At 42.7% G+C, this 66,825-nt stretch overlaps 1 protein-coding gene across 1 annotated transcript; it reads right to left on the minus strand.

Moving 5' to 3' along the window:
- Positions 1–27,679: 27,679 nt before the first annotated feature.
- LOC309389554 (ubiquitin-conjugating enzyme E2 variant 1) lies at positions 27,680–59,139 on the minus strand. Its single transcript, XM_081948088.1, has 4 exons — positions 58,985–59,139; positions 35,966–36,114; positions 32,487–32,612; positions 27,680–29,764 (listed from the first exon to the last, which is right to left on the minus strand). The coding sequence occupies exons 1-4, from the start codon at positions 59,004–59,006 to the stop codon at positions 29,618–29,620; spliced, it is 444 nt and encodes a 147-aa protein (XP_081804214.1). The 5' UTR covers positions 59,007–59,139; the 3' UTR covers positions 27,680–29,617.
- Positions 59,140–66,825: the final 7,686 nt, after the last annotated feature.

Below are 66,825 nucleotides of genomic sequence, written 5' to 3' on the forward strand. Positions count from 1 at the left end.
GAAACAGAAACTTAAGCAGTCTGCTGCTATGAGAAGTAAACTAGCAGTCTGTCTGGGCTTGTCTGCTGAAATGAAGCTATCTGCTTGTGTTTGCCTGTAACTCTCCTGCCTTGTGTTTACTTGGAAGAATCACCTGTTGGTATTGTACATTTATTCATCTATTCTTATGTATATAAAGAAGTTAATGAATCCAGCTGTATCAGTTATCTGTGCGTGCTTTCCGGATTTGAATTCATGCAACAAACTCTGACAAAAAGCTCAGGGCTTCCGGGCTTTTCTTACAAGAGTTTGTATCTATCATTGTATTTACTTCCAAATACACACTGGATGGTGTTATGCAAATCAACATGCTTATACCTTTACGACTTTGTGCGTAATGTCTTGCAGTAGAAGAGGTTTTATTTTTTAAAATCAGTCAAGAATGTGGTCAAGAGATGATAGATTCACATATTGCGCAGGACATTAAACTATCATTTACAATCCATAATGGCTTTATTTACACTATTTTCGAAAACACAGCCAAACCACATTAGCTCACTGCTTTGTGAGAATCCAGTGTGAGTTCATAGGTGGGAAATTGTCAAGGCTTTTGAGTTGATTCATCATCAAATCTGCAAGTTGAGCAGCATCACGAAGCTGTGGGAATTGGAAGGATACCATATTTGAAACCTTTGGTAAAGAACATGGGTATGTTTATATTTCCTGCAACCTACTGCTTCTTTGGGAGAATGTCTTTCCAGTGAAATCATGACTGAAATGTCATCCTTGCAGAGCATAAATTCAGCTCCATAACTCGGTGGCGGTTTCCCAGGTCTGGGATCGCAATGCAATCCTTAAAAAAAGGCATGACTCCTTTTTTACCGAGTCTGGAATTCCCCCAGAATATGATTGAACTGTTGAACCTTCAGACAGGCCCAGACACTGGTCAATGCGGTAACCAAAAAAATCTTCTTCTATTTGCAATATGTACATTCCTTTCAATCTCAGTTCTGCTGACTAACATGCTGATGCGTGCATTTCTCTCACCCCCCACCCCCACCCCTGTGTTAATAAGCATAGAGCAGCTTCCTTAATTTGGTACCAACCAGCTCCTGGGCCCTGTGTCAGCTGTTTGTAGAACGTAGCCTGATTTCAGATCCTGGATTTGAAGGCTGGGCAAATACAACACTTGGGTACTTGCATGAAGTATGTTAGCGGAAAACTTTCTCCTTTCTTAGGGCTCTATGACCACAATTGAGCCCAACACTCCTACTCCTAAGCAAGACCATTTTTAATGAATTTTGGCCCATTTTACGACCTTCCTTGCCACGCTTGTTAAGTGAGTCACTGCAGCTGTTAAGTTAGTAACACGGTTGTTAAGTGAATTTGGCTTCCTCGTTGTCAGAAGGTCGCAAAAGGGGATCACGTGACCCCAGGGCTGTCATAAGTATGAGTCGGTTGCCAAGCGTCTGAATTTTGATCACCTGACCACGTGGGATCGTGCAACGGTTGTAAGTGGAGAAAACAGCCGTAAGTTATTTCGTCAATGCCATTGTTTATTTATTTATTTATTTATTATTCATGCTTCTAGACCGCCCCCTCTCCCAAAAGGGACTCGGGGCGGAGTCGTAACTTCGAACGGTCACTAAATGAAGCGTTGTAAGTCGAGGACTACCTGTGATGTGCCCTAAGCATAAACTTGTAAGGCATCCTCAAGGATTCTCTATCTCTGGGTATGAATGTGTGACAGAATTGTGGAGAACATCCAGAGGGAAGAGTTTGACTTAAAGCTTCTCCCCATTTTTTTCAGCAAATATTTATTTATTTATTTATTTATTTATTTATTTATTTATTTATTATTTATTTATTTATTTATTTATTTATTTATTTATTTATTTATTTATTTATTTATTTATTTATTTGCTTAATCAAGCATGCGTTAGATAACATATACAAGTATAAACGTGATTTTGGGTACGTGAAATGGATACCAATAAAAAGAAACATTAGACCAGGGACAGTAGGCACGTTGGCGCATTTATGCACACCCCTTACAGACCAGGGGTGGGTTCCGGCTTCTGTTACTGCCAGCTTGCTCAGGGACACACGCCGTGCCTGCTTGATGTGTGCAATGCACGCTTGCACTGTAGTAAAAAAATTGCTTCCGCGCATGTCCAGAAGCAAAAAACAAGATAGGCGCCACCGATAGAACCAGTTTGTGGGTGTGGCCTGCCGAGTTACTACCTACTCAGCCGAACTGGTCCGAACCAGTAGGAACCCACCTCTGTTACAGACCTCTTAGGAATGGAGTGAGTAGACAGTCTAAGGTTACAGTTTTGGGGGTTTGGGGAAGAAACCACAGGTGACAGGAGGTTTTTTTTTTCTACGCAGAGTTGAAACCTGGTCAGGATGTGTGTTGTGTGTGCTTGCGCAAGAGGAATGTAATCACTAGAAGGATACAGGGATGCACCCTCACCAAATATACTTATCTCTCCGAGGGTCACGTAGGGACTTGGTTGCTGGCACAGCGACCTCAGCCTGTCATTCTATCTCAGGGCCACCTCCATCTCTCATTCTGCACATTAGCCTGTTAACTCTCATTTAACTCTCTAGCTCTCCTGACAGACAAGACAGCGATTAAGTGCTTGCTGCAAAAGCTCACTTGAGAGTGTCTACATGTCAAACGGTTTGAAGAGTGGCCTCTATTTAGTCAGTTTTTTGCATTTCACACAGTAGGTTTTGGCTTGAGCAGTTTTAATCGATGAGAAGATCAACAAGCTGCCCAAGACAAAGCAGCCAATATTCATCCTGGCATTCTGACAGCCTCTCGTCCTGCTTAAATTCAATCAAACAATCAATCAGAATAGAGCTGGAAGGGACCTTGGAGGTCTTCTAGTCCAGCCCCCTGCTCAAGCAGGAGACCCGATGCCATTTCAGACAAGTGACTGTCCAGTCTCTTCTTAAAAACCTTCAGTGATGAAGCACCCACAACTTCTGAAGGCAAGCTGGTTAATGATCCTTAATTTCTCCTTAATTCCAGGTTGCTTCTCTCCTTGATTAGTTTCCATTCATTGTTTCTTGCCCTGCCCTCTAAATTACATAGGTTTCCAGTCCGTATGTTTGGAGAGAGAAAAGGTGAATGGGGGACAAAGCCTTAAAGTGGCCTCTGACTCAGGAAATGTATCGCTAATTAAAAGAATGGTAATTTGCACAAAATGTCCCTGTGCCAGAAGGACATTGAGAAGGCATTGCTATAATTTAAGCAGAATGCAATTAAGTTTGCCACAGAAGGAAAGACAGTGACCTCAGTTGGCAGCTCAAAGAAATTATTTGATAGACAGCAGCAAGGTCCTGATGAATGTCCCTTATCTTTGCTTTTCTGTTTGCACATTTTCATCTTGGTCACTCTCCCCCCCCTCTCTCTCTCCCTCCCTCCCTCCTTCCCTCCCTCCTCTCTTTTTATCTCACCTCTGGTTGCTCTAATTTTAAACCTCTTGGGGCAGAAACCCAGAGCTTGGGGATTGTTCTTGGTTTTCGTTTTGCTTTTGTCACAAAAAGTCCATGAGCATGAAGGATAACAAACCCTTATGCTTCTCTATACATATAGAGTTCAAGCCAATTATTTCTGGCGACGATAAAGGAACAATATACCTAATACTACACATCCTGACTGCAGCAAGAATGGTGTATGCACAGTAATGGAAGAGTGAAAACACCCCTTCAGAGGAGGAGATAATAAGGAAGATACTAGTCCCATGATGGTGTACCAATGGCACGCGGGCACAGGTGGCACACAGAGCCATATCTGCTGGCACACAAGTAGTCAGTTGCAACGCGCATATGTGCGCCAGTCAGCTATTTCTTGGGCTTCCAGAGGGCCGGGGGGAGGCCATTTTTATCCTTCCCAGGCTTCAGAAAATCATCTGGAACCTGGGGAGGGCAAACAACGGGCCCAACCGGCCTACCAGAAGTTTGGAAATGATCCATTTCCGGCTTCCGTAGGACCTCCAGGAGGGCAGGGAAGGCCATTTTCACCCTCCCCCGGCTTCAGGAAAGCCTCCGGAGCCTGGGGAGAGCGAAAAACAGGCCCAATGGGCCTACTGGAAATACAAGTGCAGCGCGCATGGGTGTGTGTGTGTGAGTGAGTGTGTGGGATGGTTGCATAATGGGTGCCGGTATTTGCGCGTGGTATCACACACACGCTCATATTTTTGGCACCCAACAGCAAAAAGGTTAGCCATCACTGTACTAGTCTGTGCGGAAATGGATAGATTAATGTTAAAAATAAAAGACAAAAGAGAGACAGAATATGATGACACATGGAACAGATTCTATCAATGGTTAGAAGCACAAGGTGGAAGTCGGAATACAAAAAAAATTAGGGCAGGGGGACCTGGGATCTATATATGCATCATGGTATTAGAATGAATAGAATGGTCAAAAATAGTTGTATAAAACTAGCACTGTTTAAGTAGCATATATGTTATTTGTTTTCACTTTGGTTTTTATGGTAAGTTAAATGCCAGGACAATCACACTGTGTGTTCAACATACTTATATGTAGATAATAAAAATATATTTAATAAAAACAAAGAAACCCTTATGCTTCAAGGAAAAAGTATGATTCTGGCATAGCGGATTACACCACCTGTGCAATTAATACACCACCTGTGCAATTAATATAGACAACTAGTGAGAGTTCTCTCAGGCCACAATGCATTGCTAGGATTCTAAGGTGCCAACAAGGAAAAGGGGGGAAATGGGCTCTTTGTTGGCTCTGCTGCAGGAGAGGATTCCAACTCATGAAAACTGCACAATTGATGGTTTATGCTGCATCGGAGAAGTTGTGGGAAGCCATTGTGGCTTGGGGATATCTATGGAGTTTCTAAATGGGGACAATGATCCTTTTAAAGAGGCCCACAAGCTGCATGACATTCACAAGATCGAACTGAGCATTTCCTTTGATATCTGAACAGCCCTCACAAAGGGACCGAACATTATTTTCACCAACCACCTCCTCTTTTTCAAAAGAACTACAGCTAATCGTGGGATCTGAATAAAAGGCATGTTGTCCTTTAATTTCCTGGAAGGTCTGTGACCCTTATGCTGGCACAGTAGGCAGTCCAGAGCTTGGCTCCTGCTGACCAGACTTATCACATTGTTTAAAACTAGTTTGCCAAAAATAAAAGTCGTCTCTCACAGCATGGAAGCAATCAATTCACGCTGGTGGATTCAGAGGACCAGAGATCCATTTGGCTGAAGATGCATTACCTTCCATACTCATCTCCTCCCTTCATTCCGTATCTCTCAAACTGGACTTAAAAGTAATGTCTAAATGCCTTCCATAGAAGACATATACTGCAATAGCCAATGTAAGAAAAATATCTCCTATATATCTCAGGGGTAGATGCTGAGCTTATCAATCAGAATGGTTTAGCAGTTCGGCGGTTCGGCGCCACGTAATGGAGTGAGCTCCCATTACTTGTCCCAGCTTCTGCCAACCTAGCAGCTCGAAATCATGTAAAAAATGCAAGTAGAAAAATAGGGACCACCTTTGGTGGGAAGGTAACAGTGTTCCTTGCACCTTCGGCATTTAGTCATGCCGGCCACATTACCATAGAGATGTCTGGCTCTTCGGCTTTGAAACAGAGATAAGCACCGTCCCCTAGAGTCAGGAACGACTAGCATATATGTGCGAGGGGAACCTTATATATCTCAACAACTAAATTGTCCCCCAACACTGTGACTTGTAACAGTAAAGAAATGTTCTTATAATACTTTTTGTACAACTTACACCTGAGAAACCAGAAGTATATTATCCAATGTTCTATTATGAATAGTATTCAGATTCTGGAATTAACCTGGGATGCTATTCCTCTAACATCCTCTAAAGTAGCTCTCTTTGTCCTGGTGTCCTCTTGTTTTGGACTACATCTCCCATTATGCCCAACCAGTTTGTTCATTAAACTCACTGACTTGAGATATTGGGAATTGCAATTCAAAACATCTGGAAAGACCACAGGCCAGGGAAAACTCCTCTTTGTTATTTGGAAACAACTTTGCCTTCAGCTGGATTTCTGAGGAAAAAATGAACTAATCTAAGCATCCAGAATTTCTGGACTTCTGCTGTTGTGTTGCTGAAGCAGTCAGTTGGGAGTTTGTTGAGGGAACTGTTATGGTCAGAAACTAAGCCATGCATTGTGTGCAAAGGACTTCATTTTTGGATCATGGCCATTTAGATAGAAGAACGCCCACTTGCATGCAGTTCCAAGGAACAGAGTAAAACATAGGTTCTGTATTGGCTAAATAAAGTCCTGGTGTTTTGTCCAAAGAAAGCTGATTTTAGCTTTAGCAGTTAGATTTTTACAGGACTTTGTGCCTGATTCCTTGGGGATCAGAAATCAGAAAAGATGTGTGGACAAAAATCAACTTGAAGATGTGTGGACTTCAACTCCCAGAATTCTCCAGCCAGTAAAGCTTTGCATTCAGCCATGATCAGTTTTTCAGCAAAGCTGGCTGGAGAATTCTGGGAGTTGAAGCCACACATCTTCAAGTTGCCAAGGTTGAGAAACACTGATCTGCAGGATCAGAAGTAACAATAACAACACAGAGGTTGATACTCTACCAGTCTTGGGGAATACCTTCTTCCAGGCATCTTTCAAAAGATTTTTTTTTTGCCACTCATCCTCGTTTTACGCCAAAGGAAGAAGTACAGGTACAGTATATGTGGTACCTTGCTCAATAGTAGTAACTGTGAGAGGGATCTTGGAGTTCAAGTGGACAACCATTTAAATATGAGCCAGCAATGTGCAGCAGCTGCCAAAAAAGCCAACACAGTTCTAGGCTGCATCAACTGAGGGATAGAATCAAGATCACGTGAAGTGTTAATACCACTTTATAAGGCCTTGGTAAGGCCACACTTGTAATACTGCATTCAGTTTTGGTCGCCACGATGTAAAAAAGATGTGGAGACTCTAGAAAGAGTGCAGAGAAGAGCAACAAAGATGATTAGGGGACTGGAGGCTAAAACATATGAGGAACGGTTGCAGGAACTGGATATGTCTAGTTTAATGAAAAGGACTAGGGGAGACATGATAGCAGTGTTCCAATATCTCAGGGGTTGCCACAAAGAAGAGGGAGTCAAGCTATTCTCCAAAGCACCTGAGGGTAGAACAAGAAACAATGGGTGGAAACTAATCAAGGAGAGAAGCAACTTAGAACTAAGGAGAAATTTCCTGACAGTTAGAACAATTAATCAATAGAACAGCTTGCCTCCAGAAGTTGTGAATGCCCCAACACTGGAAGTCTTTAAGTAGAGATTGGATAACCTGAAGTGGTGTGGGGTTTCCTGCCTAAGCAGGAGGCTGGACTAGAAGACCTTCAAAGTCCCTTCCAACTCTGTTATTCTATTCTAAGAGTCTGAAGACTGCAGCAAGGAAAGTGGGAAGGAAATTGCAGAAGAAGGAAGCCTCCTGGGCAAGGCAAAGGATCAGTTTGAACTTCTGTCCAAAAGGATCTTTTCCTCAACGTTCTACTCCAGGTGGTCGTGGGGTGTCTTAAAACCAACAAGCAAGATTCCAGCTGCTGCTGAGACAGCGCCCCTTGTCTATCGCTCGGGAGAACTTTTGCGCAGAGGCGGAGCACCGCAGGAGTCGCGGAAGGCCGGAGAGAGGGCAAGCCCGAGTCAGGCACGGCCTTCGCCAGCAGCGGGGGGTGAGGAAGATGCTGCCGGCTTTTCAGGCGATCTCTACCGGCCGCTCTGTTCCTCTTTTCTCCCTTCCTAGCTTGAGAAAACGGTAGAAGAACAAATAGACTCACATTTCTCAAACTTGGCAACTTTATGATGTGTGGACTTAAACTCCCAGAATTCCCCAGCCTGAATTTTGTGTGTGTGAGTGTGTGTGTGTGTGTGTATACACACACATCTAGGTATGAGTTGTGTCACCCTTGAAGAACCCCATATCAGAGGTTCGCCTGGGGCTCAGAGCCCTTCTCTTACATCTCTGCTGATATACTTCCATTGCCATGATGGTCCTTTTAACAGATTAACAGAGTTGAAAGAGACATTATAGGTTATCTAGTCCAACCCCCCCTCATACAGGAGACCCTCCACCACTTCTGACAAATGGCAATCCAATCTCTTCTTGAAAGTCTCAAGTGATGAAGCTCCCACAACTTCTGAAGGTAACTTCTGTTCCATTGGTGGATTGTTCTCACTCAGAAAGTTCCTCCTTATTTCTAGGTTGACTCTCCGGTCATGGATGGTCAGTTTCCATCCACGATTCTTTGTCTGGCCTTCAGGTGCTTTGGAAAATAGCTTGACCCCTTCCTCTTTGTGGCAGCCCCTCAAATATGGAAGACTGCTATCCTGTCTCCCCTGATCCTTCTCTTCTCTAGACTAGTCATGCCCAGTTCCTGTAACCGTTCTTCATAAGGTTTAGTCTCTAGTCCCCTAATCATCCTGGTTGCTCTTCTCTACACTTTTTCTAGAGTCTCAACATATTTTTTATAGTGTGGTGACCAAAATTGGATGCAGTATTCTAGGTGTGATCTTACTAGGCCTTTATAGAATGGTATTAGTACCTCACTTGAGCTTAATTGTATCCCTCTGTTAATGCAATTTAGGATTGCATTGGCTTTTTTGGCTGCCTGTTCCCTGGTCTTAACCATTCATAGGAAACCCTGAGATGTTTCCATTCCCCGCTATCCTGTCAGAGCTGAAGAAGCTTCTTGGATGAGAAGCGAAATGTCTTCAAAAGAAAAAAGCAACCAAGAAAGTCCAGTTTCCTCCTGAAAAAAGCACTTTTGGGACAACCTGAGACACAATGAAACAATTTCAATTCCTCCTCCTCCCCCCTTTTAATAATAAAACAGCAAATCCTTCTAGTGCCAGGGAAACCTGATGAAGGACTAGCTCTCGCTCCAGAAACAAATATGATTTGGGTATTATCACTGTGAAAACATGCAAGATAAACAGCAGTTCATAGCTTTGGCTGACTGCCAACTTCTCAAGACAAAAATCCCCTTTGTGTGCTATCAACTGTTTTGTCTTCCAGCCCCGGATCGGAGGGAAGTCTAAGTAAGAAGCAGGTTGGTAGATGGAGAACAGAATATTATTGGCTTGACTAAGTGCTTAAAAGTGACTGCATGAGGAAATGAATAGGAGGGGTATACAGGTAGTAGTCCTTGACTCAACCACAATTGGGACCAGAATTTCAATTGCTAATCACCCAACCATGGGAATACTGTGACAGTCGTAAGTGTGAGGATAATTTCAGCCGCCACCTTGCCATTTATGTTCCCTTCCTTGGTAGACCTGTGGCAGCTATTTTGTGACATTTGTGCAATGTTCATAGCAGCCCTTTGGAAGAACATACAGGCAGCTTGCTTCTAAAATGAAAAATGCACCAAATAACCCTCCAGATTTTAGTAATAGTATTAGTTGGTAATAGTAATAGTTCAGCAGGATTTCTACATTCAGAATGTCTTGTCTGCAAAACACTAGCAACAATTGCCAGGATTAAGTCTGTGTTAATTTCATTATTCTCTACAATTGTCCCAATACATTCAGAAAATAAAAACCAGATTTCCTTAACCTGATGGTCTCCAGATGGGTTATATTTCAGTTCCCTAAATCCTTGATCAATGACCGTTATGGATGTTGAAATCCAACGTGTATAGAGAGAACCAGGATGAAGCAGAAGCTGATGAAAAAATGTAAGATTTTTTTTTTAATTCAGTTTTTCAAGAGTTTAAATCTCAACTTCTGATGTTCCAACCGCGTAATGGAATTAATGAGATGTTTCTATGATTGCATTAGGGCATCTAGAGAATATGTTTTCAATGCTAATGAACTAAGGGTTTATTTTATTAATTAGATTGCTACCCCTCCATCAGCGTCAAGGTGGCTTAACATAGACATTTTTCTTCATTTCATCCCCACAACCCCCGCCCTGTTAGGAAGGATGGAGTATGAGAGAGAGAGTGATCCAAATACAGTGGATTTCCCTAATTGGGAGTAGCCTTGAATCTTGATCTCCTGGCTTGTAGTACAGAAAGTTCTTGACTTAGGATGACAATTAAACCCAACATTTATATTGCTAAGTGAGAAATTTGTCCATTGAGTTTTGCCCCATTTTACGACTTTTCTCGTCACGTTTGTTAAGCGAATCGCTGCAGTTCTTAAATTACTAACATGGTTATTAAGTGAATCTGATGGACTTTGCTGGTCAGAAGGTTGCAAAAGGGGATCCTGAGATCCCGCAACACTGCACCCGTCATAAATGTGAGTCAGTTGTCAGGCATCTGAATATAAATCAGGTAACCATGGCAATGGTCATAAGCAAGGGTGGGCTGCTACGGGTTTGCTTGGGTTCGGAGAACCCATAGCTACCATTATGGCCGGTTCGGAGAACCTCCAAATCCCACCCCTACTGGCCCCGTCCACCCTGCCTCACCCTGCCCCTCCCCTTCCAGGAGTCTCCACGCAGCCCATTTTGGATGCGAGATAAGTCCAGGGCCTGTGCAGAGGCTTGGGGAGGGGGGAAAAACAGGCCTCCTGGAAGGCCTCCGGAACCAGGAGGAGGCAGTTTCTTCCTTCCCAGAGGCTCAAGGAAAGCCTCCGGAGCCTGGGGAAGGCAAAAACGCTCCCTCCTCCCCGCCGTGGTGCCAGGCCATGCCCACCATGGCCACATCCACCCAGTAACTGGGCAGAGAACCAGCTGTTGAAATTTTTGAAGCCCACCCCTGGTCACAAGTGGGGGGGAAAGGTCATAAGTCCATTTTTAAAGTGCTGTTATAACTTCAAATGGTCACTAAATGAACTGTTGTAAGTCGAGGACTATCTGCATCAACACCCGAACCATTACAGAACGCTGGTCCTAAATGTTCTGCTCACAAAATATGCCCTAATGCTTTTCCAAAGGGGATAGCAGATACAGCCAGGTTTTTTTTATATATATGTTCTGAGGGTTCAGTGGAATTTCAAGCAACCCATCAAGAATAACTTTCCAAGTAAGCTTTCATGTTTGTTTGTTTTCCCATCTTTGCAGGAGAGCAATTTCATGATGTGCAGGTCGGTTTAATCAACATAAGGGAAATGTGAAATTATACAGAAATGCTTGCGGGGTAATATAAAAGAATGAAGCTTAAACATTCCTTTGTATAACTGCCATCAATTAGTGCATTTATTAACCCTAGGAACTGCAGGAACGGAATCTTAGCTCTTGTAGCTAGATACGTGCTGATCCTGATATTAAATGACTGGAAGTCTTCTCTGTATGGAAAAAAGGGGTTTTTCTGTCTGAAAAAGAAGACAAGACATCTTTTCTTCTTCTTTTTCACCCCCAGATCTTGAAATAAGTTACTCTAGAGCAGGGACAACCAACAGATCAATTTCAGGCCAATAATTAAATGATCCAATGTTATCATGATAATTCTTAATTAATTCTATTCATTTCCTTTACTCCCTTGTGCCCCCAATGTATTCTTCCTCTCCAAAGAGACTTAAGCTATGGTGGCAAGAATCTCAGCTCCATGCTTTCTCTAAAGTGGCATTTGAATACAGTGAGAGCATTTAACCATTCATTCAATCATTCATTCATTCATTCATTCATTCATTCATTCATTCATTCATTCATTCATTCATTCAAAGGAGCCTTTCTCATGTAGCTTTGGTACAATCAGGTTAGTGGGGTGGGAGACACAGTACAACGTAATTGGAGGTCATCAAGCTAGGGATGATTATCTGATAATATTTTATATTGTACATATCTTAGAAACCATCAGCTGTAGTCCATCCTCCTTGCCAACTGCAGAAATCTACTCGTGAAGCATCCCAGAAAGTGGTAAATCAGCCTCTTTGTAAACAACAATGAATCCACATTTTCTGAGGCAGTCTGCTGCATTGTTATGGTTAGAAGTATTTTGATGTCCAACTAAATATATATTTAAAATGTAAAATATTGTTTCAACTTTGGTCTTCTGAACAACATTACCCCATTTTCAGAAAGTTGAAGACAGCTATCAAGTCCCTCTGCAGTCTTCTTTTCCCAGAACACTTTAGAAGATAGGCTCAAGATAGGTCTATGATAATTCACCACAGCCAACCCGCCATGGCCAACTCAATGTGGGACAAGAGTTACATTAATATCAAAGAAATAGTGGAATAGAATCATTTATGGGGGCGTTCCACCAGGTTCGCCTGGTGCGCCAATTGCGCCCCCTACTGGACCAGGACACCTTACGCACAGTCACTCATGCGCTGGTGACGTCTCGCTTGGACTACTGTAACGCTCTCTACATGGGGCTTCCCTTGAAATGCACCCGGAGGCTACAGTTGGTCCAGAACGCAGCCGCGCGGGTAATTATGGGGAGTACTAGGTACTCCCATGTGACACCGTTCCTGCGCGAGCTGCACTGGCTTCCTGTGGTCTATCGGGTGCGTTTCAAGGTTTTGATAACAATCTTTAAAGCGCTCCATGGCTCAGGACCTAGTTACTTGCGGGATCGTATTCTGCCCCATACATCCCTGCGACCAATCCGCTCGCACAGAGAGGGCCTCCTCCAGGTGCCGTCCACTAGACAGTGTCGGGGGGCGGCGCCTAGGAGTAGAGCCTTCTCTGTGGCGGGCCCAGCCCTGTGGAATGACCTCCCTCCGGATATTAGGAATACCTCTGACCTCCGCTCCTTTCGTATTAAGCTTAAGACCCACCTATTCCAAGTAGCTGGCCTGGCTCAACTTTGATCTAACCATATCGCTCCTGATGGGTTTTTAATTGGGTATTTTAATTATATTTAATTATTTAGGGGTTTTTTAATCACTGTATTCTAATTGTTTTTTATTCATCAGCCGACCTCCTCCTTGTGTATGTCTCGGTATATGTCTCTGTTATATGTTTGTTTTGTCCACATATTTATTTCATATGTTTCATTGTACGCCGCCCCGAGTCCTTCGGGAGAGGGTGCGGCTAAGAAATAAATATTTATTTATTTATTTATTTATTTAAAGAATGATGCAAAAGGAGTGATATAATGAAATGTGAATGGCAAAAATTAAAATAACTTTTTTATTTCTTTTAAATAATTAAATAGAATTGTTAAATTGTCTGTTGGTGAGTTGTCCTACAGCGAGTTGGGTGTGGTTACTTGGCTGTGGTTACTTGGCTGTGGCAAGTTGGCCACAGAGAGTTGGATGTGGACAATTGTCCCATTCCTGCTCAAGATCCAGATGGATCTCGACAGACTTGAATGCTGGTCCCTATCTAACAAAATGAAATTCAGAGTGAAGAAAAGTAAGGTTTTACACTTAGGCAAGAAAAATCAAATATACAGATACACATTAGGTGAAACCTGGTTCAATAGTAGTAACTGTGAGAGAGATCTTGGAATCCTAGTGGACAATCATTTAAATATGAGCCAGTAGTGTTTGGCAGCTTTTTGTATGGAGGCTTTTAAGAAAAGACTGGACTGCCATTTGTCTGAAATGGTATAGGGCTGGGATGGCGAACCTATGGCATGTGGAGCCATTTATCAGGGCACGTGAGGCATTGCCCTGAGCTGACTTCAGCCTTTTTTTGAGGCCACTTTTCGCCCTCCCCGGGCTCCAGAGGCTTTATAGGAGCCTGGGAAGGCAAACTCAGCCTCCCCCCAACCCCCAGAGGCTTTAGGAGCTTCCCTGAAGCCTTCGGAGCGCAAAAAACCCAGCCCTATGAGCAAACCGGAAGTTCAGGAACGGACTTTCGGTTTGCTCGTAGGGCCTATTTTAGCCCTCCGGAGCCTTCAGGGGCCTTTCAGAGGCTTCCCTGAAGGCTCTGGAGGGCAAAAAACGAGGGCCTTGGCGGGGGGGGCTGTTTTCACCCTCTTCAGGCTCCTATAAAGCTTCTGGAACCTGGGGAGGGCGAAAAAAGCATGGAAAAAATGGGGGGGGGGAGTGCTAGTCATACACACATGCGCGCTGGGGTCACACATTGCATTATGGGTGTGGAACGCTCGTGCATGATCCCCTTGCGCTCCCCCCGCTTTTGGCGCGTGAGCCAAAAAAGGTTCGCCATCACTGTTATAGGGTCTCCTGCTTGAGCAGGGGGTTGGACTAGAAGACCTCCAAGGTCCCTTCCAATTCAGTTATTCTCCCTGCAGTTTTCTTTTCCCAGACCAAACACACTCAATTGCTGCAATCATCCAATCATTCTTCAGACCTTAATACAATACCATAGCAGAGTTGGAAGGGACCTTGGAGGTCTTCTAGTCCAACCTCCTCCCTAGGCAGGAAACCTTATACCATCTCAGACAAATGGCTATCCAACTTCTTCTTAAAGACTTCCAGTGTTGGGGCATTCACAACTTCTGGAGGCAAGCTGTTCCACTGATTAATTGTTCTAACTGTCAGGAATTTTCTCCTCAGTTCTAGGTTCCTTCTCTCCTTGATTAGTTTCGCTAATTTGTTGCTTGATTATCTTTTCCAGAATCTTTCCTGGTATTGTGGTCAGGCTGATAGGTCTATAGTTTTCTGGATCTATTTTTTTCCCCTTTTTTGAAGATGGGAACAACATCAGCTCTTTTCCAGTCCTCTGGCAGTTCCCCGGTGCTCCAGGATCTCTGAAAGACATAGTTCAGTAGTTCTGAGATCTCGTGTGCCATCATCTCATCTTCTATCATCTAGGTTGCTCTCCTCGTGACATGCTCCAGTTTGTCAGTAGCTTTCTTAAAATGAGGTGTTCAGTGTTTAGGGATACTAGTCTAAATCCAGTTTGATCAGTGCAAGATAAAGGGAAATGGGACTTCTCTTCAACTTGACATTGTATTTAACAAATTAACAGACCTTATAGGTCATCTAGTCCAACCCCTGCTCAAGCAGGAGACCCTACACCATTTCTGACAAATGGCAGTCCAATTTCTTCTTGAAAGTCTCAAGTGATGAAGCTCCCACAACTTCCAAAGACAAGCTGTTCCATTGGTTGATTGTTCTCACTGTCAGAAAATTTCTCCTTACTTCTAGATTGAATTTCTCTTTGGTCAGTTTCCATCCATTATTCCTTGTGGGGCCTTCAGGTGCTTTGGAAAATAGATTGACCCCCCTCCTCTCTGCAGCAGCCCCACAAATATTGGAACACTGCTATCATGTCTCCCCTGGTCCTTCTCTTCACTAGACTAGCCACGCCCAGATCCTGTAACGGTTCTTCATATGTTTTAGTCTCCAGTCCCCTAATCATCCTGGTTGCTCTACTCTGCCTTTTTCTAGTTCATGAATTTCTGTTCATGCAGCCTAGAAGTGCCTTTGCTGCTTTTCTTCAGCTCTATGGCATTATTCGCTATTATACAGATAAACCCTATCACAGGGGTGTCCAAACTTGGCAACTTTAAGACTCGTGGACTTCAACTCCCAGAATTCCCCAGCCAGCAGAGCTGGCTGGGGAATTCTGGAAGTTGAAGTCCACGAGTCTTAAAGTTGCCAAGTTTGGACACCCCTGCCCTATCAGGTTTATCATGAGATCACAAGTCCTGTACAATAACAAATTGATTATTAATTTTCCCCCTTGGCCTCCTGGAAGGAGGTTTCTTCACAGAGATATTTGTTTTTGACCCCTGCAGACTTCTGAACAGAATGGCAACCTAGGCCTTTTTCTAAAAAAAAAAGAAAGAGAGAAAGAAAATATTTGTAAGGGCAAACGAGGAACATGGAGAAAACAAAATGAGTTAATGAAAGCTTAGTGTGCAAATGCTCTCTGTTCTGTATACAAAAGGTTTAAGTAAAGCCTTCATTTGCTAGCCTTCCAATTCATAAAGTATGGCTCCGTTTCATAATCCCACAACAGACGGGGAGGAATTCTATATTATTTACTTCACTTCAGAAATATCACTAATGTACACATTTTTTTTCCAAATAGTGGGGGCTTCCCTCCCCACCTCACCCTTGTTGTCAGCATATAAACAGAGGGCATTTGTTCCAATGCAGTTTTTTTAAATTATCAGAGTGAACTGTTTGAAAACGGGCCTGCAGAATTATTTTTTCTTACAGCTCTTTGCTCACCACACATTTTAACAGGAAATGTCCACCCATGTAAAAATGTCACAAGGCTATCAGGCTGATGGATTCAATCTGTAGATCAAGCACAGACTGTAAACAAGTGTTTTCAAAATCCCAAAGCAACATGTAAGGCACTAACTCAGACCTGAAACGGGTATAATAAACATGGAGACCACTTAATAGCAAACTGAAGAGCTGTCTGAGAAAGGCCAATTTCCAGGGGAGAAGAAGTTCAGCAGGTTCTGACAGGTTCTGGAGAATCGGTAGCAGAAATTTTGAGTACTTCGGGGAACTGGCAAATCCCACCTCTGGCTGGCCCCAGAGTGGGGAGGGAATGGAGATTTTGCAGTATCCTTCCCCTGCCACGCCCACAGAACCTGTAGTAAAAAAAAGTTGAATTTCACCTCTGCCGATTTCATTAATCAACATTTGCATCAAAATGTTTAAATCAGTGTTTTGCAAACTTGACAACTTTTAAGATGTATGGACTTTAACTCCCCTGGCAGAGGAATTCTGGGAGGTGAAGTCCACACATCTTAAAAGTTGTTAAGTTTGAATAAACACTGGTTTAAAAGAAAAGAAAGGCACCCCCATATACATTATGTGGCATCTTGCTACTGTTCTGTTTGTGGCACATTATCTTCCTTGCTCCTTGCAATCCACATGGCAAAGAATGAAACTAGCACCCACATCTAAAGATAGCAGATTTAGCAATAAATAGAGCAGTGTTTCTCAACCTTAGCAAGTTTACAATGTGAATTCCCCAAATCCCCCAGCCAGAATGACACAGGTGCATGCATGTAGTTGCGTTCCTCACGATAAAACTTTACACTGAAGGACACGAAGTTAACATGGCACCACGCCCCCCCTCCCCCTTTTCCTCTTTTTTTTTCAAAGGAGTTTAGTAGCACTCCCTATTTCCTTATTAGTCACTTTATCTTAAGTGAAAAATTAAGGTAGTCCTTGTCTTACAACTGCAATGGAGCCCCAAAGTTCCATGGCTAAGCAAGTTAGTTGTTAAGTGAATTTTGCCCCATTTTACGAACTTTCTTGCTGCAGTTGTGAATCATTGCAGTGGTGAAGATAGCAACACAGTTGTTCAGTGAATCTGGCTTCTCCATTGACTTTGCTTATCAGAAGGTGGCAAAAGGGGACCTCATGACCTTGGGACACAACAACTGTCATAAGTATATGCCAGTTGTCAAGCGTCCAAATTTTCAATATGTGACCAGGGGGATGCTGCAATAGTCATATGTGTGGAAAATGGTCATAAGTCACTTTTTTTCAGAATAGAATAGAATAACAGGGTTGGAAGGGACCTTGGAGGTGTTCTAGTCCATCCCCCTGCTTAGGCCAGAAACCCTATACCACTTCAGACAGATGGCTATCCAACATCTTCTTAAAGACTTCCAGTGTTGGGGCATTCACAACTTCTGAGGGCAAGTTGTTCCATTGATTGATTATTCTAACAGTCAGGAAATTTCTCCTCAGTTCTAAATTGCTTCTCTCCTTGATTAGTTTCCACCCATTGCTTCTTGTCCTACCCTCTCAGGTGCCTTGGAGAATAGTTTGACTCCCTCTTCTTTGTGAGATATTGGAACACTGCTATCATGTCTCCCCTAGTCCTTCTTTTCATCAAACTAGATATATACAGTTCCTGCAACCATTCTTCATATGTTTTAGCCTTTTCAGTGTCTTTGTAACTTTGAATGGCTACTGAACAAATGGTTGTAAACCAAGGACTACCTGTATACATTTTCACACACACAGCATCTATCAGGTCTCCTTGACTTTCACTTCAGAAGAGAATCACTTTTGTGGAAGTCCATATTTAGGGACAGAGAAAAGACTGGGAGCTCCAGAGAAGCTTCATTGTATACAGGTAGTCCTTGACTCACAACTACAATTGAGCCAGTGGTGGGTTGCAGGCGGTACGCCCCTGTATGGGCATACTGGTGCCTGCCCAGAGCACTGGGTACTGTTCCGGGACGGTGCTCCTAAGGGCCCACCTGCCTGCCTGAGCTCACCACCTGTATTTGAGCTCTTTGGCACTTCTGTGCACGCGCATGGAGCACATGGCACCTGCGCGACACTCCGCTGAGCAGCTGGAGCGTCCTGGAGGTAAGGACGCATGCGCGCGCTATGGTAGACGCAGTAGTACCAGTTCCAACGGGATCCGGAACCCACCATTGAATTGAGCCCAAAAGTTCTGTCGTGAAGTGAGACGGTTGTTAAGTGAAAGTGGCCTCATTTTACGATCGTTCTTGCCCTAGTTATTAAGTGAAACACTGTGGTTGTCAAAGATAGTAACACGGTTGTTAAACAAATCTGGCTTCAGATTTGACTTTGCTTGTCAGAAGGTCACTAAAGGTGGCCACGTGACCCCAGGACACTGCAGCCGTCATAAATATGAGTCAATTGCCAAGCATCAGAATTTTGGTCATATGACTGTGGGGATACTGCAAGGGTCATAAGTGTGGAAAACAGGCATAAATCACTTTCCACAGTGCTTTTGTGACTTCAAACACTCACTAAATGAATGTAAAATTATCTTCGGCACATGACACGAGGGCTTTCTTTCTCCCTCCCTCCTATAAGTGCATTTTGTGGCATTTCTCATGGTGGATTGTAGGGGAGCAGAGGACGATTCTGTGACTTTGCTTTGCTGGGAAGCCTGATGGCATCCAGTGAACAAGGAGAGCGCTCTAAGCCTTCTGGCCTGAATTATCTGCTAACACAAATAATCAAATTCCAGCGACCACACGGCTCTGGCGCCACTGAACCAAGGGGGAGGTTTGGCCGCGGCATTACATTAGCAGGTGGCAGCTCCAGCTTGAACCACACAAGATCTTCTGGGGCAGTAGAATTCGGGATGGGTCTCCAAGGAAGCCGGCATCACTCACAGTATCGTGGGAAGTTTTTAATGGCTCGCTTAAGGCTAGGCCTCTGCAATGTTTATATTAATACTTGCTTGCTGGATAGCCACTCATTTCAGTCTCAGCTGGAAATCTATCCAGCAGCTGAAAAACATCTGGTCATTAACCCTAGACAACATCTAATCTGGTAGCCCAGGACTGGAGATTTCTGCAGAGGGAGTGAAAATACAGTGAGGGGATTTTTTAATTTATTTTTATTTGAGGGGAATAAGGAGAGAAATCTTTGTTCTAACATCATGGCTTAGGAGACACCAATTGCAGTTGTCCGTGTTTCGTTTGCTGCTTTGGAGCAGGGATGGAACACACAGGCACGCATACACAAACACATGATGTAGGAAGAATACAGGAATAGGAGTCAGCAGTTTCCCCTCAGCTTTAAAATCCATTGGATTTCAAAGATTACCATGCTTTAATTACCATCTTTCAATGTTATGTACATCACAGAATTGCAGTGAGGCTGTAAAGGACAAGAGGGAGAATCATAGATATCAGGGGTATCCAACTTTGGCAACTTTAAGGCTGATGGACTTCAACTCCCAGAATCCCCTAGCCAGCATCGAATTCTCCCATTCAATTCTGGGAGTTGAAGTCCACAAGTATTAAAAGTTGCCAAGGTTGGACACCCCTGACATATAAAAATCCTGAGGAAACTATCCACAGAGTCTCGAAGGCAGTGGTGAAATGCAATTTTTTTAAATACCGGTTCCGTGGGTGTGGCTTGGTGGGCATGGCAGGGGAAGGATACCGCAAAATCTCCATTCCTACCCCACTCCAGGGGAAGGATATTGCAAAATCTTCATGAATCTCTCCATTCTCTGCCTACTTTAGGAATTAGCAATATGGCATCTATGTGGACTACAACCAATCATCTGCATAAAATAATAGATGGCCAAAACTATCATGACTATTGATATGTCTGCTGAAACCTCAAGCAAGATTTTGGAAAGATCACATTTCAAAATACCTGGTAAGACACACTTGTGTAAAATATTTATTTTCCATAAAGGCTCATGAAATGTCAATAATTTATTTTAAATTTGGAAGTGGCACCTCTTGGGCATTCAGTTCATACTGCACGTATGATGTTAGTTTTATCCCTGGTAGCAGATGTTTTTGTTCTAAATTTATGCAATCAAGATTGGAACCAAATTGGAAATGTAGCATTTACTGGAAAACGTTCCTCCCCCTCCCAGTCCCAAGTGTAGTAATACCAGTTGTCTTGCTTATGACCAGTATTTTTAATAATACATGATTGTCTCACAACTGTTATAAGTAGATTACAATTATTGTTGCAAACTGTTTTAATAGTAAGGCCAACTGGCTAAGAATCCTTTTCTTATCAAATGAATAAAATAATGTGTACCATTCAAAATCAAGTGTACTTTACAGATTATGATTTTTTTGTGACAATTCAACCAAAAGGTGAAATCTTAAAGCTTTATAGAAGAGTATAGTTTATAAATGAGTTACAATTCCTGCATTGTTGTTAGGAGTTCTAAGTGTGACAGGATGGTGAATGGACTTCACCTTCTTTATTCTTATCATAACCACTGAAATTCATTCATTCATTCACCAAATATTGCTGAATGAAACTCAGATTCAAATTTCACAGCTGAAGAAGGCTTTGTGTTTTGTTGGAAACAGCCATGTACAAGGACTTTTTTAAAAAAATGTTGCGTCTATATTTTAAAGAACAAAACATGTAAACTCAGGGAGGGAAAAATTGCATACACACGTAGAAATCTGTTGAGTTAGACTCAAGTATAAAATCTCCAACCTCACCAGTACCCTCACCTCCCATAGCTTCACGTCTTGGCATGAATGAATGGCATAACTGTGCCAACCTTCCAATTCAGAGATTATGTAGATTAAAGAAAAATAAGAAATAAAAGCAATGATGTAATGTACAGCATTCAGATGCATTACTTAGGGCAACATCGTTGACCAAGACTGCTGAATTCACAAATTTTCAAAGGAGCTGGAGAAGATCTGCTTTTTCTACTTCCTGGGGGTAATGCCTCCTGCTCAGAACTGTTGATGGGTTAGGAGCTTGCTTTTCCAGAGATAGTCTTTAGAAGGTGAGAAATTCACTGCTGGAGATGTGCCAACACCTGGATCTCTCTGAGAATTCAGTGCAGACACCATGGCACATTATTCAGTGTCAGGTGTGGCTGCCAGAGACAGACGTATCTACTTTAGTATTTCCAAAGGAAATTCTAGGCCCAGAGATCTTCAGCAGATAACCGCAATTTCATTTTATAAACATGTCAGCAACTTTTTGCTCCTTCAGCTAACAACTGTTTTGTAAAACTGTTCTTGTGAATTGATCCAGTTCTTTGCTGACTTAATAGTGGCAGGAATATGTTCTTTTCACCATTTATCACAGGCCTTCTTCAATTGGACCGAATGTTAAATTTATATAAGGAAAGTTAAAGGTTCCCCTCGCACATATATGGTTGCCGTTCCCAACTCTAGGGGCCAGTGCTCATCTCTGTTTCAAAGCCGAAGAGCCAGCGCTGTCAGAAAACGTCTCTGTGGTCATGTGGCTGGGATGACTAAATGCCGAAGGCACACCGAACGCTGTTACCTTCCCACCAAAGGTGGTTCCTATTTTTTATACTTGCATTTTTACATGCTTTAGAACTGCTAGGTTGGGAGAAGCTGGGACAAGTAACGGGAGCTCACTCCGTTACACAGCACGAGGGATTCGAACTGCCGAACTGCCAACCTTCTGATCGACAAGCTCAGCATCTTAGTCTATAAGCCACAGTGTCCCTATAGAATTTATATAGATCAGCAATAAAAAAGGTGATCTCCAAAAACATCTTGTCCTTGATTTTTAGTTCTGAATTTTAGTTTTCAAAAATTTTGAAGTCAAGAAATATAGACCTATTAGCTGGAGACAACAGGAGTTACACTCCAACATTTCTAGAGGTTTTTCATTTCAAGAAAGTAGATAAAAAAGATATCCAAACCCCAGATGAATCATTTCAGGCAAACCAACCATGAGTAGGCAGTGATGGGGACAAGAAGGTTGTATGGCTAAGAAAGTGAAAATAGGGTCAAGCATGCTCCCAAAGCCGCTTTGCGAAAAACAACTCTCCTATTTGCAAAAGGCAACCGTTGCTTCATTTCATCTGCCTTGACCAGCACTTGCAAGAGCTGAGAGAGGATTTCAAGTCAGGCAGTCAGAAAAATCTTTACTGCCCTACCAACTTTGCAAACACTGATGGGAGCCAAGCAAAGCAACATAAAATGCTGGTTGAGGCAAATTGCAGTGCTTAAAAAAGACAATTGTGGTGCAAAGCTCTTTGTCAAGGTGAGTCCAAAGTGCTTTGCACTGGCCTAGTAAGTACGACTGTGGCTATTTTGACTAGCATTGCCCAAAGCAGCAATACTTTGCATGAGACAAAGGCCTTCCAGGTCATCTGGAAGGAGTGAGAAAAACAATACCAGAAGTTGAAAGAAAATTGTTGGGTGGGGATTCAAAATCCTTCTGCTTAAAAGTCCCATTGAATTTGCTGAATTGCTTATTACAACAGAGAAAAATGGCAATATACAGCAACAGCTGGTGTTTTTTTGCTGGAAAGTTTGCTAGCACCCCCTACTGGTATGTTACGGAAATTGCAGATTTCTATAGTCCTTTCGAAGGGATGTGGTGGCTCAGTGGCTAAGACCCTGAGTTTGTCGATCAGAAAGGTCAGCAGTTCAATTCGAATCCCTGGTGCCCTGTAACGGAGCGAGCTCCCATTACTTGTCCCAGCTTCTGCCAACCTAGCTGTTTGAAAGCATGTAAAATGCAAAAAAATAGGAAGTTGGTGGGAAGTTAATAGCATTCATTGTGCCTTCGGCATTTAGTCATGCCGGCCACATGACCACAGAGACGTCTTTGGACAGCACTGACTCTTTGGCTTTGAAACGCAGATGAGCACTGCCCCCTAGAGTCGGGAACTTATAACACATATGTGCGAGAGGAACCTTTACCTTAGTCCTTTCACCCAATTTTTGCATTCCCCACAAATTTGTAGAAATGAAGAAGCTTCTTGGATGAGAAGCAAATGTTTTCAAAGAAAAAACAACAACCAAAATCCAGTTACCTTTTGGGGGGGGAATCATTTTGGGGGACAACAGTGATTGGATGACTGACAATCTCCATAGACTTCCAATCTTTACAGTATTTACACTACGAAATGCTACCACTGTACTTGAAACAAAGATAGGAACCTTTGTCAAACAATGTATTTCCTAGTTGTAACTGCTGCAATAAATGAGAAATAGCTGCAATCAAATTTCTTGTTGCATCCCAATGATAAAAATATTTTTGGCATATTCCAGTATATTACGAATGCTATTATACCACTGCCAATACACTAACATATTTGGGTTGGGTTGGGTTGGTAGGCGTATCAAAGGAATTTGTATAATCTCTGTTTGGGAAGAGGCTACATATGTTAGTTTTATGTTAGTTGGGTTATGGGTTAGTTGCACTGTACTTTTTTTTTTTTAAGTGCTGTGAACAGGCGAAGGTCATGTTTGAAAACACACAGGACACATTTTTGTTCATGTCTTGTATCCAAGGAGGGCTCTTGCAAACACTTCCAAGAGGGAAAGTGAAGATAGCAGCACAACTGATACAGGTAGTCCTCACTCAGTGACCACTTGTTCAGCAACCGCTTGAGGTTATGACAGGGCTGAACAAGAGGGCTTACCATTCCTGGTAGTTTCAACTGCTGTAGCATCCCCATGGTCACAATTTGGATGCTTTACAACCAGCTTGCAAGTATGACGGTGACAGTAGTTTTGCAGACAGCGTTCGGCACTGTTGCGTTATGTGGTTGCCCTTCACAATTTTCACTGCTGGTTTTCAACCAGCAAAGCCAATGGGGAGGAAGGCAAGTCATAAATGATCATATGACCACAGGACAACTACCATTGTCTGGGATTTGCCCAACAACAGCTAGGACTACTGAAACGGTTGTCCTAAGCCAGTGGGATGTCACATTATGACTTTACTTAGCAATGGAGTTGCTGCTCCCAATTACCATAAGTGAGGACTACCTGTACATGTAAAAGAGTCAGAGCTTCAACTGCAATTGTTCCCTTGACTTTTTTTGATGCACACAGACATCTTACACTGCAGATGGTCCCAACTGTTGAAATAGGCTTTCCGGGTCTTCATAGAGCTCCCCACAGCTCCTTCTGAACAGCATAGAATGCAAATTGCAATATCATGCACAACCTAGTTTACATGGACTAGGTTAAAACAACAGTAATCCTCAAAACAAAATTATATATTAAAACATTTCTGACAATTGCTCTCCATTATTTACGACACTGGTGTATGTATGCATGTACTCGTAGATATCTAGGACATTTACAACCTCTATTGTTTAATACAGGGGTTGGCAACTGTAAACACTCAGAGCCACAAAGGTCGTAACTGGAAGACACCCCCCCCCCAATTCAATTATGGAGCTGACTGGAAGTCTGGTTCCCCCCACCACCACCACCATAGTCTCCTCCTAGCATGGGATCCTTTTTTCTCTACCTGTCCTAACCGAAAGCCGTATCAATTGTGGAGCTGACTGTGACAGGGAGCCGCAGCAGAGGGATGAAAGAGCCGCATGTGGCTCCAGAGCCATGGGTTGCTGACCTCTGGTTTAATATGTTAAAACTGACAACTAATTAAATTAAATATCCTACATGGATTTATTAGCAGAGGCCTATCCCAAGACTTCATATTTGGAATAAAATACCTGTAAGGAAGGTATATGTGACAATAATCACTGGCAGATTTAATTTCAGGTAATCCTCGACTTATGACCACAATCGAGCCCAGAATTTATAGAATAGAATACAATTCTTTATTGAATTCTTTATTGGCCAAGTGTGATTGGACACACAAGGAATTTGTCTTTGGTGCTCAGTGAGAATTTTCTTCAGTGAGTTTTGTCCCATTTTACGTCTTTTCTTGCCACATTTGTGAAGTGAATAATTGCACATGTTAAATTAATAATAAAGTTGTTAAGTGAATCTGGCTTCCCCCATTGACTCTGCTTGTCAGGTCACAAAAGATGATATGACCCCCGGGACACATAAATATGAACCAGTTGTCAAGCATCCAAATATAAATCCCGTGACCATGGGGATGCTGCAAAGGTTGTGTGAAAAATGGTCACCAGTCACTTTTTTTTCAGTGCCCAACAGTCACTAAATGAACTGTTGTAAGTGGAGGACTACCTGTACTGGAGTGAAGTTGTTTTGATTCAATTCAACCAAGTGATTACAAAACTTTCTTGGAATGTTTTTTTTCATCACACTTGTGATGAGCTGGAAAATGTGCTAGACAGAATTGTGTTAGAGCCATGTAAAGATGTAAGAACTGCTTCAATAGTTCAGGTGAGGGACTCGCTTTGCCCATTTCTTCCATAAAGTGATAAACATCACTTTGGAGTCTATTCTCGCGGAAACGGCAGCAGAGAGAGGATTCTGAGATATTTTGTACAGAAGCCTCCTCCAATTACTGAAGGTGTCGTGCCAAAATGAATGTTGTTCTCCAATCTTTCTGGCTTTGGGGGGAGAGAGGGGGGGCAGGGAAGAGAGTATAGTTCTGCACAAGCAGTGGGCTCACATTCCCGCTGCTTGGGCACCAGCGGCTAGCTTGTGGTCCACCAGCGGGTAGCAGAGCTGGCAGCAGGTTCGGACAGTGAGGAGGTTGGGGAGGAACATGGGCCAGTCCTGGAGTCTGGGGAAGGCTCTGATGAGGGCTCTGTGTCGGAGGCAGAGAGGGGGTCAGAGCCGTATGCCAGTTATCAGCTGCCTTCAGAGTCAGACATCAGTGAGGCAGACGAACAGCTGGAGCCTGTTCCCAGTGGGCACATGCACAGAGTTGCCAAACGAAGGAAACAGCAAAGGAAACAGCTAAGGAACAAGGGTCGATTTGGGAGTAAAGCCACAGATGGACGGTGAATGGTCCCTCCGATAGGGAATGAAAGAGGAGCGAAAGGGGAGGGGTGTTTGCAGGAGACAATTAGTTCATTCCTGCATTCTTGCCAAGTATTGCGGCATCTAAAGATATCGGCCTGGCCACTCTCCAAGCCTGATAAAGGTCGGTAATTGTGAACTATCTTGAAAGACTGTGGGCCAGAACTTTGCTGGAGAGGAATTTAATTGTAAATTAAATAAAAGGGGTTTATCAGGACGAGGACGAGGCTTCGTGCTGCTAGTTCAGAACCAAATGAAGCATGCACATACATGCTTGGTTGTTGCTTGTGCAAGCCGGGATGTGTCCACATACCCATCATTTCTGTGCCCCGGTTCTGAACAGCTCAAGGTGTCAGGGTTCCAAATAACATCCAAAATTAAATCAGCGTCCAAGGCAAAGTATTGCTCAAAGTTCCAATTTATTAAGAGAGTCATGTTGGCACATCTGGGGAAACCCGAATCTTAGTTTCCTGGGTTTCCCCCACCCAGGCACTCTGATGCTCTGTGGCCAGGTTGACAGCAACGGTGGCATTTTATTGCCCCCCCCCCCTTGAGGGAAGGAACCCAGTTGCCACCAGAAAAGAGTCATCTGGGTCAACAACCTCAGGAAGCTTGGTAGTGGGCTTCCCCAGGCCGGGGGTTGGGGACCCCTGTTATAAAGTGTTCTGAAATAACATTATATTTGTAGTTGTACAATTCCCATGTCAAATCAAACTGCAGCAACTTCCCATTTGTCTATCATAATCCTAATTCCAACCATTTTACAGAACAATCCCAAATTATAACTAAATAACACATCACAGTATTGAAATATTTTCTGAACTCTGTAGCAATATTACATTTAATTGCAGGGACAATAAATCAAAATGAATCGGGCGAGTTCCAGTAACATCTATGATAGTTGCCTAAGCATTGTTAGTGTCTTCTAAAATAAGGGTCCGGAACCTTTTGGACCTCAGAGACCACTAAATTCATAATTTTAAATCCCCTGCATCACTAATATGATCTGCCTAATAACCAGCTGGGTGGGTGTGGCCAACTCGGTGTCACTTACTCCGAAGGGCACCTCGCTGGCCTCTACTTGCCTCTCCCCGCCCGGGCTCCTTAGGGCCCCAACAGAATGCAGTTGTCGGAGCTAAGCAGCCACCGCGAGAAAGAGTTGGCAAAACAGCTGGCTCAGTTCAAATTGGATCCGGCTGAGAAGGAGGCTCAGCAGAAGCACCTCACTGAGGACTACGAGCATAGGGTTTCCAAGCAGAGGACATGTGAGAGTGTAAGGCCAGGTACTGGTGCCTGGAGGCTCACTGGGCTGAGATGGTCAGCCATTTCCAGGCCATGATGCAGTCCCACTGGAACGAGGCCCTCTGGCTCTTTGCCATCAGCGGTGCTTCCCTCCAGCCTTCGCCCAAAGCCCCTTCAACCAGGAGGCTGAAGCAGAGCCCAAGTCGGAATTTCTGGCCCCCTCCGACCCACATAAAAAGACCCTGAAGGAGGAGACTCTCTGCAGTAATACAAACATTCATTGCCTCTATCCGGCCCAGGGGCCATAGTTTGAGGACCCCTAATTTCGTGCAATATAAAAAATGCAAATAATTTTTCTGCAGACCACCATAATTTTCTCATGGACCACCAGTTGGTGACCGCTGTTCTAAAGATCAGGGTAATCATTTCAATGAGACAGTCACACTGTGTGTCTTCCTCTCTGTCCCAACTCCGAGGAGATCTCCACTCTAAACATAAATACAATTACAGCACCGTAATATTAATGCACACTTTTTATTATATTAAAATCAGGCAATGGTCTGATACAATAAAAAGGCTGCTTATGGAATACTGTTAATTTTTTTTTATTACAGAGGATGTTAAATCCTTACAACTAATATGCTCCTTAAAAGAGTTAATGGAAACATCAATTATTCATTGACTTGATACGTTTGCTTTTAAACGTTGACTTTTGCTTTTTGTTTTACATGAACACTGCGGGGTTTTTTTTAAATTTTCATTAAAGAGGATACATTGGATTGTTTGCATTTAAGCTTTGCATCCACGTTTCAGCAGTCAGTGGTCCAAAAACAAGGAGTCTGAAAAAGAAGTGATTTGCCAAGAAGCCTCACCCACCATGCATGGCAGCGCCATCTGATTCTTTAGGGAAGAAAAGCATCTCTCTCTCTCTCTCTGCAGAACACAATCTCCAATCTTCACAAAGTGGATTCGTCTTTTATGCTGGCAGGCTGCTACGGAGCCTCAAAGTTATGCAGGCCGATGAGCAGTTAACATGGCATTAAAGCAGAGGCAGTGACCTTCAGCTCAGAAAGCTGGAGTGTTTGTTTCAAACATCCGTGTAGAGATCTTTTCGGAACATTTAGCCATTCTTAACAGACTGAAGACGCTCCTGGTAAATGACTGCTCTTTCACTGTATCATAAACCCTGTCTAATGTGTCAGCCATGGCTAGCTTTCTGGTAGGGAAGCTGCCAGAGAGTAGGAAGGGAAGGCTGTTTGTGAGCAAAACCAGACATTCCTGTTTTCTCAGCTGGTGAAGATTAATGTATAGACCCTACCCATGCCCCCACCCCAAAATTGACAAGCATGAAGCAATAATAATAATAATAACAATAATAATAATAATAACAACAATAAAATCAGGCAGTTTGCCAGCCACTTACCTCTTTTGGCCAAATGTAAAGCATCATAGAAGGGGCAAAAAGAAAGCAGCACCCCAACCAGGACAAGAAAGACAGAGAGGAAAGTCTGAAAAGCTCCCCCAGATCTGTCATCCCGAGGCCCTCATTCCGGGGGGGGGGGGGGAAGAGGGGGAGAAAGGAGGAGAGAGATATACAATCTATGCCTTAGCAAAGGTTTTGGGAGAAAGAAGAACCTGCCCCAAATGGCTGTGTAAGCATTCATTAAAAGCCGAAAAATAAAAACCAACCCTAGAGACATTCAGCATTTTACTAGAGCTTGCACAAAGGGAGGGATGACCGAAGATACCAAAAAACATCCCATTAGTAGTCCATACAACCCAGCTGGTAAATGAAACCTTACGGCACAATCTTTTGGGAACATTGTCTTGGGCAAGCCCCGTTGGATCAAAAGAGAACTCTGCAAGAATCAAGGATATTGTGGCCCAGACTCTTTCCAAAAGGGCTTGGGCAAGATCACGATCTACGGATTGTGCTCTCCATGTCTACTCTAATAAATAGCCCTGAGCATCAAGTCTACTGCAAACACACAAAAAGAAAGGGAGAGGGGGGAGGGGGGGGGAAGAGAGGGGGGGGGAAGAGTGTGTGCGTGTGAGAAAGAGAGAGATGGGAGAAAAGGTATAAACCCAGGCCAAACACACAGCAATGTGATTGTGTGATGTATGCTTTTTATGCTTTTTCACAGTCGAGTTCAATGTGACACACTGGTCTTTGACAGTAATAAATTTAAATAGACTTTTCTTGATACCAGAAGTTCAACTATGTGGACAGTGGTTACACAGGACAGCATTATTTGTTATAGCACAACTTATTGTCAAATGGGGAAAAAAAATTAGTATCATTTACAGTATCTCAAGATAAACTTTCCTTTGCAATGGGAACTTCCTTTCCAGTACTTGGAGATCTACAAGATGCATCTAGAAAATTTACTACTGTGGAAAATGAAGAGAGCTTAAATTGAATGATGGGGCATGATTTTTCTTTTTGTTTTTCATTAATTACTGTAACATTGTCCTTCAGGTGGTTGAGGAAGTTTCATATTTTCTTTAGACATCATTAGACGCCGGAGCTCTTGCAGAACGACTTTGATACTATAAGAATTCTGCCATTTTGCTAGGACTGATATGGCTCTTGGGTCAACCTGGAGGAAAACAAGGAACAAGCTTAGGTCTCAAACAGCTTCATGTCCTTTATTTCAACAACTAAAGCAGTCAGGCTAGGATTAAAGAGCTACAAAATTTCACAAACGCAAAAGGTTCCTGGCCTGCATTCCTTGAATACAACTAGGCAGCCCCAATCTAGTTTATGTATCACTTTGTAAAAACGAGACTGTTCTTAAATACAGGTAGTCCTTGACTTACAATTGTTCATTTAGTGACCATTTGAAGTTACTGTTCTGACCGAGCTTTCCCAAGAGCATGAAATAAATTCCTGGCCCTGACAAAAAAACCCTTTTATTAATTTACTGTGAATTCTGCTCATTCACATCCAGCAAAGTCTTTCAAGGGAGGATTTAGTCACAGACCTTATTTGGCGTACAGAACTGCCGGGCCGATATCTGCAAAACCTGGCAAGGAGTCTCGGAGAGTCATGAGCCAATTAAACGAACGAACTGTCTCCTGCAAATTCCACCCCCCCTTTCGCTCCTCTTTTATTTCCTCTGGGAGGGCCATTCATCGTCCACCTGTGGCCTTACTCCCAAGTCGATTCCTGTTCTTTAGCTGTTCCCTTTGTCTGACAACTCTGTGCATGAGCACACTGGGAACAGGTTCCAGCTGTTTGTCTGCCTCACTGATGTTTGACTCTGAAGGCAGCTGATAACAATCTTTAAAAGCAGTAAACAGTTATTGAATCAATCAACAGAGGCCAATTCAAATTTGTAGAAACTGGGCTTTTAAGGCTTATTTGTTTACTTTGCACAGTCTGTTGGTTTTGGAAAGCAGTGTTATTTGAAAGTAAGAGGCAAAAAAAAATCAAAGGTGCCTTTTTTTTCTATCAAAAGTTTTTATTAGTTACGTTCTGAAACTCATATTCCCTTTAATACCTAGAATATAAATGTAAAGTCAGTCTTTCTATTATTTCATTATTTCTTGAATTGGTATATTCACAACCTTTGGTGTTGTATAAGTTCAAATAAAATAAAGAATCTTTTTAAGAAATCAGTTGAAAACATATACATCGTAACAGTATAAATAAAAAGTAAATTTCTATTAATATTATTACTGGAAATAGAATTTGAGCAACAGCAGTAACCAACAGCATTTAGCAATAGTTTGCAACTGCATTTTAGTTACCTATATTTTCATCAAAATAACGGAATGATACAAGGATAATCTACCCTTACTTCTTTTGTTGGACTTATTACAGATTCTAGCTCAGAATATAGGAAGAATTTAATAACTGTCAAGAACTTAATATAGAAGCAGAGCATTATGTAATTCATATGTTTGCAAATGATATGCTTATTTTTCTTAGGCAGTTAAATAGAGGTATATCTCAACTGCAGAAGAATTAATAGTACAATTTATCTTTGATAAACGTTCTGCTATGTTGAATACTGGCACAGAAGCAATTTCAACAACATACAGGGTGTCACACTAGTCCAAGGGGATTTAAATATTCATGAGTAATTATTATAAAGGATTAAAAGATTAAAAAATAACTCAATACTGAATAAATATGATCTCTTCTGCATCAGATTGAAACACATTTAAGCCATGGGATAGCTTTCATTATCACTGGTCAATAGAAGAGTTGTAGTCAAAATAATTCTATATATCCTAAAATAATGTCTTTGTTTTAACATTCTCAATCCCATTGCCCATCACTTGGCTTTGTGTATGGAAAGTAATTTTTTTCATTACTTACTTACATAGAAGCTTCCATAACAAAACTATAGCTAGACAAACAATGCAGTATACTGAAAACTTTATACTCCTTAATGATCTCTGAGGCTTCTAATAGATGTTGAATAGGATAGAGAGTATAGGCCCCTGCCAGATCCCTAACTGCCATAAGGGTCAGAAAGTTTCCTAAAACCACTATAGGGAGCCAACCACAGAGATAGGAAAGGAACTCTGTAAACAGGACCTCCTACTTCTGAGTCAGATGGTCAACTCAGAAGGATTTTATGTTTAATTGCATTCTCTTGCCTTTTCTCTGGAGCAGGTCATCTGTCAAAACTACTAAGCCATCTTTGGAATTGAACTAGATTGGAATAGGGCTAGACAATCCAGATCCTCTAGAACAGGGTGTCAAACCGATTTCATTGAGGGATGCATCAGGGTTGTGTTTGACCTCGGGGGACCGGGGTGGGCATAGCCAACAGGACATCACTTCTGCCAGCAAAAATGGGGTCCTGGGCCCCATTTTCAGCCGCGACAGCCTCCTGCACCCCTTTGCCAGCAGAAACAGTTTGGCTGGGCCCCCTTCCCCCGAGCTTAGTTTTCACTCGGAGAGGGCTGCAGGAGGTTGTCACGGCCGAACACAGAGCCTGGGATGTCTGTGTGCGGTCCTCCTGAGCTCCATTTTCACTGGCAGAAGTACCGTGGGCCGGTCCTTCACTGTTTCCAGGGCAGCCCTCTGGGCCAGATCTATTTTATTGTTTTATATTTGGTATACTGTTGTATTGTTATGTTTTTAAACACTGGTTTCCAGACTTAAAATATTGAATCAATTAAAAAACTATAATGCCTACATCAATAAATTTGTAAAATATGTACTCAAATGTTTACGACAGAAAAGAAATCCAAAACAGAATAATAAATAACTAGCTGCTTGCTTACAGAAACGTGCTGCTTTCCTATTCTGCTAGACAAACTGACAGAATATTACCGTTAGGATAGAAATAGTGAAAAACTTACCACTCCGTTAGAACTATTTACTCCATTCATATTAATTTTCGTTACAAATCTTACAAATGGAGGTGCTTCAGGATATTTAGGGCCACATTCTATTTTAAGGCTATATATTCTGTTTTCATAAATAGTCTGTGGGGAGGAAAAAGAAATATTTCTGTCAAGTAATCCATAACTAAAGGCCCATCAGATACAAGATCAGTTTCAAATTATTTTTTATTTTCTTTCTTTCCCCCCACCCTCCAAATGAACATAAATTGCACACACATTTCATAATACAGTAAAATAATGATAACTACAGATGGAGAAGTACATTTTAAAAATATGAAGATGTATTGCCTAATTCTTTTTAAAAAAACTAATTATTTATCTGACATACGCAATTCCATGTGTTTCTCAACAAGTGGTTGTCTTTTAAAATTAAGTTAAAATATATGAACTTGCTCTTGCAGGGAGAGAACCTACACTTTGGCACTCTACTAAATCACTGCTTGGATGTAAATATTCTACTGGACTAAAAACCACCGTCTTAGAAGTTCTTTCCGTTATTCAATATCTGATTTTGGAGGATATGGAGAACTGATAGAACAGTGTATGATGCATAAGCTTTCTGCTTACCTTAGGATATTGGGGCCACATTCCAATTAAATAACTATGTTTATACTAGGCTTCTTCAAGAATTACAAAAGGCAAAATATGTACAAAATATCTTCCATCACATGCATTCTAAGATCCTCAGTATAAATTATTGACTTGCAAACTCCATTTATTATCAATATACTCTTATTTTTCCCCAAAGAACATTCTGGCTTATAAATGGATATACTACAAGTGCAACATGACAGTAGTTAGGATATAGTTTGGATTGCAACTTATATTGATAAAATAATAATACATACTTTAATGCTTTCTCAAAACTAGTAACCACATAAAGATGAGCACTAGTCCCAAACATAGAAAAAATTAAGTACACCCAATAGATATTCATGATGATATTTTTTTAAATGTGGCATTGTTTCTAGACAAAACTCATTTAAATCAATTGGTTGTGATTGACAGCTGGATTCTTTTATCCTCTTTGCTGATCTTGGACCCGATTGTGACTAATAAATTAAGATTGCACCACAAAAGAAACTCCATTTAAAATTTATTGGAAAAGTTAAATGATTCATATATTTTTAATGTAAGAATCACATTCATGAAATAATTAATAAAATCAATATAATTGTCTAAACATATAATAAATGGTAAATAAATTAAGTCATAATCAGCAGCAAAAAAGCATATTAATCTAGATCAGGTGAAAATGTGTTACCTTTCAAAATGTATCCTAGGATAAGCATACTTAAGCATCTAAATAAATAATTCAACATATAGAGAAATACTTATATCTACCATTTCATATTATAAACTTTGCTTCAAGATGAATTCAACTCAGTGTTTTTATGACATGTCCATGCATTCCTGAGGAAAATTTAAAATACTTAACATGGTTTTCAGCTTCAGAGAAAAATTAGAAAAGTTAAGCAAACTTCTGAAGAGAACTATTTTTTTTTGCTTCAACTAGGAAAGTTCCAGAACAAAATTGTCCTGTCTCTCCCATCTTGAAAGACTTACTGAAGATCTTGCATTAAAAGGAATGTGACAGTGTAGCCTAGTATTCATGGGGAAAAATATCCCCCTTTGAGTATATCAATATTTTTAAAAGCATCAGTACCTCTTAGTACCATGAACATGACATATTCTCATTTTCTCATTGGATGCTCTATTTGTGATGTTATCCTAGAATTTCATTTGGTTGCTACTTCCTTGGATGTTCATTGGCTGGTTTTACATCGTGGGGCTTCCCAATTCAAACGAATGTTATTTTAATGATTGTTAAATTAAAAACTGTATGTCTTGGAGTCTATGCTTCCTAATTAAGTTTCTGATATCCTGTTGCTCCAAACAATAAATTAAGACATAAATCTGTCCATCCAAATGTTCTGCTCTTGACATTCTACAAATGCCCCTTGAGCATTTCTGGAAGTTTAAGCAGTGTAGCACATTATATGTTGTATGCCCTGATTTAGGCATAGTGTACTTTTATTTGGGATAGTCATTCTCTTTCATGGAGAAGCAGTTTTAGGAGAGTGACACAAGTGAGCCAGATTAAACCTGGTGATCAATGGGTGGCCTATTGATTTCCTCGCATCTATGTTTTCGACATAAAAATCACCTGAAGAAACTGAAGTTACACTGAACGATTCTTCTATAATTTAAACTTCCTTCTATATAGCATAATTGTTATAATATAGTTATATTATAGGTAAGCATATTTACCTATAATATAGGTAAAAGGGACACGGTGGCTCAGTGGCTAAGACGCTGAGCTTGTCAATCAGAAAGGTCAACAGTTCAGCGGTTCGAATCCCTAGCGCCATGTAACGGAGTGAGCTCCTGTTACTTGTCCCAGCTTCTGCTAACCTAGCAGTTTGAAAGTATGTGAAAATGCAAGTAGAAAAATAGGGACCACTTTGGTGGGAAGGTAACAGCATTCCGTGTGCCTTTGGCGTTTAGTCACATGACCAAGGAGACAACTTTGGACAGCGCTGACTCTTCAGCTTTGAAACAGAGATGTGCACTGCCTCCTGGAGTCAGGAACAACTAGCACATATGTGTGAGGGAAACCTTTACCTTTACTTTTTAAGCACATTTAAGCACATCCATGAAAATTATTCCAGACATTTATATCTGTTAGGTATCATGCTCTATATTCCTTCGTAGTCAGATGGGGGTGCTATAAGCAAATATAAAACTCACAGTTTTAAGTTGTCAATTTTGATTATGAGGAATTGGTAAGTGTACTATCTTTACTCCTTCGGATTTCAAAGTAACATGGCATATGATTTTCCATCTAACTTTCTTTCAGCCTGTTCATAACTTTTTATTTTTGCAGCTTTTCATCTGAAGAGACTGAGAAATCCTACATGAGTTATTTAAAGAAGTTTTGTTCAGAGTTGGGTCTTCAAAAGATGAATAGATCCATTTAAAGTAAAATTGCTTCAAAGTCCCATTTATGAAAGACGTCCACAATTTATGCACAGCATATGGCATTCAAACGTATGTTCATATCCTACTCTCTAATCTATTATTGTAAAGCTGAACTTTTCCACATTGAGTTTTGCCTTAGTAGTTTTTGATTCATTAATATGTGCAAAAAAAATTGTGATTAAATTACCTATTTCGTCAAATAATCAGTTGAACAACAATCAATTTAATGCTATACTTTAAAACACAGAAACTGAAATAGAATCTCTATATCATTTAAAAAGGCAAAGAAAAGAAGTTAAGCATGGGATTTTACCATTATATAACCCTCTCATAAGATGAACTACTGTATACTACAAAATCAAACACAAAAAATAATGTATCCTATTATAATACTAGAGATCAGATTTTTTAAAAACAAAGCAATAGTTTTATATCTTTAAACCAATGCTTACCCTTGGGGGCCCAATAATCATGCCTGTCCATCTTGTAAGTGTCATATCTTCATCATCTTCAAGACCCCAGCTAACTGTGCCATCTCCTACTCCTTTCTGGCCTTCTTCTAGCTCTTCCAGCAATCGAAAATTACGAGGAACTTTTACTCCTGGAAATAAATCAGATTGGACTTTTGAGATTAGAACGGTTGTTGGCAAAAGAATATTGGTGTCTGACTAATGTGCTAAACATTTAAGCAGAATAACAGAGTTGGAAGGGAACTTGAAGGTCTGCTGGCTCAACCCTATGCCCAAACAGGAAACCCTATACGTTTATCTTCTTAAAAACTTCCAGTGTTGGAGCACTCACAACTTCTGAAGGCAAACCATTCCACTGATTAATTATTTTAATTGTCAGGAAATTTCTCCTTAGTTCTAGGTTGTTTCTCTCCTTAATCAGTTTCCACCCATTGCTTCTTGTTCTACCCTCAGGTGCTTTGGAGAATAACTTGACTCCCTCTTCTTTGTGGCAGTTCCTGAGATATCAGAACACTGCTAGTCCATGTCACTCCTAGTTAATAATTAACAATATAACCCTGAATACAAATTAAATCCCACTAAATCCAAAGGACTTGCTTCTGTTTACGAGTAGTTAGAAAATAGGGCTGCACCTAAAAGAAGCTATTATTTTAAGCACCAAAGTACATATTAATAAATAATTAGCAACAATTATGTTTATAATTAGTTTGATAAGAATCTGCATCCAAGATTATTCTCCATGGAAGATACCTATTTGCTTTTACAGAGAAGTTATAAGACTTTTGAAAAGAATTAAAGAACAATTGAAACAGTGATTTCATCTACAACTCATTTTATGTGGTAAATTAACCATGCCGTGTGGTGGAGAACCTATCTCACAAGAAGTTTTTGGAATTAAAGATGATGTTAAGGTCCAAATTAAGTCAAATGTCCAGAGAAGAGTGTTGAGTTGACTGAATCGGAAAGCTGGAAGATCCTAGCAACAAGGGCGTCTAAACAGCTTTGACAGACTCAGTCCAATCAGCGAGCAGACAAGGTCAACCCATTCTGGATGCTATCTACACCTACATGGAGAAATAAATATAGTATGATTGTGTCCTTATTATTACAAAAAGTTAAAAGCCATTTGCAGTGAGGAGATGAGAGAATCAAATAGCTAGTGGATGCTATTTCATAGATTAGACCTGTGGTAACCAAGATTGGGGAAAAAAAACAACCTGAGGGGTCCTTGATCACTCTGAGTTCGGTTATTTTCTTGCAGACCTTTCATTACCCAAATTAGGTAACATCATCAGTGCTAATATGTATGTATGTATGTATGTATGTATGTATGTATGTATGTATGTATATATGATGTATGTATGTATGTGTATATATATCAGTGATGACCAACCTTTTGTCACTGCATGCTGAAAGTGCGCACCCATAATGCAATGCACATGAGGTCCCCATGCATGCACCTGCCCCTGTGCATGTGCATGCCCCCCTTGTGCCTTACCGCCATGCATGTGCATGTGACCCTCCCCCACGCATGCACATGTCTCCCACATGCCCCATGCGCATGCATGAGACCCAAAAACCAGCTGGCCAGTGGGAGGTGGTGTGCATGTGCGGTGGAGCTGAGCTGGGCTCTGTGTGCCACAGGTTCATCCTCACGGATATGTAGGTATGCATGTATTTCCAGATGGTGGCATAACAAGGGCTGCATTGGCCAGAATTGGGAAACTGTGGCAAGATATTTAAAAAGCACCAAATGGGAAATGCTGTTTTGGATATGACATATTGGATATGAATGACCCTTAAAAGTTATCACCAACATTATGTAGGAATGCATATCTAATAAGCATTTAAGCTGCTTATTTCGTAAGTCTAATGGAACAGGGAAGAAAAATCCTCAGAGAGAATCCCCACTCCCCAAATAAACCTGCTGGATTCCTCCTTCAGTTAAAACAGAACAAGTGATAACCATTCTATATTATTGCTAAGAAAAGTACATTGATATGGCCATAGAAACCCCAGGAATTGATCTTGGCTGAAGGAATAGATAGATAGATAGATAGATAGATAGATAGATAGATAGATAGATAGATAGATAGATAGATAGATAGATAGATAGATAGATAGGTTGGGGGCTTTAATTGTATTTGACTATTTTTTTCTCTCTAAAGCATTCATTCACAGGCATAAACAAAATTAAGCATTTGTCAACCATAAAGTCGATATACTATTGCTAAACATAGTTTGTTTCCAATTACACTTGAAGTACCATCTGCTCCCCTTTCTAGAAAAACAAGAACTTAATAAACATTATTTTGTCCCTTGGTAACACCAGCATCAACAACCGTAACCTAAGATTAATGAGTTTAAACTGGAGCAAGTCTTTGGGAACTGCAGCTAGTATTTCACATATATTATACTGAGAAGTCCATATCTATTTAAATGCAATGCTTCATCCCATTCATTTTACGTACAGAAATACCTGCAGTTAGGACCATTAGGGACCAAGGATTTGCTGAAACAATACAGACTTGAACTACTGATCGAATAGAACTGAAGAAGCTTCTTGGATGAGAAACAAAAGGTCTTCAAAGAAAAACCAGAAAGTCCAGTTGCCTCTTGAAAAAGCACCTTTGGGACTACTGATGGAATAGTTAGCAAGGCAGAGTTTGCACATACGGATATCCAGGAGAAAGAAGTTGCAAGGAGCCAAAATTGTCTGAAAGACGTTCTGTTGGGTAGCTCATACCCATGAACCTCATGAAGGGTGGGACGGGGACTTTCAACACACCCTCTTTTGAAGACAAAAGTGCAGGTTCAATCCTGGCAAGCATTCCAATGCTGTGTGGTTTAGGATTTTAGCATGGGTGGGATTTTACCAGTTCGGATTGGTTTGGGTGTACTGTTGCTCCGAAGATCAGCTGAGAGTGAACTGGGCCACATGCCCGCCCCTCCGCTATGCTGACATATATGTCCCTTTTTCCCCCCCAGCTGATATGCGCGGCCGAGTGTTTTACTCACCGGGGCTGCAGTAGAAGGGAAGTTTGTTTAAACCCACTGCGCATGCGTGAAGTGCCCGTTTGCCGTATATGCGTGAGCGCGCAGTGAGCGAACCGCTTGTTAGACCGGTTGAAGCATACCGCTGTTTAAAGGTAATGATTAGCAATTTCAATTTGAGTACCGTGTTTTCCCTAAAATAAGACATGGTCTTATTTTCTTTTGATTCCCCCACCCCAAATAAGCGCTTGGCCTTATTTTTGGGGAAGTCTTATTATTTTTGAGGTGCAGGAGGCAGTGAGCATTGTCACCTGATGGCTGCTGCATTGCAATATATTTGGGGAGGGCTTATTTTTGGGGAGGGCTTATTTTAGTGCATGCACTCAAAAGCCAGATTGGGCATATTATCCGGGGAGGTCTTATTTTCAGGGAAACAGGGTAGAAAGCCTTAGCATTAGTTGCTTGGGAGCTATTCAAATTGCTTTTAACTCCGAATCTGCTGTTGTTTTTCTCACTTACTGTAGCCGTTGCCAGAGGCCCAGAAACAAACTCCTATAATCCAGAATTCTGGCTCAGCTGCTATTTATTGCAAAACTGCTATCAGAAATGGCTAAGATGCCTCTTTTTTTCCTCCAGTGACTATGTATGATGCTGACCCCATCCTCTCCACCAGTGCACATATTGCTGTTAAAGGGTATATAGTTCATTTGCAATAAGTTTCTGGCAGGCCAGTCAAAACCAATACCAGCATCATCTGTGGAAAATTTCACACAACCCACCACCTCTCCAATTTCACATTCTCCTCGTTTATAAAGCTTCTCTCCCACCTTTGATTCTATTCAATTACCACTCTTTCTAACTCTTCCACCTTCCACTCCAGCAAGTTTCATTTCTCTGCACTTAAATCCCAAAGAAATGACACTTTCAAGTAAAATCTTGCATTAAAACTAAAAATTAAGCATGATTCTGGAATTGACTAAAATAGATATTTAACTTGAAGCCATCTTTCAAAATACGTTTTAATCAACACCCCCCCCCCAAAAAAAAAAACCATCTTGAACTGTCCTAATATCTCTCAAAGACACTGAGATCTTATTGCAGCCATTTGGGCTAAAATTTAGACTCTTCTAAGCAGGCCTCAGATTCCATTTAGCTGTCATTCTTGTTCTCAGGTAAGTGGCTTCTTCTGGTAACATCTATTTCTTATTTTAATGCATGCCGCATTAAATTTTACTGCTTTTAAAAAATGATATAATTTTATGATTGCATTGACTTTAAGCCATCCCTGCATGAGCATTGCTCATTAGTGAATGGTTCCTGAGCGATGCGCAAGCTTAAAAAATAGGAAGATCAATGATGTATAAAGTGAGGATGTAGAACCTATGAGCGTCCAGATGTGGCAAACTACTGGAGGAAGGTGAAACATGGGGGAGTGGGGGTACTTATGAAGTGACAAAACTATTGAGGCACCATAACTTTTCAGAGACTTGGCAAAACTATTTTGAGGGTCTTTTTTTATGTCTTCTGAATATTTTCCTCCTATTTTCTCCACCACTACCACACTATGAATTATATTAATATAGGAAAAAATACACATGACTAAATTCCAGTTCCTTGAATTGGAACTTAAGGCTTTCATAAGCAACACAAATTGCTAACATTCTTGAATATATTCTTGAAGACTGCCAAGTGTGCTGGTTTCTCTCCTAACAACATCTGGCTGGTTTATTATTATCCAGAACTCAAGATCCTCACAATAAAGATATCCAGGAGGCCCAAATATATTAAACTAGCATTGATTTAGCAACAGGAATATATTTTTATACTATTGTTTCATCTGGTGGAAATCCCTCTCAACGGTGATTCTACTCTTTGGCTATCTGAATTGCCATAGGAAGATCAGCCTTTTGCATGCAAAATAAGTGCTGTACTACCGAGCTGTATAGCCCCTCTAATTTTATTCTAGTTTATCTAGTATGAATTTAGGATCCTTAGTGTAGATACAAGCAGACCTTTCAAAATATCTCTACAAGTGACTACTTCAGAATTTACCTGAATTCATTTTAATAGTTCACTAGACAGAGAGAAAGATGAAAAAGAGAAATGGAGGGATAACAGAGTGAGTGAGAAAACCTACTTGCTACATAACTATAGCTATAGCTACATAACTCATCCCCAGGAACACTTTTTCTTGAATAATTCACAGCTTTTAAATACCTTGGCATAATTTTTTGAGCTCTGGAGCTTGGGGGGAACAAATTAGAACCATTTTTGCCAGCCAGAGTTAACAACAGTGCAAGCATTCCTCATAGCTAACAACATTGCCAAGGCCATTCTCTTTTCATTCCAAAGGTGGCAGATGTTTATTTGCTGCCATCAAGCTATTTAAAGCTAAAACTATATTGCAAATGCTGTATAACACACAGTGATAATCTGAAAGCCTTAGATGCTGTTCGACTTATTTACCATATTTTTCAAAGGAGAAGAGGCACCTTTCCCCCCCCCCCCCTAAAAGAGGGTGAAAATTTGGGTGAGTCTTATACACTGAATGTAGCCCCACCAGCCGCAACCCTTTGACCTCTGCCTCCCAGCAATTTACCTCTTTGCAGCCAATGGGTGCATGCGGAGGCTTCAATAAGCTATAGCAATCCCTGAAGCCTGTAACAGCTGATGATCGGGAGAAATTGAAAGTGAAACTTGCTGTTGTGGCAAATTGCTGGGAGGAAGATTTTTTTTTCTTGGGCTAATCAGGCTGTTTGCTGCAAGGAAGTAAGTCAACAACTATAAATGCCTATAGAATGTTCAAATTATTAGACTTATTTTTTAAAGACTGCTTTATTATTATTCTAGACAACTTAACAAAATGAAGAAGCTTTTCATTCAGATGCTTGATCTGAAGAGGCCCAGTGCTATTGTTTTAAAAAGTGCTATTCTTTTAAATAGCAGAGAATAACTATACTTCCAGAAAGCACATCAATTTTAATAGCATCTGTACAAGTATAGTCTGAAATATAACACTACAAACAGTGCATATTGTCTGTACTGTTTGTTGCAAGGAGGCAAATTGCTGAGAGGCAGAGGCAGATATTTTCCCCTTGTTTTCCTCCCCAAATCTAGGTGCATCTTATACTTCGGACCGTTTTATACTCTGAAAAAAACGGTATTTTTTCCTAGTGCTGTTCCCCATCCCGAGCTGTGTTCAATGCTTTACACTGCATGGAAAGTGATATGATTCCAACAAAGGCATCAGTACACATTTGTAAGCCAGGCTAATTTACTCCTGTTTTCCAGTGGCTCACTGGTTCTGTTAACTCTCCCTGATGGTCTCTCATCAAAGTGGAGAGGAAAAATCTCAGCTGATCTGCGTCAAAATGACCTGTCTCCTGCCCCTAGGTCAGGGCTCAGCAACCTGCGGCTCTGGAGCTACATGTGGCTCTTTCATCCCTCTGTTGTGGCTCCCTGTTGCTGGTTGGGGCCACAATTTTGAGAGGAGCTTCCGGTTGGGGGGCGGGGAAAGCACAACGCGACGAGAGGAGACTCCATGGCAAGGGGTGGGTTTCTGGTTGGATCCACAATTGATAGGGCTTTCAGTTAGGACAGGTAGAGGAAAAAGGACACCGTGCTAGGAGATTCTATGGTGGGGGGGAACCAGACTTCCAGTTTGCAGAGGAAAAAGGACACCGTGCTAGGAGGAGACTCTACAGTGGGGGAACCGGACTTCTGGTCTGTTCCAGAATTGAATGGGGGCTTCCGATTAGGGCCTTCGTGACTCTTTGAGTGTTTAAGTTTGCTGACCCCTGCCCTAGGTTTAGACAATGCTAAAGCCACAATCTGATGAATCCAATGGATTTGGGTTTGGTGTAGCCATTAAGGCGCTGGTCTAGAAACCAGGAGACTGTGACTTATAGTTGTCCTGCATCAGCCATAAAAGCCGGCTGGGTGACCTTGGACCAATCATTCTCTCTTAGCCTCACCTCCTACATAGGATTGTTGGTGTGAGGAAAATAGGAGGATGAAGCAGTATTAAATACGTTCACTGCTTTGAGTTACTTATAAAGCAATAAAGGTAGGATAAAAATCTAATAAATAGCCAACTTTCACCAGTGGATTCCATTCAGGAAACCTTCTACACCCACAAACTACATATGCAACCTTGTTTGTTCAGCACACTTTGATGCCTTTCCTTCAGCAGAACTAGAACTAGTAATAGAACCCAATTTACTGAGAGATGGTGTCCTTGTGGTCAGAATGAACTTCAGCTCTTATCACATGTATTTTTCTGCTGCTTTCTATGTCAATTTACATGCAGACATATCTTTATCTCCTCCTAACAAAAACTGAATCTGTTTTGAGGGTCAGGAGAGGTCTGTGGGATCAGAAGCCAAGATGTTAAGTATTTACCTGCAGTGATTTCCATAAAAAAGCATAAAATGTCCTAATTTTGGAGTGATGACAGTATGAACTTTCTTTTTGCTTTCATTTTATTCTTTTTTATTTTATCCCATTTCTATTTTATGTTAATTAATAGTAGGATTTGTTTTTTTTCCTAGCCTTTTCCGGTAAGTGCAGGCTGTGGTTTTTTTCACATCAACCCAGTATTGATCCATTGGTTATGACAGGAATTGATCGAGCGGCTTGTAGCACAAGCCTGATGTCATGGCCTGAGAGCGAGTGACTAGCCCAAGTAACCCAGCCAACTTTCATGCCTAAAGCGGGACTAGAACTCACAGTCACCCGGTTTCTAGGCCAGCACCTAGACCAGCACACAAAACTGCCTCTTTTAATTAATCCTTTTTATTGCTATTAAATAGGGAAAAGCTTGCCTCCAGAAATTATGAATGCCCCAACACTGGAAGTCTTTAAGAAGATGTTGGATAGCCATTTGTCTGAAACGGTATAGGGTTTCCTGCCTAGGCAGGGGGTTGGACTAGAAGACCTCCAAGGTCCCTCCCAACTCTGCTATTGTATTGTATTGTATTATAATGAGAACATTTTATTGCAACTTGTTTAATTTTTTTCCTTCCTCCAGGTAATTTTTTTAGATTTTATATTAGTGTTACAGACTGCTTTCTGGTACAGATGATTCTCGACTTAGGGCCACAATTGAGTCCAGAATTTATGTTGCTAAGTGAGAAATTTGTTGAGTTTTGTCCCATTGTATGACTTTTATTGCCACATTGGTTAAGTGAATCGCTGCAGTTGTTAAATAAGTAACATGGTTGTTAAGTGAATCTGGGTTCCCCACTGACTTTGCCCATCAGAATGTAGCAACACGAATGACCCTGGGACACTGGAACCATCGTAAATATGAACCAGTTGTCAAGCATCCAAATGTAAATCATAAGTATACTACAACGGTCGTGAGTGTAAAAAATAGTCATAAGTCATTTTTTCCAGTGCTGCTGTAACTTTGAATGGTCTCTAAACGAACTGTTGTAAGTCGAGGACCACCTGTATTTGGTCATTGCTTTTGTATATTTTTAAAACTTGCATTTCATTGACTGTAATGAAGTACATTTGAATGACAGCTCTTGACAAAAACATTTCCTACATCTTATCTAGCGACTGCATTTATAGATGCAGTTAGTTAAGAAGAGTCATTTCTAAAAGTGGCCGCTCTGGAGGTACACTCTATTGTTATACACTCTGCTGGCAGCTGGCCCACAACCATAGAGCGTGCATCCAGAGCGGCCACTGCTGGAAGACTCGGTTTGGAAGCTGCAGAAAGAGCCATGCTATGGCGACGGCACCGGCGGTGCCCTGGCTCTGTGGAGAGAGCTGGGCCAGGGCATCGTGAGGCTGCCAGATGCGTGAGCGAGAGTGGAACAGCTGCTCGCACAACCCCCCCTCCAACTGTGCAGAGCACCATTCACTGCCATTTCGAAGGCGCCAAGCTGCGGGAGCCGGGAGGCGGCGAACAGGTGCTCACGCGGCTTGCCCATACCCCTAGGTCAGTGAATGGTGCTGTGCCCGGCTGGAAAGGGGCTTTGCTGGGTGGCTGCTCATGAGTGTAGTCGTTTCATGGCTGCTGTGTTGTGCTGCTGCGACAGCGCAACACAGCCATCCACCCATGAGGCTGTGCCCAGCTCTTTGGGAACCTGCTTGGAAGAGAGCAGCCGCCCGGCAACCCCAAAACAATAAACCCTCCCCTCATAACAAGGCCCAAGCCATAGTTTGTGTGTAAAAAGAAAATAAGACCCTGTCTTATTTTCGGGGAAACATGGTATAAAATTGAAAATGTTTATTTAGATCAGCAAACCTTGGCAAAGAAATACCCAAAGGATCAAACAGTTTGAATTTTATTGCCAACTTAACATTTATATTGGTTAGTAGAGCAGAATAATCTTTTAGTCCAACTTTGGACAGTGAGCAAATAAATATTAAATGCTTAACTGCTTTGTAGGCTTTTAATGTTGTAGCTAGGCCTATAACTCAAACAGCCATGACACTACTAAAATGTAAACTTGCACCTTTTTGTTGAAATAACAATCTTGCCAAGTTATATTCTGTTCCTATTAATCTGTTCCATTAAAGCATTAATACACACATAAATCTTCTGCAAGTCAACTTCAAGATCCGTTCAGCCCTTGGGCAGCATAATAGCTCTTTTTAATGTTGAGGCAGGCCATTTTCTCTGGTTATTTTCAAGGATCCAGTATGTCTTCTAACTCAATTTTGGGTTTGTCACTTTTCATGTGCAGTCATGTTCTTAGCAGATCTGACTTTCTGTTGCTTTTAAAGGATAAGAGGTGGCTTTTGCTCCAGGTCCGACAAAGAAGAGATCTACGGTTCTATGATATGGCCTTCAGTTCTGAACCATCCATCCATGTGGAATGGCCTTGTGGAGACTGCTCCTGCAAATCCTAGTGACCGTGCCCTTCTCTTAGTGGCGGCCGCAAAAAGAGCACCACGGGCCAAGGTTAAGGGGCCTCCTGCATCTCAAAAATAATAAGACCTCCCCAAAAATAAGGCCAGGGGCTCATTATAGGCTCCAGAATTCCCAGATACATCCTGTCCTATATCAAAACATTTTTCTCTAGTGAAAATGCATTGCCCTTTGAAAGGCAGAAATGCATCTCCGCATTATTTTCTATGAAGAGAATTTTACATATTCCTATAGTTTTCAGAGACACTGCCCAAGAAATAAGGGTTCGGAAACAATGATTTTTCTTTAAACTACACCAAAGTTACAAACATTCCTTTTGCACAAAACCCCTCTCCATCTATTCACCTGAAATTTGACAGTGTTTTGTCATCATAAAAACAATTATGCTTTCCAGTAAAGTTAATTTCTTCCAAAAATAAATAAAATTATAAGCACTTCCATTAAAGTAAGAATTTAAAGAAACCTAGCTCTAATGCTTGTACATTTACCCCCTCAAAACTGAGGGAGATTTGTCACTTAAGAAAGAAAGGTCTGGGCTTGCAAATGTCACTCTTCGGTAAAAGAGTGATGGGCTTCAACAGTTTTCCAATGCTAGTCAACACAAATCATATTTCTGCCTTGGTTTCCAAGTTGAAGAGGCAAATTTCTCATTCAGTTTAATTCAAGCTAGGCTTTTTTAAAAGCACTAAATTAGAGCAGAATAAAATCTGGTGGGCACCGAATACTCCCTGTGGTTCTAAATTTTCCTCCATTATTTCTCAGACAGAGCAAAGCTTTTAAAACAAAGCAATGACTCCCAGCCTTTCAAAGCTACAAATAGGTGATCTGGGATCTATAGTTTTGGCCATCCTTATTGTGCAGTCTTCTTCCTTAGCAAGTATTCAAATGGAGACTAAGATGCCAGAAAATGCTTATCATTTAGTTTAGCTTCCTTGCTTGCATGTCTGAGGGCACCTGATGCAAGAACCTAGTTGAAGCTAAGTAGGTCTGAATTTGAATAGGAAGTTACCTAGCAATTCTATCAACAGAACCTCAAACTGTATTTAAATTTTGGCCCAGTTCCACTTTCTAAAGGACCATATCAAGTAGTGGAATTAATGATGGTACTGATACAATCAATTAAGAGCAGTAAAATGCTGATTAATAGGGCCATGTAGCGCTTCAGATACAAAAGGTAAAAAAAAAACCTTTCAGAATGTGCCAAGGCATGAAGCTCCCTATACTATATGTGGTTTTCTCAGCCTGCAATCATACAGCAGCTTTGGAGAGAGCTATGTTGGTCCCTGGAAAAGGCATGGCTGCTTTAACTACTTACAGATTAATGGAGTTGGAAAGGACCTTATAGGTCATCTAGTCCAACCCCCCACCCAAGCAATCCAATCTCTTCTTGAAATCCTGCAGTGATGAAGCTCCCACAACTTCTGAAGGCAAGCTGTTCCATTGGTTGATTGTTCTGTCAGGAAATTTCTCCTTCATTCCAGGTTGAATCTCTCCTTGATCAGTTATTCCTTGTCTGGCCTTCAGGTGCTTTGGAAAATAGATTGATCCCTTCCTCTCTGTGGCAGCCCCTCAAATATTGGAACACTGCTATCATGTCTCCCCTGATCTTTCTCTTCACTAAACTAGCCATGCCCAGATCCTGCAACGGTTCTTCATATGTTTTAGTCTCCAGTCCCCTAATCATACTGGTTGCTCTTCTCTGCACTCTTTCTAGAGTCTCCACATCTTTTTAATAGTGTGGTAACCAAAACTGGATGCAGTACTCTAGGTGTGGTCTTACTAAGGTTTTATAGAGTGGTATTAGTACCACACTTGATCTTGATTGTATCTCTCTGTTAATGCAATTTACAATTGACTTTTTTGGCTGCTGACTGTAATTTATGGACAGGTGCAAAAGGAGTGTCACAGTGTGCTCTCAAGCATTTTTTGCCTTTGCAACCCAAACAATACTCAGCCTTACTGATCATGCACTAAACGTTTCCAGCCAAAGACATCATGAACAAATCAACTTGACAAATACTAATCAGTTTTATGTGATCAATACATGGCATATTGAAAGTAATAGCCAAATATTACAAATATTATGTATAATAAAAACATAATTTAAATGAAAAATGTACTACAATATTTTTGGCATCTACTGATTTAGCATCTGCTGATTTTGAAAACCACTCAATCTACTTCCATAATCTACATTAAAAAAAAACCTATAACATTTGTAATATTTTCATAAAATACAAATTTACAAACATGACAAAATATGTCCTGTCTATTTTATCACCAAATGTTCATTTTTGGACTTCTAATTGCCATTGTCATATTCAGAGAAATGGAAAACTGGAAGAAATCTAATTTGTATAATTAATTTAGAAGATACACATCAGGTTCTCATTTCCAAATATGGACCAAACCAAATCATCAAGTATTCTTAATATTATAATTACATCTTCCATTAATCCTGAATATATTTTTCTCTCCCCCTCCAACTTTCACAATATTATAGAACAATTTAGAATGTGCATTTCTTCCTGTTGATAGCAATGATCAATCAATATATTTTTGTTCCATAAATCCGTTCTCTTACCAATTCTTAAGAAGACTTGGATATTTTTTATAACTATACCACAATTTAAATCTAAATAGAGAACACTGAGACATGAAAATATATGAAACTGAGTTATCATTGCAGTATATACAATACATGTCCAGCACAAACTGGTGAATATCACAAACTGAAATAATTGCCATTCAGTTCTGTTGGGTTTACTCAGCCAATAAATAGGGGAGTCCATTACTCTGGATATCTTTGCAAACTCTTTTTAACCTTAATGGTATTTATTTCCAAATAGATATGCATAATTGTTTTCTCACTGTTATGTAATGGTTTGATCTATAGTGCACCTCTCATCTAAAATTAGCATAAAATCCACGCATAAGAAAGCAGTAGTCTAGCAGAGTTCTCCGGGGACTGTATGAAGTGATTCTAAATTATGTTCTTTACTAACCCTGCATCAGCTATACTTTACTATGTGGTTTCAAGTAAACAAATCAGCTGAAAAATGTCAGTGATTTGACCATAGATCTATTGCTACTACAATGATTGACATTTGCTGTTCCAACAGAGATAGAAAAAAGAAACAAAAAGGGACTTTACATTACACCTGCCCTAATCTTTGTATAAGCCAGAAAGGAGGGAAAGCTAAACTAAAGTAAAACAAAATGAAATTATGACAATGAAATTATGACAATGGAGCACCCGCATCTTAATCTGAGTGATTGTCAGAAACCCATAATTAACTTGTGGCAATTAACTCTAAATCTATAAGCCTGCTCATTATTATTTATTTTCTACCTGCAAGTAGAATAAGTAAGTATCCACATCATTGTAGAAATCATTTATGGGGGGGGGGGGGAGAAACCCTGGAGAGAATGGCTCCCTATTTTCACCTTCACAAAAACATTTTGTAAGAAAAAAAAAATGTGCGCAAAAATATCATCCGACATTAAAAAAAAAATGAAATAAAATATGAAAATAATAAATTAAAAAGAAATTTTAAAAGGCTTGTGGACCATTAGGTTTCCAACCCACCCCCGCAATCAGTTTTCTATGTTTTTAATATGTTTTTAATACCAGAGAAATTAGCAGGCATATGTGCTCTACAACTCTCTACCCGTGCTATTTTTATGTCCAGTGGCTGACATGGCAAAATAGATGTTTCTTTGAACACTGTTGGTAATGGTGTCTATAGCTCCTCTTAATATAGACTCTTAAAGCAATTCTTAAATGGAACAGGAGATAATCCTTGTTTAACAATTGCTTTGGATAGTGACTGCAGTTACAATGGGGATGTGAAATAACCATGTGACCAAGCTTGGCATTCACCACCTTCACAAGTCAGTAAAGGGAAGCTGAAGTAAGATCATAAGCACTGTTCCACCTAGTGACTGCTCAGTTACTGGTCCCGGTTGTAGCTAAACAAGGGCCACGTGTATTAATAATTTGCCTTATTGTTCCAGTCAACTTGAAACTGCAAATCAGCAGCTGAAATAATTATAGGTGTATTGAATTGGCTTAGCAACCTGAAATGAAGCAGAATAATTTCTTAATTTCATAACTCGAGTTATTTTTCTCATAACTAACACTGTCGTCAACAACCAAACTGATGTATCCATGCATGGACACCACCAGTGGAATACAGAGAAATCAAACAGAGTAGAGTAGAGTAGAACAGAATAACAGTTGGAAGGGACCTTAGAGGTCTTTTAGTCCAACCCCTTGCTCAGGCAGGAACTCATTTCAGACAAACGGTTGGCCAATCTCTTCTTTAAAAACTACTATTACTAAAGGAGTTCATCTATAGCATCAAAGACATTAGCTAAGCGCTGACTGTGGAACAGATCATTAACCTGACATGTGCTAGTTCCAGTTAAGTTAAAGAAGAAAGAAGAAAGCCAACATTGTTCAGTGAATCCAGCTTCCACCATTTACTTGGTTTGTTGAAGCTGGCAAGGAAGGTGGCAAATGGAGATCACATGACCCTGGGAAGCTGCAACTGTCACAAATGCATGCTGGTTGCCAAGTGCCTGAACGCTGATCACGTGACACTGGGGGAATTCTGCAACAGTCCTAAGTATAAGGATCTATTGCCGTGTTTCTCAACCTTAGCAACTTTCAGATGTACACACTTCGACTCCCAGAATCCCAGAAATTTTAGGAATTCTGAAAACTGCTAAGGTTGAGAAACACTGATCTGTTGTAAGTCACTTTTTTCAATGCCACTCTAATTTCCAAACAGTCACTAAATGAATGGTTGTAACTTTAGGACTGCTTGTAGTGTTTTTAAATGGAAGGAATAAATACCAATAATCTGCACTACTCTGATACCTGAAAATGCATAGGGCAGGGATGGATAACCTTTTTGGTGCCGAGTGCCCAAAGTGCGCACTCATAATTGCAAACTGCAGTGCGAGCACCCCCCATGCATTCACCTACCCCCGTGCATGTGCACATGCCCCCCTTGCCCATTTTTGGCTACCATGTTGGTGCAGGCTTTCCAGGCCCAAAACAGGACATGGGGGGAGGAGAGAATGCATGCACGCGAACCCCCAAAATGCAATGCGAGCGGCCCCGCACATGCGCCCTGTCTATGCACTCTTGCATCACCCACATGCACCCCGCCACCCGCATATGCACGGCAGAGACCTGAAGACCAGCTGGCCGGCGTGTGTGTGTGTGTGTGCTTCCACAGTGGAGCTGGACTCGGATGTTGGCTGGCATGCCCGCAGAGAGGGCTCTGCGTGTCACCTGTGGCACTCGTGCCATAGGTTTGCCATCACAGGCATGAAAGTCAAGGACCCCAGTGAATAAATGTGACTAAGATATTAATTATAAAGAAGACTGAAGTAATGACAACAGGTAGAACAACCAGCTTTAGAATTGGCAATGAAGATGTGAAACACTGGATAGTTTTTGCCTTTTATGATCAACCATCAATAGTAAAGGAAAAAGCAGTCAAGCAATACATTGCAGGCCAGCACTTGCTAGAGCAGCCATGAAGACCTTGGAAAAGATATTCAGATTCTACGATGTCTATATCTAAAGAGGTCAGAATCGTGCAAGCCATGGTGTTTCCTGTGATAATTGGCGGAAGTGAACGTTAGCTTTGAAGAAGATATGAAGAATTCTGATGCTTTGGTGTTGAAGAAAATTCCTGAGAAGACTATGGACAGCCAAAAAACCCAAAAAGAAACCAAAAAGAAACAAAACCCAATGGATCATCAAACAAATGAACCGAGTTCCCACTCAAGGCGCAAATGACCAGGATAAAATGATCCATTATCTAAAGGCGTAGCTCTCTAGAGAAGCCTCAAATGCTGGAAAAAGTGGAATGAAAAAGAAGGAAGAAGAGACCAGCAATAAGGTAGGTGGACTGAGTTACACTGGCAATGGATGAGCAGGTGGAAGCAGTAGAGTAACAGATCAAGGGAGAGATTGTCATGAAGAAAATCTATCTATGTATTCCTAAGAGTTGATCCCCACTTGATGGCACATAATCAATCAATCAATCAACACTTCACAAGATGGAAGGGCTAGAATTCCCATGTCAGAATATTTTATGAAACAAGCCAAGCTTCACTCTTTCTGCATCACAGATCAATATCCAAGTTAGTGTATAAGCCACTGCTATAGTGCACTGCCACATCTTATAGTTTTAGGCCAGTACTGCAAAGTTGTTGTGTCAAGGACAAAGTTCAACATGCTGGTACAAAGGTCGAAAATAAAGATATCAGTGATTCAAATGTAGCTGCTGAAACAGTAGATTTGTAAGAAGACATTTCCAAAATACAACCTCCAAGCAGGACATTTGACCAGAACAATGAAACTACCTGCAAACAGCTAAAATGAATGTTGATGTTAACATCTATAGTATTATGAGTTAACTTAAGGGTTTTCATTTCCTCATTCAAAAATGGTGCTATTGCTGGTATATATTTTTGTTGAACAGAATTATTTGCTCAGACAGGGATACCTAAGACACAGTGTGATACAGTGGTTAAAATACTGGATCAGAATTAAAGAAACAACATATCTTTGGCCATTAACAGTATTTCAACTTACCTTGCAAGAATTATAAAGAGAGAAGGAATTAAATCCAGGAAAAGAAGTAAGATGCAAATGTAATAAATAGCTATCTGACCATGTAACTTTATTATAATTACAATATGTTATACTTTTTTGAAAGGTATTCTCAAATATTCTCAATTTACAAAGTACAGAATATGAATAACTAAAAATGTGATACAAATAAAAATAAAGTCCATTAAAATGTAACAGAGAAAACAGTGGAATAAAACCTTCTAAGATTAAGAACAAATTAAGAAATAGTAACAGGGGATGGCAGATCCTGTCTTTTGTCCCTACTCATCTGACAGATCTAATTGGCAGGCACATGACAGAGGGCTTCCATAGCTAATCTTAGCATTTAGACAAGTTCATACAGGTTTAGGATGGTATGCTACGTCCTTTGTCAGTGGGATTTTGGATTATCAAAATAGTGTGCAAATACAACTTCAGAGCAGGGCACAAGCCAAAGAAGGATTTGAACACGCTATTCGTGTGAACGCTGAAGAATAGTACTTTATTGTAAATACCAAAGAACAGTCATTTTGGTTGTGTTCAGGAATATATTACATTCAGTAGTATAACAAAATGATTTTGAAATAGCATACATCCTAAGCATGGCTTATCAGATAGGAGCAATGCAAAGACAGCTATATCAAATCAGTAGGTCCGCTTCAATCAGACATATTACATTTAAACCAAACCATGGACAGCTAATTTCTGGCTGGGTTGTTGGGGACAAGGTAAGCCAATAGTTGGAAGCAGGAATGTTCACTGATATCCAGATTGGTCTTTGCTGTATTGTTCAACAAATCCACTATAAATACAATCAAATAATAAACATACAATGCAATACAATACCATAGCAGAGTTGGAAGGGACCTTGGAGATCTTCTAGTCCAACCCCCTGCCTAGGCAGGAAACCCTATACCGTTTCAGACAAATGGCTATCCAACATCTTCTTAAAGACTTCCAGTGTTGGGGCATTCACAACTTCTGGAGGCAAGCTGTTCCACTGATTAATTGTTCTGTCAGGAAATTTCTCCTCAGTTCTAGGTTGCTTCTCTCCTTGATTAGTTTCCACTCATTGCTTCTTGTTCTACACTCAGGTGCTTTGGAGAATAGTTTGACTCCCTCTTCTTTGTGGCAACCCCTGAGATATTGGAACAATGCTATCATGTCTCCCCTAGTCCTTCTTTTCATTAAACTAGATATACTCAGTTCCTGCAACCATTCTTCATATGTTTTAGCCTCCAGTCCCCTAATCATCTTCATTGCTTTTCTCTGCACTCTTTCTAGAGTCTCCATATCTTTTTTACATCGTGGCAACCAAAACTGAATGCAGTATTCCAAGTGTGGCCAGCTGCTGCATACTGCTGGCTCATATTTAAATGGTTGTCCACTAGGACTCCAAGATCCCTTTCACAATTACTACTGTTGAGCAAGGTACCACCTATACTGTACCTGTGTATTTCATTTTTCTTGATTAAATGTAGAACCTTACTCTTTTCACCATTGAATTTCATTTTATTAGATAGTGCCCAATGTTCAAGTTTGTCAAGATCCTTCTGTATCTTAAGCCTGTCTTCTGGAGTGTTGGCTATTCCTGCCAGCTGCAAATTTGATGAGTTCCCCATTTATTCCCTCATCCAAATTGATGAAGATGTTGAAGAGTACTGGGCCTAAAACAGAGCCTTGGGGTACTCCACTGCATACCTCCCTCCATGAAGATGCAGTTCCATTGAGGACTGCATGTTGACTGCGGTTGGTCAGCCAGTTACGAATCCATCTGGTGGTGATGCTGTCTAACCCACATTCTTCTACTTTATCTAGTAGTAGGTTATGATCTACCTTATCAAATGCTTTAAATGGGCATTTAAATGGGGTGTCAGGCATCACCCCATTGCCACTATTAAAATACAGGATGCAACAATTCTTGATTTCCTTCATGTCAAGGGGAAAAAAAGTGGCCCAAGAGTGCTTTGACAATGAAGTGGTTAAATCAGCATTAAATGCAATGTACTTATCTTTTGATTTTTATTTAAAACTAGCCAATAACCTAGCGTTGCCCGGCTATTTATTTATAGGGGGGAAATGTCCAGACCAAACCTAATTTCTAATGTTGGATTTCCCCCTCTACCAGTGGGAGCCCCCTTGTGGAGTACCGTGAAGCCGTTATCATGGTTTGGAGCATTTCCTCCAAACAAAGGACCATGAAATAGCTTCTTCCTCTAAAGATACAGTACATCAGATTCCTACCCTAAAAGATGCTTCCTTCCTCTTCTGCCCCAGCATGGGCAAGCTACTGGATAAACTACAGCTTGGTGATTTGCCACATTTCTTGTATAAGAGAGGATTCCAGCTGGATCAGATAGTAAATAAATGCTTTAGACCAGCGATGGCGAACCTTTTTTGGCTCGGGTGCCACAAGTGGGGGGAGCTCAGGGGGGTCGTGTGCGGGCGTGCCGCACCCATAATGCAATGTGCGACCCCCCAGTGCGCATGCGCGCACAGCGCGCCACCCCCCATTTTTACATGCTTTTTTCGCCCTCCCCAGGCTTTAGAGGCTTTATAGGAGCCTGGGGAGGGCAAAAAGAACCTCCCCCACCCCCCGGAGGCCCTCCGGAGGCTTCAGGGACCAATGCTTAAAACGACCCTGAAGCCTTCGGAGCGCTTAAAACAACCCTCCGAGCAACCCGGAAGTCACTTACGGTTTGCTTGGAGGGTGGTTTTAAGCGTTCCGAAGGCTTCAGGGAAGCCTCCGGATGGTCCCTGAAGCCTCCGGAGGGCCTCCAGGGGGGGTGGGGGAGGCTCTTTTCACCTTCCCCAAGCTCCTATAAAGCCTCTGGAGCCTGGGGAGGGCAAAAAATGGCTTTTAAAAAGGTGAACTCAGCTGGCCAGCGCGTGCATGCACGCTGGCCAGCTGACAGGGCAGCACCTCGCGTGCCCTGACAAATGGCTACGCGTGCCACCTGTGGCACGCGTGCCATAGGTTCACCATCACTGCTTTAGACTCTAGGGACAATAAACTAAAAACAGTTCCTAGTTTTAACCTAAATGGACAAGTACAGCGAGCCTAATCTCATAGAAGTCAGTTATCTATATTAATATTGAGGAATAAAGGATGCCCTTATTAGGCTGGAGTTCTTGTGAACTTTCAGAAAAATAATTCTCAATAAATAGGATTTATGAGCCACCATTCAACGGATTGCATAGTTAACAAGTTAGCATTATCATCACTTATATAGACATCAGGACAAAAATGCTGGGTTGCCACAGAATGCTTTTTTTTTTACTGAAAAATGTCTGCTTTAGAAATATCGTTTTTATCCTTTATTCTCTCATTTGAAACAATCATCCCCACAGAAAGATCTCAACACCCAAGCCTTTTTGATCATTTTTTTCAATGGAACACAAGGAAATTCCATTTCAGGGATGGAAGCTTTTAATTTGCCAAAAAAACATTTTTGTTACTCACTCTTATGAAGTACTACGTAGAACAAGTTTTTCAACATTTTATTTGGCACCAGCTTTTCTGAACCCATTATTAACTCATTGAGACTCTATCAAGAATTATTCAATTAATAATATCATGTGATCTACATCAGAGCTGTCCAAATCTGATTCCCCAGACATAATGGACAATTTCCTCCATTTATTTGTCTAATAGTCTTTTTAAGCCATCATTACAACTTCTGGCAATAACGTTTACAACTTTGTACTGTAGGTTTCCTGGAAAATTTTGAATTGGAAAAATTTTTTTACACACATTTGTTGCCAGCAGTATCTATCCACCTGAGCAATTACTTTCCCCAGAGACAACCCTTTCTTAATTAAGCTGGGAACCGTCCCACTATGTGGTTATATGCAAAAAATGTCAGGTAGCTTACTTCTTCTTTTTCTCTACATTTTCTCTGATAATAAACAGGGACAGGAAAAGCTGTGGGGAAGTCACAAGTTATAATTGGAATATAAGGTTTTGTGAATATTCATCAAATTCAGAGAATGGTAATAAGCAGTTGTAGAATAGAAATCTTTTCTGGAAACATCTCAACAGTCTCCACATTGTCCTCTGAATTACTACAGCAAGCAACTGTAGTGTCATCTTAAAACCAACTGAAACCATCAGTAGTATTCTAAAAACTTGGCTTGAACACAGACAACCAAGAATGAAATCAGGATGAATAAAAACCAATGATTTTTTTTAAAAAAATCAGATTTTTAAAATTTAAATCAATTATTTTTTTATCAAATTTACTTTAATAAATGCTTTTGGAGTAAAAATCTATTTAAAAATAGTTTTCTATTTAAGATATATTAATAATTTAGTTTATTCAGCATGAAATGGAGCTTAGTTATGTACCATGAGGCTGTATAATCTACAATATTTACATTTTTGGTAAACTCATTCAATGAATCCAAGCTCTGCAAGCTCAGATAACATGCACTGCGTTGATGCAGTCACACAATCTCACAGTAACCATGAGATAAATCATAAAACAAAGTTCAGGAATATTTCTTTATCCCATTGTTTTGCAAATCTATGTACACAACAAACTGTATGATTGTTTGAAGAGAAATGCATTTGTACCACCAGGCTCCAGGTGTGAGGAGGAAGAGCAAGCAGTAAAAATGGAAGTGAAACCTTCTAATTAGCTTATAAATATAATATTAAAGGGCAGCTGTCATTTCAGATCCATCATGGCAGCACCTGCTAGCGGGCATCCGCTCACCTGGTACCTGCCACATCCCTCACCTTGTTGTGTCACTGCCACGTCACCAGCCATCCCATTAAAGTGAATGGGACTGTCGGTGAGTCAACAGCGGGGTCTGAGGAGGAGAGACTGCAGGACAGAAATGACAGTTGCTCTTTAAAAATTATGATTTAAATCAAGTTGATTTAAATCAGGCCTTTTTACTAGTGATTTAAATCATGATTTAAATCAAATCCACCCTGGTTGAAATCCCATCCAGCTACAAAGTTCTCTCGGTAAACATCTCTTCAAATACCATAGATCTATCAAACAAATAATAAACGTTAATAATTCATGTCTAAAGCATTGGATTGTAAATCCAATTTACTAAAACACTTTTGCAGAAACAGAATAAGAGAGTTGGAAGGGACCTTGGAGGTCTTCTAATCCAACCCCTTGCTTAGGCAGGAGACCCCATATCATTTTAGACAAATTGTTGTCCAGTCCCTTCTTAAAAGCCTCCAGTGTTGAAGCATTCAAAAATTCTGACGGCAAGCTGTTCCATTTGGAGTTGATTGTTCTTACTGTCAGGAAATTTATCCTTAGTTCTAGGTTGCTTCTCCCTTTGTTCACTTTTCATCCATTGGTTCTTCTGATGCTTTGGAAAATAGGTTGACCCCACTCTTCTGTATGGCAGCCCCTCAAATACTGGATCACTGCTATCATGAACTAGGGGGTGACATGATAGCAGTGATCCAGTATTTGAGGGCCTTCAGCTCCCCCAATCATCTTTGACATAGTTCAGGATTTATTCATTCATAAAATTCATTGATTGCCCATTTTACCTCAGGGTAACTGAGACTCTATAATGTTGGGAACGTGTATTAGCCTCAAGATAAAAAGTAACTTCCTACTAGTGGAGCCTACAAGGATCTTACTAAAAATCTACCTAAACGGAGGTTCTTACATTCAATTAGGACTTGGACTCCAAAAGCTATTCAAATAGTGGCAGTGGAGAATATATACAATTCAGTGTTCAATGATCAAAAGGCACAGAAAAGGCAAACAGCCCTCTGGCACCTCCACCCTTCAAGACTGACTGCTTCTAAACATGGAAGTTCCAAAAAGCTGCCCGAGTTTACCTACATCTCCTGCCTAACAACCATCTGCTTTTTTTCTGATTTCTAGTGCAATCCAAACGGGACAGCTCCAACTCCATCACCCCTACAGCAGGGGATGATGGGAGCTGAAACCCACCAGCTCTACAACTAAAGGAAGCTGTCAAGTCTCCCAGAAGGAGATTTCCTTAGACTCTCTCCACCACCAGGCCCTCTTCCCTTTCATCCTCTCCCATTCCGGCCCCGCATGGACTCCCCTGCTACACCAACAGGCTGCTCCACCCCACTCTCCCCTAGCCTCAGCCCCGACCAACTCCACTCTTCCTGCGGGATACCGACTCCCGCAGGCCACCGCCCCTCGCTACGACTCCCAAGCCTGGGCTGTCAAAACACGGCTGGCCACTAGATGGCGGTAAAGACTAAATACTTTCATGCCTCTCCTTGCCAGCGCCCTGCCGGTCTCCTAGACGGGTTCCAGCCCATATACGGTAGCATGACCCTCGGGCCCCAGACACACCCAGCCGGCGAGCCCGGCTGGTTGGGAGCCCGCAGGGACACATTCTGAACCCCACTCCCAGGAGAAGCGAGCCCCCCCTGGCCAGAGTCGCCAACCCCCTTCTCCCTCCCCGCCGAAGAGCGCCTTCCTCTCACGGCCCAAGCTGGCCTGGGCTACCGGTCCCCGCTCACCCGAGCCCGTGGTGGCCGCCATCTTGCGCCGCTGTCGCTCCAAGCCCGCCCTCCCCACCGCCCACGTCACTTCAACGCGGGAAGTGAATTGCTGCTGCGGCTAAGGCAAGTGGCTGCGGCAGCCGGAGAGCGGGCGGGCGCAAGACAGGTGGGGGAAGGAGGGGGGGGGGGGGGAGGCGACCGCCGCAGGCCACGCAGGCCATCCAGACCAAACCCTCTCTCTCGCGCGCGCGCGCTCTCCACTTCTGAGTCGTCGGCGTTTGTTTTTCTGGTGCAGATACACCGTTTGGGGAACGAGCACATCCGGGAGGGCAAGTTTCAAGTGAGCGGTTGGAAGGGGGTTAAAATTTGAGAGTAGAAGGGTAATTTTTTTTGAGGGGCTTTTCTTTTGGAAGAAAAAAAAAAGATCGGATGAGAAGAAGACTGCTGCCGGAGTAAATCTGTATCTTGAATGGAGATGATGGAGCTGTGGAGCCCACGCTGACATAATAAATCAGGAAGCCGATTTAAGTGTTTCCTCCCTGAAAGCCTAATTTCTAATTGGTTTGCACAATATCTGGTTTCCTGCGAATTGTCTGTCCTATTATTGCACAGAAATTAGCCCCTCTCCTTAGTGTCGCTTTTACACCGGATTTGTCTGCACACACACACACACACAAAAAGAAAACGTATTTCCTTGTGTAGAATGCGGCAGTTTCCCCCAGTCTGGTCTTAGCTTGACACTGGAATAATAAGGAAGGGGGTCCATCGCATTTGAAGGACATGAAGTTTGTTTTTTAAGTAAAACAATGGCTTCAAACTTCCCAGATTTGGGGAATCTAGTAAGTACATAGTCCTCGACTTACAACAGCTTGTTCATCGACCATTTAAAATGACAATGGCACTGAAAAAGTGACTTATGTTTTTTTTTCCACAATTACCATCTTTGTAAGCATCCCCATGTGATCAAAATTCAGGTGCTTGGTGACTGATTCATACTTATGACCATTGCTGTGCCCCAAGGTCATGTAAGCCAACCTTCTGACAAGGAAACTCAGGGGAGAAGCCAGATTCACTTAACAACCAGGTTGCTAACTTGTCAACTGCAGTGATTCGCTCAACAACTGAAGCAAGAAATATGGCAAAATGGGGGCATTTAAAAAATGTCTCACTTAACAACAAAATTGTGGGGCTCCATTGTGGTCATTAGTCGAGGACTACCTGTATGTTACAAAAGATCAGTGTTCCCCAATCTTGCTGTCAGAATTCTCCAGCCAGGGATGCCTCCTGGGGAATTCTGGGAGTTGAAGCTTACACATCTTAAAAGACTCGGAGATTGAGAAATACAGATAGTACTTGATTTACAAGAGTTTGTTTAGTGACCATTCAAAGTTACAAAGGCACTGGGGACTTCCAGTCGTACTTCCAAAGTTACCAATGGTACTGAAAAAGGGTGTTGGTACTTACCTGATACGCCTCTTCTCATAGTGGGGGAGGAGTATCCAGACTGGGTTAACCTTCTCCCCTCACTGATTGGACTGAGTCAGATAAGCTCTTTGGGAACGCCCACTGGTCACCGGGTGCTACCCAGTTATCGGCAAAGAACTCTATCTGACTCATTGTACCATTCGCTCCAGACTTCTTAAAACATATATTATCTTTTATTGTATCAAACAACAACATAACTTAAAAACCGTCAACATAGCACGTTATCAACTTAACATTGTCAGGGAGGGGCTGGATACTCCTCCCCCATTATGAGAAGAGGCGTATCAGGTAAGTACCAACGCCCTTTCTCCATAGTGAGGGGGAGGAGTATCCAGGCTGGGACGTACCAAAGCCTACACATCCCTAGGGAGGGAGACCCCTGAGCCCCATGGCCCCTCCACTCATGCCTGGTGAGGCGTGGCCCCCGCCCTATGGACCGCTTGTAACACCCTGCGGCCAAAAGAGGCCACTGCCGAAGCAAAGGAGTCCAATTTATAGTTCCTTATGAAAGGGGAAGGGGAAGCCCACGTGACTGCCCTGCAGATTTCGGCCAGGGAAGCCTGCGTGGCCCAGGCCGTAGAAGTGGCTGCGCTCCATGTGGAATGAGCAGTGATGCGGCCTGGCGTGGACAGGCCCTGTGACTGATATGCAGTGGCAATACAGGATCGCAACCACCTGCCTATGGTTGTGGAGGTCACCTTTTTCCCCAGAGTCCCCGGCTGGAAGGAAATGAACAGGGTTTCGGATTTCCTGCTTGGCCTGGTTCTCCTGAGGTAAATTCTCAGAGCCCTCCTTATGTCCAGAGTGTGCCATTTCTTCTCTAACGGGTGAGAAGGGTCTGGACAGAAGTTGGGTAAGATCAGTTCCTGTGCTCGATGGAAGCAGGTGCACACCTTGGGGATGAAGGACAGATCCAACCGCAATACCACTCTGTCCTGGTGGAAGACGCAGAGATCCTCCCTGGTGGACAGCGCTTGCAGTTCGGATATCCTTCTGGCGGAGGTGATAGCCACCAGGAAGGCCACCTTAAGGGTCAGGAACTTAAGGGAAACAGGGCTTAAAGGCTCAAACGGAGCGCCTGTCAGAGCATCCAGTACCCTGTGTAAATCCCAGGATGGGTACCTGTGTACCGTGGGCGGTTTGAGATTGGAAGCCCCCTTAAGGAATTGCTTGACCATGGGGTGGTGAGTCAAGCTCTGGTTCCTGCCACACAGGAGAATTGATGAAATGGCTGAAACCTGCCTCCTGATCATGTTGGGAGCCAGCCCCCTGGAGAAATTCCAAGACCTGTGGCACCATGGTCTGAATGGGATCGTGCCCCTGGGAGCTGCACCATGAGGAGAATGCATGACATGTGGTGCCGTAGATGCGCTCTGTGGAGGGTCTGCGGGCAGCCTGGGTTGTTTGTATCACCCTGGGGGAGAAGACGTCTTTCCTCAGGATGCTCCGCTCAAGCGCCAGGCGGTCAGCTGGAGCCATTGAGGATCTGGGTGCTCCAGAGACCCCTGGCTGAGGGATATCTTCTCCTGGGGAATTCTCCAGGGCCTCTCCACTGACAGAGACTGGAGATCTGCAAACCACGGCCTGCGGGGCCAGTGAGGGGCCAACAGAACCACTTCCGCCCTCTCCTGCAGTACCTTCCGTATGACCTTGGGAATCAGGGGTAAAGGCGGGAAGGCATACAGTAGACCCCTGGGTCAGGGGCACCAGAGAGCATCCGCCCCTTCCACCCCCCGGTGTCCGGTACCTGGAGAAGAACCTTGGGAGCTGGGTGTTGAGAGGAGTGGCGAAGAGGTCGACCTCCGGGCATCCGAAGCACTCCACCACCTCTTCGAAGATCGCCGGCTGCAGTCTCCATTCCACGTTGTCCACTTCGGCCCGGCTGAGCCAGTCGGCTCTGGTGTTGTCCACCCCCGCTATGTGCTCTGCCCTCAGAGACCAGAGGTTTCTTTCGGCCCACAGCTCCAGCCGTCTGGCTTCCTGCATGAGACCCCTCGATCTGGTCCCCCCGTCTGTTTATGTGGGCCTTGGTGGTGATATTGTCTGTGAGGACTAATATGTGACTTCCCTGACTGAGCGATGGAAGTGCAAGAGGGCCAGATGGACCGCCCTGAGTTCCAGCCAATTGATGCTGTGAGTCCCCTCCGCCTGAGACCAGTGTCCTTGCGCCATCTGAGCCTGCAGACGTGCACCCCACCCGCTCAGGCTGGTGGCCGTAGTTACCGTTACTCGGTCTGGTGTCCAAAAGGTCTCGCCCTTTGTGATCGCCAGGGACTTCCACCAAGACAGGGATCGGGTGACTTCTTCTGGAAGAAGTACCTTGGACTGAGAGCAGCTCATGCGCGTCTGCTGGAAAGGCAAAAGGAACCATTGGAGGACTCTGGTGTGGAGGTGAGCCCACGGGACGATGCCGATGGCTGAGACCATGGTACCCAGCAGTTTGGAAAGAATGGCTAAAGAAACCCTGCGCTCCCTGGCTACCAAGGTGGCTAGCTGCCTGAGGGCTATCTGTCTTTCTGGCGACAGATAGACCGTGCCCATCTGGGTATCTATTAGGGCCCTAGGTGGATCAGGCTAGTAGAGGGGTGGAGGTGGCTCTTGGCCATGTTCACCGAGAACCCGTGGTCTCTCAGGACTGCCATGGTGATATCTAAGTCCCTTAGGGCACTCTCAAAGGAAGATGACTGTAGTAACAGGTCATCTAGGTAACATTGAATGCGTACCGGTACCTGTCTCAGGCGCGCTGCCAGAGCCGCCATGACCTTAGTGAATACCCTCGGTGCCGAAGACAGCCCAAAGGGCAGGGCCCGGTACTGAAAGTGGTGCCCCAGATAGCAGAACCTGAGATATCTACGGTGCTCCCTGGCAATGGGAATGTGCAGATAGGCCTCTGTGAGGTCTATGGATGTTAGAAGGTCCCCCTGCCTAATCCCTTCCAATATGGAGTGCAGAGAGTGCATCTTGAACCTCCTATATCGGATATAGCGGTTCAGGCACTTCAGATCCAGGATTGCCCTCCAGCCCCCCGAAGCCTTGGGGATGACCAAAAGGATGGAGTAGTGTCCCTGGCCCTGCTGCTCTGGAGGCACCGGCTGAATGGCCCTAATCTCCAACAGGTGCTGGATGGCCTCCTGCATCAGCAGCTTCCGGGTCGGGTTGTTGGAGACTGGACATATCCGGAAAAAACTCAGGGGATTGGACAGGAATTCTAACGAAGGGCCATGCCTGATGGTATCCTGCACCCACTTATCGGCGAAGGAGAGGTCCCAGCAGTCGGCGAAGTATGCCAAGCGCCCCCCGATGGGAGGAGAGCTGGACCTAGACTTAGTTTTTGTGGAAGGAGCGCCCCCCTCCACCTCCTCCGCCCCCTTGAAAGGGCCGCTTTTGCTGCCTGCTTCTTTGTTGCCTGTCTGGGTATCTCTGCCTGGCAGAGAATCCCCCCAGGTACTGCCTGTTCCCTGAGTACCCCGCCTCTGATCCCCTAAAGGAGTCCTGACCCTGAAAGAAGGAGCCAGAGTCTTGACCCCGGGAGTAGGAGCGTCTGGGGTGCGGCACCGTTCTGAAGCTGCCCTTCTTCGGGGCGGTAGGAAGGACCTTCCTCTTGTCTTTATTCTCGATTAGGAACAGCTCCAGTGCTGATCCGAAGAGGGCATCTCCTGTGAAGGGAGCTGATGCCAATCGGCACTTGTGACGGACGTCTGCCTGCCAGTGTCGTAGCCACAGCAGTCTGTGGGAAGCCACCAAAGAAGCGATTGCCCTGGAGGAGAACCTGGCTGCAGCTAGGGTGGCATCCGACGAAAACTGGATGGCCGCCACCAGCTTGTTGATGTCCTGATGGGCTCGGACATCTGTTATAGGCGTGCGTTGCTGCAGCTCCTGCAGCCACAGCAAGGAAGATCGGTTGATGAAGGAGGCTATGGTGGCTGCTTTCACCGCCCAGGTGGCCGCCTGGTGACCCCTCTGCAAGGTGAGGTCTGCCTTCTTGTCCTCCAACTTTAAGGCATCTTCTGGTTCCCCTGGCAGGTTGGTAGTTGTGTGCAGAGCCACAACGGGAGCATCGATGGAGGGTTGTGCCAACGTCTTCGCCATCTCCTGGTCCATGTTAAAGAAGACCCTGTCTGTGAATAAAGGTGAAGGGCCCGCAGTGGGGGATGCCCACTGGCGTTTGACCAGGTCAAGGAAGGCCTTGGGCGTAGGCATCGTGTCCGCCTCAATGATCTGCTCATCAAAAATGTTCTCCGCTGAGAAGCCCTGGCGTGGAGGTGGAGCCTCTGCAGCTTTGCTACCCAGCTTGGCTGCAGTCTTGGCCTTAAAAAGCAGAGATTTGTACAGCGAAGGCTGGACCAATCCAGTGAATGTAGGCTTGGGAGGTGGCATGCCTTCATCATCCGAAAGCTTGCTCTCCCTGATCTCTCCCTCCTCACTTTCCAGGTCGCTGTCCTCCTGGGATGAGGCTGAGGAGCTGGGAAAGTCTTCCTCCTGGACATCCAGGTAGTCAGAAGCCCTGGGAGGGGAAGGAGGGGCCCCCTGTGGTTGTGGCTGTTGGAATGCCGCTGCCATGCATTGCTGAAAGGCCCTCATCATCATCTCCTGGAAATTGGGTGCCCCTATGGGAGGGGACTGTCCCATGCCTCCCTGTGCTGGAGGAATGCCCAGGCCTGGAGATCCTGTGGGCAGGGCTGCTCCCACTGCAGAAATGGAGGGGGATTGCCCCCCCTGAGCAGCGCCCCAAAGGCCAGAGGTGTCTATCGGGATCCTAGCCTGCATTGCTGGGTTCTCCTCTGTGGCTCCCATGAGGGAGGGAGTCCCTGGAGCTTTCTCTTCTGTGCCCATGCCTGGGGTGTTCTTGTGGCCACTTGCCTTCTTGCAGAGCCTTTCCAAGGTCTGATGCCTTCGCCTCTCATACTTGGAGGGAGGTTTGGGAGGTTTCTGTCCCCCCTTCCCTTGGATCTACCTTGGGGGAGAGGTGCTTCTGTTTAGACTTAGCCTTTCCTCCCTCCACCTTCTATGGGCAGTCTCTGGGAAGGCCATTGACCTGGTTGAGTGCTCTTCTGCCCCTCTGGTGAGGCTGCTGGCTGGATTAGCAGCTGCCTGGCTTCCTGCTTCCGCGGAGCTGCTGGGTGCTGCCATCATGGACCACGTGGGTCCTTCCAGCTTCAAAATGGCGCCGCGCAGCTTAGAAGAAAGGGCGCGACTTTTAAAAGTTCTCACCTAGCCGCTGGGGCTTTCCAGAGCTGCCGTGCGCCCTTGCCGCTGGATTCCTGCCTCCTTCCGATGCCGCTGTGGCCAGGGATTTCCTCTTCGGCTTCCCTGTGATTGTCTGGCCACGTGGAGGTAGCGTGGGCGCTCCGCGGCGCTTGGAAAAGCCGCGGTTCGCCACTCGACCCTGGGGGGGAGCGGCGGAGCTCTCCTGTGCTTGCAGAACCTCCGTGGCAAGGCTTGCCTCCAGGAGGCTTGTGCCCTCTTCCTTGCTTACCCGGCAAAGGTCCTCACTGAGTGACTCCGGTCTCACTCAGTGGCCAGCGCAGCGTGCCGCCCCAGAGGGCTTGTGGCAGTCCTTCTTGTAGATGGGAGGCTAAAGCGCGGTGCTGGGAGGCAAAATTCGCTGGTCCAAGTCTTTTTTCCTTTAAATTGTAGAAATTTGCTGGAGATCCAGAATGGTCAACCGTCCAGTGAGTAGTCTGAGTCGATAACTGGGTAGTACCTGGTGACCAGTGGGCGTTCCCAAAGAGCTTATCTGACTCAGTCCAATCAGTGAGAGGACAAGGTTAACCCAGTCTGGATACTCCTCCCCCTCACTATGGAGAAAAGTCATTTATGACCATTTTTCACACTCATGACCATAGCAGCATCCCATGGTCATGTAATCAAAATTCAGATGCTTGGCAACTGACTCATATTTATGACGGTTGCAGTGTCCCAGCGTCAAGGGATCACATTTGGAACTTCTGACAAGCTAAGTCAATGGAGAAACCAGATTCAACAACCATGTTATTAATTTAACCACCACAGTGATCCACTTAACAAATGTGGCAAGAAAAGTCGTAAAACGGGGCAAAACTCATTTAACAAATTTCTCACTTAGAAACATAAATTTTGGGTTCAATTGTCGTAAATTGAGGACTACCTGTACAGATTTGGATCTTTTGAATCTAGATCTATATAACACGAGGGCTTGTCTTGGGTGGATATAACTAACTGCATTGCAGAGAGAAAGCGGAGGGACTCATTCCTTCGAAATAATTTTGTTCCTTTGAGTCAGTCTTGACTGCTGGTGACTACATGGACAAATCTTCGGTTTTCTTCAGACATTTTAGTTGTTTGCCTTTGCCTTCTTTTTCCTCCTAGGGCTGAGAGAAAGCAATTGACCCAAG

The sequence above is a fragment of the Natrix helvetica genome (assembly GCF_964273705.1).
Source record: "Natrix helvetica genome assembly, chromosome: 3".
Classification (NCBI taxonomy): Eukaryota; Metazoa; Chordata; class Lepidosauria; order Squamata; family Natricidae; genus Natrix; species Natrix helvetica.

What these genes read in the sequence shown, in the direction of transcription:
- LOC309389554 (XM_081948088.1), bottom strand. Translation starts at nt 59,006, where the DNA reads ATGGCGGCCACCACGGGCTCGG. An exon ending in GGCGGCCACCACGGGCTCGG is followed by an intron (nt 36,115 to 58,984) that starts GTGAGCGGGGAC and finishes ATTTATTTCCAG; the next exon opens with GAGTAAAAGTTCCTCGTAAT. An exon ending in TGATTATTGGGCCCCCAAGG is followed by an intron (nt 32,613 to 35,965) that starts GTAAGCATTGGT and finishes TCCTCCCCACAG; the next exon opens with ACTATTTATGAAAACAGAAT.